This window comes from Eleutherodactylus coqui, chromosome 5 (assembly GCF_035609145.1).
Source record: "Eleutherodactylus coqui strain aEleCoq1 chromosome 5, aEleCoq1.hap1, whole genome shotgun sequence".
Classification (NCBI taxonomy): Eukaryota; Metazoa; Chordata; class Amphibia; order Anura; family Eleutherodactylidae; genus Eleutherodactylus; species Eleutherodactylus coqui.
The window spans coordinates 207,475,578-207,547,666 of NC_089841.1; positions in this window are offsets into that span (position 1 = coordinate 207,475,578).

Sequence of the window (72,089 nt, forward strand, 5' to 3'; positions counted from 1 at the left end):
CACCTGTCGCCGAGTGGGAATCCCTCAATAAAAAGGTACTACCCACTCGGTACCTGAAGTCCGGGTATGCTTATCAATATCCAAACTTTTATCCCTGGTCCTCTGTATCCAGTGGTCCAAGGCGGCAGCAGAGAGTGATCCCCAATACTCCAAGGTGAAGGGGTTAAGTCCAAAGAGCCATAGAATTAAAAAAAGGTTTAGGCGCTGAAACACGTTGCATGCTAGATATTGGCAACCTTGATTCATTTTTAAGATTGTTTCTGTATCGTTGTCCATTAACCCCTTCTGGTGGGGATATTAAACATTGAAGATACCAAACTTTTTTGGAGCGCAAGAGAGCTTTTTCTATTTCTATGGCTCTTTTCCAGACAGAATATGATCGCTGTCATAGACTCCTATGGGAGTCAATGACAGCTGCTGGAGAAGGGAGGTGGGAGGGAGTTTAGCAGCGTGACTGTTAAACTCCCTCCCCCTTCTCTTCTCTCCACCCCTTGCCGGCTGTTTGCAATGGAAGGGGATGGGGCGGAGCTAGTTGCAAAGCTCCGCCCCGTCCCACACCTCCAATTGCTGGCTGCCGACAAGGGGCAGAGAGGTGGTGGGAGCTTAGCACACTAGCTCTCACCCGTTCCGACTTCTCCCCTTGCAAAGAGCCGGTGAGGGGGCAGGGAAGGGGGAGACAGCTTAGCAGAGTTAAATTGTCTCCCCCCGCCCAACGGCATTGCGGGCTCGTCGTATATGCTGGTGGCCAGTGCCGTCTGAATGGGTGCACAGACATAAGAACAGACATAAAAATGCCTATGGCCATATGAAAGAGCCCTTAGAGTGATTTCATTCAAAGCGGGCTCGTTAATCTTCAGTAATATGTTGTTTTAACTCTTCTCTTTCCAGAGCACACAACTTAACGTCCCTTTATACGGAACAATTATCGTCTGAATAATTGTTCACACAAGTGAAAGTGAACAATAATCATTCAGTCTAAATTCAGCCAACAACCAAACAACGAACGATTATCGTTACATTTTCATTCGTCGTTCATTTTAAGCAGGCATAAAAATCATAGTTGACGCAAATACTTATCATTCTCTTTAAACAGCGCTCGTTCACTCGTTCTCATTCACTTATACAGCAAATATGAATGGCTGAACAATTTCTTGTTTGAATGAGCCAACAATGTATCTGCCTGTATAAACAGGCTACACGAGCGAATTCTGACATCGTTTGCTCATTCAAACGATATATCATTTGGTGTAAATGCACCCTTTGAGGTAACGTGGGTAGAGATTAGAGTTGAGCGAACGTACTCTGCTGAGCTTGATGCTCGTTCAAGTATTAGCGTACTCGATGGTGCTCGTTACTCGAACAAGCATCACGACGTGCCTGTTTTGGCCCCTCCCTGCTGTGACGCAGCGCGCGCATCAATGGCAAATTTTTTGGGAGAGAGAGAGAGAAAAAAAAGCTCGGGACCCGGCGTCCCACATACAAAAATGCTTGAGTCTCCCATTGTAGTCAATAGGGTTCATTAATCGAGTAGAGCTCTCGAATTTTGCGAAAAGCTCGATTCGAATAACGCGGACCCGAGCGATGCATTGGGCATGTTGGATTTCAAGCTGTGAAATTTTAACTGCCTTGTATTTTCACTTCAAAATGAGTTTTTACATGTCACTATGTGAAACTTCATAATAGTCTTCTTTAAAGTACATATTTTACTGAAAGAAAAGCTAGCACAAAATACCAGTGGGGAAGCTTTGCTTAAAATCAATGGTCAGTTTTGAGTGGCAAAGGATGCTAAATATTGATAACCTGAGGTTTCTTTTAAGGTTTGTTCCATTTTCAGTAATACAAGTATCATTATATTTCTCTTGAAGATGGGAGACGTTGGATCACTTTTCTTTATCGCGCCTTTTCTTGTTGTTCGGACAATAAAGAGCCAATGAAAAGAGCGGTTCTTGGGACTCAAAGTACTAATACACAGACAGCTATTAGGTCTTCAGATAAATTCCTATTATTGCTAGTTGCTAAAATGACAAGAGTGCCAGTATGGGACATAGATCAAACAGCCATTGTATTCATCGCTCCCTAGAGCTAAGAGAGCACTCGACGTACATTCCAAATGTAATGAAAAGCCTCAGAAGAAAAAACTTCCATTCGCAAATTCCTTAATTTTTTGCCTTGATGTTTTTGTATCCATTTTGATTTTTAAAGCATTTCAAGTGTACAAGGTACTGTCAACTCCGTCTTTAGGAATACAATGTAATACAATGTTACGAATCAATATGCTATGATTTATGATTGCCTAATTTGTTGTACACAACATGATACCTAGAAATCCCTCTTTGAACAACATGTAATAAGGGAACAAATTTTTGGAGGCAACATATTACTTTATTGGTGGTTATAAAATGATTCAAAATCAACAGCATAATTAAGGCAAGTTGTTCCAAGACAGGCCAGCACCACATATGGCCCATAGGCCACATGCAGCTCAGTAAAGGAATACTGGCGGCCCGTGAAACGGCTTTGGCCTGCGCCACACAGCCTCAGTAATTATGACCCATACAGACATTGGCATTGGTTCTGCTTCTCGTATGAAGGGGAAACTCAGCCAATAAGATGGATGGGCCTGCCTCCTGTCTACCACCGGTAGGAAGAATTCGTGGCACTAGGTCCTCCTTCAAGCATCAGTATCTTCAAGTCACACTGACGCTGAGACCGGAAGGAGAGCTTTAGGTGGGCTAGAGATTCCTGAGCAGAGCTGCGAAGACCTCGCTCTACAGCTGAAGGCCCACCACCACCAAGCAGTAGGTCAAAGAAATAAGCCCCTGGCTGCCCCTACTCCCCTCCAAAAGAAAAAAATAAGGAATTTTCTATAGAATTTGAAGACTACATTACAATTTAAAATAGCAAATGTAAATAGCAAAGCAATTTGCAAGATAGTTTAATAATGAAACTATATAAAACATAGGTTTTTAGAGGCTTACTTTGTAAATAAAGATAATGATTAAACTTTCATTACCTTTACTTACAAAGTAAACTGCTAAAAAGCAATCTGCGGCCCCAACAGGTTTGCCTATATTTAATTTTGGCCCCTGTGTACTGCCAAGGTACCAATCTTTATTTTTCATAGTGCGTGCCAAAAAATGCATCAAACTTTTGTTGCAACACTTGGCATAAACTAAGCCAACAATAAGTTGTAAAAAAGTTAGATAAAGGTGTCTAAAGATGTTCCAGATTGATTATCTAGCATGAGCCACTGTGCATTTTAGGACTCTTTAGCCCATTAGACAATTTTAGTAAATCTGTCCCATTGGGCCTAAAACTGACTAGGTCAAATTAAATTTTGAACTAATACTAGAGGCAATAAGTAAAGTTTTGACAGGTGAAAAGTTATTCGCAGTTTGCTAGCTGGACTGATAAACCTGTTACGTTAGTATATCACATTGTGCAATTTACAAGACGCTACCATACCGCTGCTAATACATTTTAGTATATTATACTAGGCCTAAGAAGTGTTGAGACTGCAGTGTACAGTAGTAACCTGTTTCTCCATTCAGTGATTTAAGGAGGTTGTCTGGTTGTAAGCTATTGATGGTCTATCCTCAGAATAAGCCATCAATAGTAGATTGCCTGGGACCCCCTGCCAATCAGCTGTTCGCCAGTCCATTGCAGTTGTGTACTGTACTGAATTCTGCAGAAAGCAAACAGCTCTGTTCTTACTGTAGTGGCCTATTTTGGTGTTGAAGGCCAAGTTCCTATTGAAATGAATGAGAACTTTGCCTGTAATACCAAGTCTGGCCACTAGAGTAAGAATGGAGCTGTCTGCCTCCTGCAGAAATCATCTCAGTACACAAACACACTGGGCTGGCCAACAGACAATTGTCAGGGAGTCCCAAACAATGGACCTCTGACAATCTACTACTGATGAGTTAGGCCATGCTAACAGAAGCGTTTTATGGTGGCTATTTTGCCAAGATAAAACATCGGCCAAAGACCAAGGCCATCTGAAGCATTAAAATTCAATAGATTCGTTCAGATGGGCGATTTTCTGATGTGTAAAATTGTCCCTCCAGAAAAGATAGCGCATAAGCTGCCGCTTCCGGACGACCACTTTTACACATGGCCGGAAAAAGATAGGTTTTGCCCCCTCCCTATGCCGGCAACTCCCATAGGCTTCTATGTGAGCTTCTATTGCCATGATCAGCCGACAAAGGGAGGGTGAGGGAGGGAGAGAGTTTAGCATCAGGTATATACACCGCACCCGGCCATGTGAGTGGGTGAAAAAACGTGCGATTTAGCCGTGACTTGGTTACAGCTTTCTCTTGTACATGCGATTTTCATCCGCCTGCATCACGGACGAAAATCGCAACACCCCTGTGAATAAAGCCTCATACCGAGGATAGGCCATCAATAGTTTACAACCGGACAACCCTTTAATGAAGTCTTTTTGCAACGATAATGAGCTTGTATTGCAGAAAATCTTTATGGCATAGTAAATTGAAAGACTGATGGCGCAGAATGAATTACGCTTTAATGAAAATATCAGGAAATTGACCAGATCTTTGCCTCATACAAGCCAAATTTCGAAAAACTCGATGAGAAGTAGAATATTTGAAATAAAATTAAAAATGAATTCTTTTTGCAGACGGAATCTACACGGGTCCGGCAAAGATGCCCTTTTCCCAACACAATCGTTATTATTTCAAACATGGTCCTATATTTGTTTTATACTACATCTGTATTCCTCCTCTGCAAAAAAAAAAGAAATGCTTCGGCAACTGGACACCAAGACAATATGAAATTAGAGAGGGTAATTAAATCAATAGCCAGTCCACAAGGAGACAGCATGTTCTCTCCTCTGAGCTGTTAGCAGGTGCTGGGTGCATACTGATAAGCTGATAAAAGGCTTATTCAATAGACTAGTAGCAAACACATGCTTTGTTAGAGATGACTTTTTAAGTCACTATACATCAAACAGAGAGTGTCAGCCTTTGAGGATAAACCTATGATGACTTGTGGTGCTCTTTGAACTCCTACTAAGGCCCTGGGACTAGGAAAAAAGTGGCTATATTTTTCTCTAGACTCTGGAAGGATTGATAGCTTCAAAGCAAAGAACTATCACAAGCAAGGGGAATGCATCGATTGAAGGAATCAGTGTGAAATAGTCTTTAATAATTACCAGAAAGCTGGAATCGACCGGTCTTTTGCTGAGCTATATTTTATCTTTATTGGATTAACTGTGACACAGTAGGTTATGTCAAAGGGAATCTACATGAATGCTGAAAGTAAATGTGGTGTGAATAATAGATAGCTGGCATTAGATGCAGCAGCATGCAAAGTTTTTTTCGTTACCTATGCAATTATAACAAGTCAAGATTTACAAAAAAAAAAAAAAAGAAATTATCTTCCTATAATCAGGGGACTTGCTAAACTAATAGGGTTGTCCAATGAGTTTTTGCCAGTTTTCAAACTATGCTAGAACAAAAAAGTAATTTGTTTTAGAGCAGATATTTTACACCAAGGGAAACCAAGCGTGTAAGAGAGGGATTGAATATAATTATTATCAATAATACTTCAAGTATCTAAAAAAAAGAAGGCCTTTAGGCATATTTCATATAAATGGTAATGAAATATCAGCGTTTAGAGCGCAATAGAGAAAATGATCTGCAGCACGCAGCAAAAAGTTGTTCTTGTCAATTTTGCAGGAGATATTATCAATAATAGATTTCCAAATGTCAAGCTGCGATGAGAGAATGGTAAAATGAGGCTGTAAGTATTGACTTTGACACAGAGCTTGCATAATTATGTATGATGGGTCAATATCAATAATCAAAGGATTTATACAGGGCTTGATACTCCATTGCCCTGATGAGGAGTCACGCTGCCCCTAAAGAGTAGGTCTGTGCAAGCATGTTCTTAATAAGTTGGAAATAACCTATGCCTAAAGTAAATATCCAGCCTTAAATATCATATAGCCCTTTGATCACAATGAGGACAAAATTCTGTGCTGATTAATTTCTTATACTGTATATCTTTATCACTGTTTTTCTGATATGGAATTTCCAAACTGCTTTATAGCCACAGAATTAAACAATAAAGTTTCAGTACCCATGAAGGGAGCCAAGGACAAGTGGGGCATGTGCCCTGGGCGCGTTAAAGAAGGGGAGCGCCAGCTAGCCCATAGTCAAAGGAGACAATTAGCTGCTGGACAGTGGAGAAGGGCTGAAGGCTCTTTGATATGATAATCATGTCATTAGCCACATGTGTAGAAGAGCTGCTAGAGGAGCTGAAGAATCTTTGATGATGTCATGAACACGTGTTCAGTCACATGAGTAACAAGTGTCAGACTCCAAGCTCTGCCATCAGGGGAGTTTCTTGAAGTCTTTTTTTACAGTACAGGAAATGAAAATCCTCATAAGCAGGTAAGAGAGATCTAACACAGTGTGGGGGCACGAAGAAGGATACTATCACTGTGGAGGGGGCACATATGAGGATACTATTGCTATGAAGGGAGCCCATAGGAAGACACTATCACTATGGAGGGGACTTACAGGAGGATGCTATAATTGTGAAGGGAGCCCATAGGAGGCTACTATCACAGTGGAGGAAGCCCATAGGAAGACACTATCACTATGGGGGGGGGGGGGGCATAGGAGGATGCTATCATTGTGAGTGGCACATAGAAGGATGCCATTAATGTGGAGTGGGCTCATATGAGAAAACTATCACTGTAAAGGAAGCCCATAGGAGGACACTATCACTGTGAGGGGGCACATAGGAGGATGCTATCACTGTAAGGGGGCATATAGGAGGATGCTATAACTGTGAGGGGCACATAGGAAGATACTATCACTGTGGGGGGTGGGGCACATATGAAAATACTATGACTGTGGAGGGGGCACATATGAGAATACTATCACTGTGAGGGGCACATAGGAGAATGCTATGACTGTGAGGGGGAATATAGGAGGATGCTATGAGTATGAGGGGCACATAGTATGATACTATGACTGTGAGGGGGCACATAGGAGGACACTATCACTGTGGAAGAGGCACAAAGGGAGATTATTACTGTGTAGGAGGAGGGAAAACATAAGTCTTGTGGTTTACCTCTTAAACCTTTTAAGACTCTAGCAACACCCCTGGCTGCTAGTGCTGTGTCGATGAATCACTTAAGACCATGTTGACATGGCATTTTCCACCACAGATTTGATGTGGAATCCGCGCCAATTCCACATCAAATCTGTAACGAAATCCACATCTGAAGTTTCTTATTAGTTTTAATGGGAATCTTTCTGCATGTGGACTTGAAATCCATGTGTGTTAAAGAAAAAGAAGCTGACTTGTTAAGACTTAGGTCACAGATTTTGCCCATGGTCTGTGCTGAACCCATGAGTGGATCTGCAGCTCTAGCAAATGAAAATCTGTATCACAAATCTGCAGCAACCACACAGATTTCTGCTGTGGATTTCCAGTGAAATTTACCTCATATAAACATAGCCTAAGGTCTCTTGTCCACGGGCGATGATTCGCTGGCGGTAAATCGCCGGTGAATCACGCTGTCTGAAGCTTTCCATAGTGTTGCTATGGAAAGCACAGGGCCGGCATCCATGAGCAGAGAATCATAGCGATTCTCCGCTCGCGGGATCTAAATCGTGGCATGCCGCGCTCTGTAAGCTCAGTGCGGAGAGCTGCCAGCTCTCACCTGCTCCCGGGCGGCGGCTCCAGCTGTGGAGATCTGCTGTGGGATATCGCCACGCCCATGGACAGGCAGCCTAAGAGACCCAGCAGTACAGCAGAAAGCTGCAGATGGAATGTAAACAACAGCCATGAAAAAAGTAGAGTAGAGGGACCCCAAAATTGAATTTTTGCACTAGGGTCCATGAGCCTTTAGCTACCCCCTTTGAGTAGGGATACAGAGGGACATGGCCAAGAACCATGCTTAGATACTGTTTGGTACAGTTTTAATTTGATTATTAAATGGCTGTATAGTTTTGTAGGTAAGCAGCCGCTTTACCTGCAAGACCGCCCAGCCCAATAGTAATCAATTATTATATGGATGGTCTCCACCGCCCAATGTCAGTTAAACGTCACCTTAACCATTGACTTTCAGTTGATTAACATCTGATCAATATGTCATGTTTATTGTGCACTAAGTTGGCCATATTCCTGGCTCCACCATAAACAGTCATGTTTGAGTTGGCTGAACAAACATTTTCTTTTAATAATGGAGAGAAGAATAGGCTACTGCCAAACTCTGCAAGAAGCAGACAGACAGTCTTGCACAAAATTCGGCCACCTTTTTAGGCCAGAACCTGGCTCACAATGTTTTGTAACTTTCCCCTAATGTGACTAGAGTGCAAACTGCAATTAAAAATAAATACATTATTAATTTTTTGCTATAGATATTAATATGAAAAAATAAGAAAAAATATCACTACATAAAAAAATTGTCTAATGTAAAAACTTGAATAAACCAAAGCCACATTTTCTGCTGGTAGATTCTCTTCAATTACTATCCCTGATTACCCAAAGTCTATTCCTTTTAGCACAGTGGTTCAGTAGTCACACTTTGATGCCCAGTAAACATTCATGTAGATCTAATGGCTTAACCAACTCAGAATATACAAGAGGCCATGACTGATGCTTCAGTGGTTAAAGAGATTATCCAAATTTGAAAAACATGGCTGCCATCTTTGAAAAACAGTGCACACCTGTCCACAGGTTGTCTGGTATTGCAACTCAGCCCTATTAATTTCAATGGAGACTAGCTGCAATACCAACCACAACCTTTGCACATGTGTGCATTATTTCTGGAAGAAAGCAGCCACATTTTTTGAATCTTCTGCAGCCACTTTAAGCAAACATGTCATCAGTGGCCATCTGCGGTAATTCAGTGGTTTTATGTTAATTTAGTGGTAAATTGCTAAAGCTTGGTATAATACGTTAAGCAGTGAGACAGTATCCCAGCATCTCAGTCCTATTCGTATCAGGTAGCTAAAAAGGTCTGGTGGCTGCTGGCATGTATCTTCCATGACAGAAAGAGAAGGAATGGAGCATATCGTGGGAGCAGAGCTTGGTAAATTCTAATGGTGCACTAGGTAGCCATCTTTGGTATGCCTATATATTGCCAGAGTGGGGTCTTCTGTGTGGTACTCCAGAAAGGAGTATATGAGGAGCCATGTATGTGTGCAGATATCTGCATTGTAGGTTATGGAAGTAGTAAATCATTTAGCTCAGTGTTTCCCAAACTCCAGTCCTCAGGGACCCCCAACAGGTCACATAAACCTCCATAGAGAGTCGCATGCATGGCCTTTTTATATCTGGAGCATGAAACGGAGAGAAGGAAATCCTATTCTCCCTGCAGGTGAGAATCCTGGAAGTGTCACTTATCAGACATTTAACCCCTTAATGCCACAGGACACAAGTTCACATCCTGGTAGGGTGATAGTTAATGTAATAGGATGTAAACATACATCCTGTTGATGGCACAGACTCAGAAATGAGCCCATTCTATCGCGCAGCAGGAGCCAGCTGTGACTGATAGCTGGCCTCCCACTGCCACAGCGGGGATTGATGAGAACACTGATCCCCACTCTTAACTCCTTTGATGCTGCAATCAATGTACATTGAAGCATGTAAAGGGTTCACAAAGGGAGAGCACTCCCTCTATGACATTATCATCCCTTCGTGATGTAATCGTGGTGGGCCAACTGGTTGCCATGGCAACCCGATACTAAACACCGGTGTCCGGGCCGTCCATGGCCTGTGATTACTGCATGAGTGATAATGCATTGCAGTACCTTCTTAAAAAACAAGCCCTCACAGAGCTCTGTCCATGAAAAAATAAAAAAGCTGTGGGATTTTGAGAGCAGTAATGTAAAGAAATTTTTTTTTTTATTGTGTAAAAGTGGAAGAACCTAAAAAAATAATTTTGATAATGTCGTACTCATACCAGCCAACATAAAATATATATCATGTTCTTTAGAGTGGCTTCATATGAGCGTGTACATACACGCGCACAAAAACACGTGTCTATTATAAGCAATACATTCCCTATGGTGTGTTCACATGCCCGTGTTTTACAGGTGCGTGCGCCTGTAAAGATAGGACATGCGTGCACCATAGGGAATGCATGCTTTGCCCTCAATGGAGATGAAGAGAAAAATGGGGTTCCTGCGCTGCTTTATATGGAGCAAAAACCAATTCTTCTTTAAAAAAGAATTCGCAGCGATCAATGATAATTCATAATAAAAATCATTTAATAGGTATAGTAAATTAAGGTACAAAGCCTTATATAAAATAAATAAAACAAGTAGAGATATACTTGCAAAGTGAAATATGCGACGCGTTTCGACGTACTAGACGTCTTTCTCAAGCATATACAAACACACATCAAGCCAGGTATATATAGCACCACAAATCATTGCATACTTTACCCTGAAAGGTCACCGGTGTTGTACCACGTTCCGGTGTCCGGCGCCATCTTGGGCCGTGGATGATGACGTAACTGGGGGCCGGCGTACAGGATTACGTCCCTTGACCCCCAGTCAGGAGCTACGTTGTACAGAAGGCACGCAGCGCTGCGTTCCATACCTCGGTGGTTTACCGAAGGCAGCGGCCGAGTGTTGTGCCCCGTCACATGACTCCCCACGTGGGGTCGCGCTGCGTGAATGACACGCAGCGCTGCGTTCCATGAAGCAAAGAACGGGCCGTGGGCGGCAACCAGGAGCCGTGTCACGTGACAGCTCGATAATGAAATCAAGCTAAGTCCCGGGACTCTTTTCCCGCAGCCAACTAAATAAGGGAAAGCGTATATATGCAGCCATCAATTCTATTAATGTATATAAAACTGATTTAGATATGAATTACCTCAATACACTTAATTGGGTCATGTGGGCATAATAACCACAAGCTATTAAGGAGGAAAAGAAAACAAGGCTAAATAAGGAAGGGAATGGGGAATGAAAATGAAAAAAATATATATATACACACTCTCATAGATATACATATATACATAAAGAGTCCTATAGGATTACCAACATAAATAAACATGACCAAATAAAGATAAACATGTATATAAGTAATAAATATGCAATTATTAAAATATTGATATAATATAGAAGTATTAAGATATTAAATTCATTACTGACCCTATATGTACAAAATATAAATTCGTGATTACCAATAAATACTTATCTGAAACTGACACTTTTCAGAGTAAATGACGCTATCCTCCCATGCACTACGCCCTCGAGGAAGCGAGGCCTCGAAGACGTAGAGGGAAAAGAGGGGGAAGACGATTTAAACAAAAAGAAAATGACCAAGAAGGGAAAAATGTTAAATGTGACCCAATAATCAATAAAGAGGAAGCAAGATCCATGGGTATTTTTAATATTTCTAGTTATGTTTTGAGAAGGAAGGAAGCGGAGGTGCTAGCAAAGGGCCTTACTTTTAGCCCTTCTGTGAACGCAAATCTATTCGATCTTTTTGTTGATTTGAACCATTTTATACGTAACCTAACAGTGACCCGCTTCTTTTCCATCCAAAAACTAAAAAACGAATATAGGGAAATCGAAGATTCGGAAACGTTCAATCTAGGAGACCCTATACCCAGTGGATTGAAAGCACCAAGCAGTTTTTTTCCGTTGGACAGTAAGGGTAATTTTGTTAATTCATTTTATCAGAGTGTAATGCATGAATTTTCAGAGTTATGCATCAAGGGAAAAGGTATAAAATATAATTTAGATAAAAAACAACAGTTAGCAATAAAAAGTTTAACAAGTAACCCAGATATTGTCATCAAGAAAGCTGACAAGGGAGGGGGGGTTGTAATTATGAACCATGAGTATTACAACCTTGAATCGTTGAGAATTTTGGAGGATAAGACATACTATCAAAAATTAGAGAAAGATCCCACATCCCTGATTTCATCTAAATTACAAGCATTGGTTGATGCAGCTGTTGAAAATAATTGTCTATCAAAAAAAGAACGGGACTTCATTTTCATCCAAAACCCCGAAATTCCTTTTTTTTATTTTCTACCCAAAATTCATAAAAACCAAAATACCCCTCCGGGTCGCCCGATAATTGCAGGGATCAACTCTATTACAAGTAACCTGTCACAATTCATAGATTATCATTTACAGAAATTTGTTATAAATTTGCCGTCATATATCAAAGATACGGGACACATTTTGTCCATAATCAAACAAACACCATGGAAAGACCACTATACTTGGTGTAGTTTGGACGTGACTTCCTTATATTCTAATATTCGCCATCACCAAGGGATCAAGGCAGTGGGGTATTTTTTGGAACAAGATCCCTTGATGCCGGTGCAACAAAGGTTGTTTTTACTTGACGCAATACATTTCATACTGACAAACAATTACTTTACATATAACGGTACCTTTTTCCAGCAGACTAACGGCACCGCAATGGGTACCAAATTTGCGCCAAGTTACGCGAATTTATTAATGGGTTTTTTCGAAGAAAAGGCTTTTCAAGATGATCGCATTATTCTATATCGTCGTTTCATTGACGACATCCTGTTGATTTGGGAGGGTGAACGAGAGGATCTGGAACAGTTCATTATAGAATTAAATTGTAATGATTTTAACCTTAAATTTACTAGTCACATCAGTGAAAAAGAAATAATCTTTTTGGATTTAGTTCTCTCATCTGAAAAGGGCCTCATTAAAACAAAGACACACTTCAAACCCACCGACTGTAACAGCTACCTAAACTTTGGGAGCTGTCATCAAAAAAGCTGGAAGGTGAATATACCTCACGGGCAGTTTAGGCGAATTAAAAGAAACTGCTCCACAGTAGGAGATTATGAACATCAATCAAAAGTTCTTATGACTAGGTTCCAGGAAAAGGGTTATCCCTCTGAATTAATTCGTTCTGCATATGTAAAAAATCTACAAGACCCACCTTTGGATAAGATCTCTAGGAAGAATAGAATACATGCAATTACCTTGGATAATAGGGTTAATAATAAAAAACCATTGTTTATCACTAAATACAACGTTCAACATAAGAAAATTGAAAATATTATAGCAAAACATTGGATGATTCTTAAACAAGATCCGTTCCTTCATGATAATATTCCTAGTCAACCGAAAATTGTGTACCGTAAAAATAGGACCCTACAGAATATATTGGCCCCTTCCAACCCGGATAAATATCATCTAAAAGAATGCAATTCTAAACATGCAAATACAGTAATTGGCATATATAAATGCCTTAAGGTTCGCTGCAAATGTTGCCCAGTAATAACACAGGGCAAGAAGGATATATTCTTGAAACGGGAAAAAAAACGGTTAGTATTGGACCAATTTTTTAACTGTGGTTCATCTTTTCTTATTTATCTCCTAGAATGTCCGTGTGGCCTACAATATATTGGACGTACCACCAAAACACTTAGAACTAGAATTAACCAACATAGGTATAATATTGTTAGGGGTTTTCAAAAACACAGTGTCTCACGACACTTTTTAGAGAAACATCAAAAGAATGCTTCATTATTAAGAGTCACTCCGGTTGAATGCTTCACTTCTAGGTCATTTTCTCGCCTTAAAACGAGAGAAATGTTTTGGATTTTCCGTATGGATACTCTCTACCCAAGAGGTTTGAATGAATCTTTGGAAAAGATATTTTAAAATTTGATAAATCAGTGTTTTCTGTGAAGGATAGCGTCATTTACTCTGAAAAGTGTCAGTTTCAGATAAGTATTTATTGGTAATCACGAATTTATATTTTGTACATATAGGGTCAGTAATGAATTTAATATCTTAATACTTCTATATTATATCAATATTTTAATAATTGCATATTTATTACTTATATACATGTTTATCTTTATTTGGTCATGTTTATTTATGTTGGTAATCCTATAGGACTCTTTATGTATATATGTATATCTATGAGAGTGTGTATATATATATTTTTTTCATTTTCATTCCCCATTCCCTTCCTTATTTAGCCTTGTTTTCTTTTCCTCCTTAATAGCTTGTGGTTATTATGCCCACATGACCCAATTAAGTGTATTGAGGTAATTCATATCTAAATCAGTTTTATATACATTAATAGAATTGATGGCTGCATATATACGCTTTCCCTTATTTAGTTGGCTGCGGGAAAAGAGTCCCGGGACTTAGCTTGATTTCATTATCGAGCTGTCACGTGACACGGCTCCTGGTTGCCGCCCACGGCCCGTTCTTTGCTTCATGGAACGCAGCGCTGCGTGTCATTCACGCAGCGCGACCCCACGTGGGGAGTCATGTGACGGGGCACAACACTCGGCCGCTGCCTTCGGTAAACCACCGAGGTATGGAACGCAGCGCTGCGTGCCTTCTGTACAACGTAGCTCCTGACTGGGGGTCAAGGGACGTAATCCTGTACGCCGGCCCCCAGTTACGTCATCATCCACGGCCCAAGATGGCGCCGGACACCGGAACGTGGTACAACACCGGTGACCTTTCAGGGTAAAGTATGCAATGATTTGTGGTGCTATATATACCTGGCTTGATGTGTGTTTGTATATGCTTGAGAAAGACGTCTAGTACGTCGAAACGCGTCGCATATTTCACTTTGCAAGTATATCTCTACTTGTTTTATTTATTTTATATAAGGCTTTGTACCTTAATTTACTATACCTATTAAATGATTTTTATTATGAATTATCATTGATCGCTGCGAATTCTTTTTTAAAGAAGAATTGGTTTTTGCTCCATATAAAGCAGCGCAGGAACCCCATTTTTCTCTTCATCTTCATTTCTGTGTGACCCGACCTCTTAGGAGGATCGGATTTCTCTGGGCAGTACCTGCAGCTCTCCATTGTATTATAATTCGGTGGATTTTTCTGTGATAGCAAAAAAGAAAAATGCTATATGCTTGCTTGGATACTAGGTGCTGACATGCCCACCCTAGGGTGTCATGTCTGGCGCCAGGTGAGTGAATAGAAGTTACCAACTCACATTTGAAAAGTGTTTGGCGCTCTTCCTGATTTCTTTTCTTTTGCCCTCAATGGAGCCACAGCTGCTGCCGGCAGCTCCATTGAAGGCAATGGTCTGCTGGCACCCCTAATTGTTTTTCAGGGAAGAGCTTTAAATATAAGCCCTTCCCTGAAAAACAACCATTTTAGTGTAACAAAATTTTTTTAAATATATACTTACCTGTCCGCCACTGCTGTGTCCCCCGTGGGGATGAAGAACACATCTGCCACATGCATAAAGAATTCCCTACCGCTGCTGTCACAGATGACAGCTGTGGTAGAGAATCCAGCTGCCGGCACCCCGTAATTGTTTTTCAGGGAAGGGCTTTAAATATAAGCCCTTCCCTGAAAAACAAGGCAAACTAGTATAAAAAATAATAAACACCACATACTCACCTTTCTTCATCTGCCGGGGCTCAGCCGCATCCTCTCTGCGCTGTCCCCAACTTTGCAATGCAGTTATTTGAGCAGGTGGGGAATTAAAATCCCTGCCTGCTGAAAGAGCTGCTTCTAATTGGCTGAGGTGCTCAGCCAATGACAGGCAGCTTTTGCCTGTTATTCATTCAGTGAGAGCAGCTGCGGCTCCATTGAAGGCAAAGCACACCTGCATACACGCATGTTTTTGCGCATACAAGGGTGCGCAGATATGTACGCACCTATGTATGCACGAAAACACACTTGTGTGAAGCCATCCTTATGTTATATGTTGTATGAATTATCGCTATAAAATAAAATCACTGATTTGATGTGTATTCTCTCCCTGCCTTCCAAAAAAAAAGGTATAACAGTTTTACTATATATTATATGCACCCAAAAATTGTACCAATAAAAAGTACAGTTTGCCATACAAAAAACAAGCCATCATACACCCATGTTGACAGAAAAATAAAAAAGTTACGGCTTTTGAAAAACGGATATGAAAATCCTCCAAAAATGGTTGCGTGCTTATGGCCAACGTAGGCCATGTCCTTAAGGGGTTAAGGTTTATACTTTTGATATGCCATAAATCTCTTAGACGGTTAGAACTCCATTATATGTTATTGTGGCCTTTGGGGTTGTTTCACTGTGACATTGTGAAGCTCCGACTAGAAGAGGTTGTGCATCCCTGGTGTAAACAAATAAAACACATAACTAACAATACGGTTCTATGCTCATTTGCATTATTCACTTTCCATCAGGGTTTCAGGTATTGGTGATGGCCAAATTAACCTAATTTATAATGCTGTTCTAGCCATAAAAATACCCAAACCTTCAATAAGAATCTGATGTACTCAATTCTAAGTAATTGGGAGCCATGCAAATAAGATTCCTTGCTGTCTTCAAGCCGTGATTCTTGTCTAAACAGTTCCTTAGTAAGTTATTGAAACAGGCAAACTAAAAAATAAGTGCGTGCAGAATGAGTATTATGTTTCCCCCCATCAAAAAAAAAAATCTAAACTTTTTACTATGCTTACATTGTATTTTTACTTTTACCATTTCCTTTTATGGTTTGATGTAAGAATAATATACGCATAAATTCTGAGCAATTTGTAATTTAAGAAATAGATAGAATGAGTTATGCTGACTAGGTAAATGTGTTTTTAGTGGATAATTGGCTCTCACCAAATGAGATTGTTATCATCTGATATGTGAGTCATGTAAAAGCTATGATTAACGTTCCAGAAACATTTCAGTTAAGCGTCATTGATGGATTTTGTTCTGCTCCAACTATTTGCGGTACACATACTCATCTAATGCTGAGGTGACACTGGTAAGGGTTCTATAAATACCATATCTTAAGCCAGGGTTTATGATCTTAAATTTGTGGAACACAGAGAACTGATTGAAGTACGGTATGACAGAAGGCATTAGCAGGGTGTAACGAACAGATGTAACTATTGAAGTAATGGGGAGGAGATTTATTTTTAGTGATCCAAACTTGCTGTTGATAGATTATCTAGCTATCAGATGTTTCACACTTGGTCTTTAAAATACATATTAACCACTTTGCCAAGAAATAATAGAAAGGACAGCAATGAAAATAATACTGTTGCTCTTTCAAACTGCAGTAACACTTCCCAGGCTGTAATAAATAATGATTATGTATGTCATGGATTGGGATTCATCCAGACTGTTCTAATCCTGTTATTGAAATCACAACCAGATCATAGAATTGGTTGTTGAATACCTTCACAATCCTCTAGTGCTGTCAGTTGTGTCGCTCATTGTGATTAACCCCAGCTATTCTCTGTGGATCACGGAACCAGCCAGAGGACACTCTTAGGCCTGACCCCAAGGAATTTGGGTCATCACCCTTAGGCTCTTTGAGGTATATGAATGCTTTTATGCTGCAGGGCTTGCAAAAGGACTGTCTCATAGCCCACAACAGATCATTACTGGGTGGCCACTGTCCTTGATCCCCGCTACAAGGCCAAAATGACAAATCTCATTCCGGCAGTGGAGAAGGACCTCACAATTTAGCTGTATCAAAACAGACTTTTAAGCAGGTTGACCAGAAAATTTCCCCATGGAAGTGGGGATGCATCTGCAATGGATTGCAACTCTGTAACTCATGGTGGATGAGCAGCAGCACAACCACTGATGGCAGGGAAAGTGTGGCAGAGATGTGGCATAGTTTTCAGCCCGTCACAGCCTGCAGCAATAGCACTGGGTAGGACTCATAGTCACAGGCAGCACTTGTCCATGATAGTCCAAGACTATGTCTGCCCCCACGTTGATATACTCAGACATGGTGTTGTCGCCTTAGGCTTCTGGGTGTCTAAGCTGGACGAGTGGCTAGAGCTTGGCCAACATGTTTTAGAGGTGCTTGCCTGCCCTGCTGCCATATGCCATATGCTTTGTTTCTCTATATGTTTTTAAAGATATGCAGATGTTAACCAAATTGCCATTGTGTACATATAAAATAAATGCAAATTAATTCAAAATTTAGAGTTCAAAAAGGCATGCTAACAGTGTCTGTCCAACAACTATCGCTACTATGATCGTTTAGCTGAAAGCTGTTTCCCCTGACTCCCCCATACACAGGAACATTTGGTTGTGTTTAGGGAGGTAAGTCACAGTCAGCTCTGTCACTGGCTTACCTCTCTTGGAGCAAAAGGTTCAGTCTTTGAAAATTTAATGCCCCTGATCCTTCTTTTCTTTAAATATTTCCCATCCGTTTGGGGAAAATTGAGCCTTCTGCCATACATATTAGAGAGTTGTTCAGCCCCACCGTTATTGGCACGTTTGGATGACTAAACATTTATTTGTAAGGTGGTCTTTCATGTCAAACCATAGAGCTTCTCTAAAATGGAAGCATGCTTACACAATTGTAAACAGGTTCCACAGATGATAACTATAAGGCATGTGGCGCAATTTTTGCAGGTGCTCCAGTTTTTCGGGGTGGGTTCTGCACTGAAAATCAACAGCAAGTTACAAACACAATGCAAGTAAAAAGGGTTTTTTAAAACTTCTCTGACATGCTGTGAAAAAAGGTGCAATTTTTTGGCCAAACACATAGCAATATAACTTTCAATATACTTAGGACTTAGTCACACGGGCGCATCGGCGCCCGTGTGACTGAGCCCTTACCTCAGGAAGAAGACGGCCGCACTTCAGGACGGACGACTCCCCGCAGCGCTGAAGAAAGAACACATGACCGGCAATGAAGCCAGTCACATGTTCTTTCTTCCGGCGATGCAGAAAGACGTCCGTCCTGAAGTACGGCCGTCTTCTTCCTGCAGTAACACGGGCGCCGATGCGCCCCTGTGACTAAGCCCTAATAAGCATGTAACTTCCTCATTTGGGTATTAGCATCATACCAGATGTGGACCACACAATCCCGTAAAATAATCCTTGAGAATGGTTGACTATAACTTTCTGCACTTAAAGAGAGCATCACAGCAGAACATATAAACTGGTATCATTGTAAATTTTAATACAATCATGTAAAATAATCATAAAAAAAAACTTCTGGATGAATTATCCCTATGTAACTTTGTTTAGTTTTTAAGAAAAGAGAAAACTATTTCCGCCTTATGTGTGTGGAGTTCTAAGAACATTTAGCCTTGGTTAACATACACTATACATCATCATTCCATTAGCATCATCTTTTTGTCACATATTTAAAGATATAAGCTGTTAAAAGTGAAGCATATGACAGTCTGTAACAATCATCTGCTCTTATGGATGATATTTAGTGCTTGAGGTAATAAGAAGCAATGAATCATAATTCAAAATGTTTAACTGTCAATGGAGGTAAGTAATCTCAGAACCGAATGTATGAAGCAATTGGTTTTCTATAGCTGTCTTCACTTTTATTAAAAGGGTTGTCTGGTGTGAAAAGCCTATTTTCAAATACTGTATAATGCAGTTAATAGAGAGGGTCATACAATCAGGATCATCATCTAATAATTAGCATAGAGAGAGGCTACAAAGATTCTCTTGTTCTGAAAGACGTGGCTCATCCATGCACAGCACGGACGGCCTATTTATTTAATTGGGAAACTGAACATTTGCTTCCAGGTTTTCTCAGCTGATTATGGGCATAGCTAAAGGTTTATGTTTAGAGTTGAGCGAACATACTCTGACGAGCTTGATGCTTGTTCAAGTATTAGTGTACTCGATGGTGCTCGTTACTCGAACGAGCATCAAATTGTGTTCGACTCCGCCACAGTTTTTGGCTCCTCCCCGCTGTGACGTGCCTGTTTTGGCCCCTCCCCGCCGCGACGCAGCGCGCGTCATTGGCAAATTTTTTGTTTGGCAGGAAGGAGAGAGAGAGAGAACCCCAAGAAAAAAAAAAAGCCTGGGACCCGGCGTCCCACATACAAAAGTGCTCGAGTCTCCCATTGTAGTCAATGGGGTTCGTTACTCAAGTAGAGCTCTCGAATTTTACGAAAAGCTCGACTTGAATAACGCGGACCCGTGCATTTGGGTGCTTGTTCATCTCTATTCATGTTCCCTCTTGTAAAAACTAAGCTTGGAACCTCCTCTCCACTCAACTATTCTTCATGACTGCTGGTCATGGCCCATACAGAACTTGCTGTCTCTTAAGTGGCTAGTTGATGCAGAAATAGCAGCCAGGGGTATTGTTAGGGTCTTAAAAGATTAGGGATGCAAGCTCTCAGACATATGTTTGCACCCCTCACCCCACCCAAAAAAATATATATATATATTGGAGACAGCATATCTCCATATCTACTAAAGGACAACTTTTATGCACTCTCCAAATAATGTAGTCAGAAATCTGGTCTACACAGTGAGAAGTGAATACAGGGCTATAACTTCCAGTGGCTCAAGTGATATCTTCTTTGATTGTAGTCATTCTCTTTCCCTATTCTTCTCTACCTCGGCCCAGATTGCTATAAAGATGTCATTCAGAAACAATGTTTCTCTGTACACAATCTATATTAACTCTGCCCCTTTCAGTGCCTCCTAGTAGAGATAGTGTTCTCTTTCAGTCCTACAATATAATAGTTTCCCCAGGTCTCATCATTAATACTACATAGTGCCCACCTTCCACCACTTTGTACCCCACATTAATAGTACCCTCCTTTATTACCCCGCACAGTAATGATTTCCTTTTGTGCCCCCCCTAGGAGGTAATAATGCCCAATTTGTACCCTGAAAAGCAATAATACCTCAGTGCACCCAAAGAAATAGTGCCCTCATTGCCTCCACAAAGTAATTATATCCCATATGTGTATGTCGCACGTCCGGCCAGGTCACAACATTGTCAATAACAATTGCTCCACCTTTGACTTCACATATATGTGACCCCAACGGTTTTCTTATTAGAAATAAAATTCCATTTAAATATTAATCCATTCCGGCAGGATTCTTCTTGATACACTAATCTTTCAGGCTGTGAGTTTATTAGGTGTGTCTAATAAAAATAATTTGGTAACCTATCAGACATAAATAATGGATTGCAGTCATTGAAGCGATTCAGGCACTCACAGATGTAAATATGTAAAGTTATTTCCCAGCAGAAGTAGTTCTCTCCTTGCGTCTCCAGCTTCATTGCATGGTTAACAAATCAGTGAATCACATTACACATTCAATCATCTGTGGTGTATAATTAATCAATCCTAGAAAATTACATTGTGTAATAAATGAAGACAGACACGAGTCATTAAAACTTCTAATTAATTTTATTTAATACCATTCCATAGTTCATTGATAAGTGATGAGGGAGGTATTACTTTATTAAGTATTCAGAATAACTTATATGGTAGGCTGAAGACAGACTTTTTTGGGGTTTCTCATTTCTGATCTCACATACTACAAGCAGAAGAAGTGAACGCGGCATTATATTTTAACAGTCTAATTAGACAATTATATTGTTATGATGTAGATATAGGAAATATTTATCTAAGGACTTATTAACACGAGTGAAATATTGGCGGCCAATTTAGCCACGCAAAATATTGCTACAATCTGAAGCATTGGTTTCCAATGTATTCCTTCAGACTAACAATTTTTGGGGCTTGCAAAAATATTGGAGCGATAGATATAGCACATAAATGTGTTATTTCAGCAACTGAAGATTCATTCTGTGGAAAAATATAGGTTTTGCCCTATCTTTGGACTGTACAACGCTGGAGGCTTCATAGAGTCCTATGGGAGTCTATGGGAGCCATCAGAAAAGGGAGAGTGAGGGAGATTAGCAGCAGCTAGCACTGCTAAACACTGATAGGTGCTTCTAGTGAGGCATTTAAAAGTGATTACTAGTAGTTCTGCCAACCGAGGGTTTTCTGGGCTGCGGCGTAAAAATCTTGAATACTAGCCACGACTTGCTCACGGCTATTCTTCATTTATATGATATTATGGTCTGAGCTGAGGAGTGTAAAATTGCAATGCTAACGTGAAGGAGGCCTAAAAGTGGCTTCCTCATTATTACTTTGGTGTAATTGATGGGGGTCTGAACATTATTAGTACTATCTCTTAATTTGGGATATCCATATTCAGCGTCGAGATGGCTTCATGTGCATAGACACTCTCTGTTAGACCATTAATTTACATAGGGTAGGTAGAAAGGGTTAACTGAATATTCCATGAAGGATGTATTGCAATACAACAGTGATACATTGTTCTATACAACTGGTAAACCTGCCATATGCAGTTTAAAGAGGTTGTCTGGGACTTTTGTGACTTTTTCTTTAGATGACCTATCTTGAGGATAGGTCATCAATAGATCATGGGATGGGGTCTGCAGCTCAGGATATCTGCCAATCAGCTCATCACCAGCATCACTGTTAGTATGAAAAGCACTGGAAGCCAATAGCGCTGTCCTTATTGCAGCAGCCTGGCTTGGTACTGCAGGCACAGTTCTCTTTGAATTAAAAAACAACTCTGGCCGATGTGCTACAGACAGTACTATCTACTTCCCCTATAGTCCAGTTCTGACAGTACACCCAATAATGAACCACATCAATCATCTATTTATGACCCATCCTGAGGAGAGGTCATCAATAGTAGCAATGAGCGATTAATCAAATAAATAGTTTGTGAATCTGGATGGTCGATTAGTGAAAATCATTGCGAATCAGACAGTCAATTCCTACTTCCATTAAAGTAAATTGGAGTAAAAAGCAGGTTTACTCACGTGTCCTCAAGAATATCCCATATGCAGCCAAAGACCCCCAAAGTGCATTGGAATACAGCCACATATCTGGAGAACACTGTGCTCCTCCTAAACATTTTACTTTTACTTATAGGGATCAATCATTGCACAGGGGTATCATTGAAAACAAAAGAAGTCCCGCATAAGGTTCAAAATATGCACCAAGGAAGACAGTAGGTGTCCTGCTTGCTTTAAAAGCAATTTAATACATTTTACAAGGAGAAATTCTGCCAGGTAAAGACAACACTCAAGCATAGGCCTATTCCAAGTAACAGCTGTTGAGCTGCTAAAAATGTAATTACACAAGACACCAGGTGTGCTGCGTGCTTTAAATCCAATTTCATAAATTTTACAAGGTGAAATTCTGTCGTATGAAGACCACACTCAAACACGGGCCTACACCAATGAACAGAGGTAGAGTTACCAAAAATTTTGCTATGCAAGACATCAGGTGATGTTTGTCTTAAAAGCAATGTCCTAAATTTTACAAGGTGAAATTCTGTCATGTGAAGACAACACTCAAGCATGGACCTGCTCCAAGGAACAGCTGTATATTGTTGTGTTTTAGAAGAAGGAGTATAATGAGAGCAGCAACAGTTCTACCACCACCACTGACGCAGTCCATATCTCTTGCTTTCTTCATGTTATATTTTTATTTTTTTTATTTAGCTTTTTTTTGTTCACTTTTAAGTGTAGTTTTATGTAACTTAACAGTTTGTAGTTTGTAGAAAAACACATTTGTAGTGACCTAACTGGTGACTTTGAACGATGTCTGAGGCCACTGACGCACACTGTACTTGCTGTTTCCCCGTTTTTTTTGTTTCATATTAACAAAAAAAAGCACAGATAACTAAATAAGCTGTAATCCTTGGAAGGCACAGTATGTGAGAACATTAGGCCACAGAGTATAGTTTGTATCTTTGTGAGCCTTTTCTGTTTGGCACAACATTATTGAATGCTTCAAAAAAACACTGCTAGCTCAATTAGCTTTGCAAATAACATGTAATGGCAGGACTGGTCACTTTAATGATGCCAAAGACTGGTAGAGTTGGAAGGAACCTCCAGGGTCATCAGGTCCAACCCCCTGCTCAGTGCATGATTCACTAAATTATCCCAGACAGATATTTGTCCAGGCTTTGTTTGAACACTTCAATTGAAGGAGAACTCACCACCTCCCATGGTAACCTGTTCCACTCATTGATCACCCTCACTGTCAGAAAGTTTTTTCTAATATCTAATTTGTGTCTCCTCCCTTTCAGTTTCATCCCAGTCTTTCCTTGTACAAATGAGAATAGGGCTGATCCCTCTGCACTGTGACAGCCCTATAGATATTTGTAGACAGCTATTAAGTCTCCTCTCAGCCTTCTTTTTTGCAAGCTAAACATTCCCAGATCCTTTAACTGTTCCTCATAGGACATGATTTGCAGACCGTCTTTTTTAAAGTGAGGTGCCAAGAACTGGATAGAGTATTCCAGGTGAGGTCTGCCTAAATAAGAGTAGAGGGGTATAATTACCTCCCATGAACTAGACTCTATGCTTGTCTTAATACATCCCAGAATTGTGTTTGCCTTTTTGGCTGCTGCATCACATTCTTGACTAAGAGACCTGATATTTTTAACTAAGAAGCATCAGAAATTGTTTACCATGATGTATACTACTACCTCTAGCTATGCGGGATATATAAGGATATCACAGTCCAGCTCCTTGCAAAAGTGAAAATTGCAAATGTCTGCTCAATACATTGGTTTTCAGTCAGAGCCTTTTTCCTATTAAAAATGATATGATGAAAATATACTGTGAGAACTAATAAAATGAAATCATTTCTGGCACAAAGTCTCTGTTTTCGTACAAGCCATTGACCTTAACATATTCAGTACAATTTTCTGCCCAGTTTCATCTCTTCAAAATAATTCTGCTAGATATAAGAGCTGACATCTTCCGTTGCTAATATACTCATTGACCTGATAAATTTGTACGTTTTAATGCAAAAATAACTCTAGAATACATGATCTGTCACCTAAAGAGCCAGGTATATAATAAAGAAGTCAATATTGGTGATTTTCACTTTTACAATACCATGTTGACTTCGATAAATTGTAGAAATGAGTCATAGACAAGCAGGTAGATAGAGTCAGGCAGGTGGATGTGGATTCGCATTGCCACACACTGGTTAGACTTTGGGATATCTGAGGTGGCAGCGCCTGGGGAACCCTGTTTTTATGCTTGAGCCCTCCAGGTAGGATACCTGTTTTGCTGCAGGGTCTCCAAGCCATTACACACACAGATAGTCCTAATAATGTGACTGTTGACGCTATACTTGGCTAAGACATGGTACCTGTGAGTCTGAGCAGGAGGTAGTGAAGAAATAGGCTGAAGTCAGGGCTGGTTGCATAGGTTCATTAACGAGGTCGAAGTTCAAGGTCTGGGGAGGCAGAAAACAATAGCAAAGTTCAGAATACATAGCCGAGGTCAGGGAACAATGAAGTCAAAATGGTCAATAAGCAGTCAAGGGCAGAGCATAACTAAAGGCTCAGGGGCCCGGGTGCAAAAGTTCAGCTGGGGCCACCCCTCTGTATCTGTACCCATACCAGAGGCATAACTTGAAGATTCAGGGCCCCAATGCAAAATCTGTAACAGGGCCCCCCAACTATAATAATAATCTTTATTTGTATAGCACCAACTTATTCCGCAGCGCTTTCAGGCATAAATGCAAAACAATACAACAATTACAATGTGAGGTACATTCGGTTTGACACCAATGGGTTGGGGATGGTACAGGAGGTGCAAGGGGTGGGGAGGAGGAGCAAGGCATGGGGAACACAGGCAATAGGGGATTTCATGTGGAAAGCAGTTATTACAAGGCAAACGGGGTGGGGCACCATAGGGATGGGGCGGGGGACTAGGTCAGAAGATTTAGAATGCTTCCCTGAAGAGGTGCGTTTTTAAGGCACGTCTGAAATTTCGTGCATGGGGAATTGTCCGGATGCCTTGGGGTAGAGCGTTCCAGAGGATGGGTGCTGCTCTGGTGAAGTCCTGTAGGCGAGCATGGAGGCTCGTATCACAGGGGTGTTTAGTCTGAGTGTGTTAGCTGATCGGAGTGAGTGGGCTGGGTGCTGTACTGACGGGAGGGAGGCGATGTATGGTGGCGCAGCGCCATGCAGAGCTTTGTGAGTGAGGTAGAGGAGTTTAAATTTAGTTCTGCAGTGGATGGGCAGCCAATGCAGCGACTGGCATAATGTAGAGGCGTCTGAGTAACGACTGGATAGAAAAATAAGCCTAGCTGCCGCATTTAGTATGGATTGGAGTGGAGCGAGTCTGGTGCGAGGGAGGCCGATGAGTAGCGAGTTGCAGTAGTCAAGCCGGGAGTGGATGAGGGCAACCACGAGTGTCTTCAGAGTGTCTGTGGTTAGGAACGGACGTATTTTAGCAATATTTCTGAGGTGCATGTGGCAAGTTTGGGCCAGAGATTAAATATGTGGGGTAAAGCAGAGGTCAGAGTCCAGTGTGACCCCAAGGCAGCGGGCATGCTGTCTGGGGGTTATGATGGTACCAGACACTGGAATGGAGATGTTCAGGGGAGGTCGGTTGGAAGGTGGAAAGACTATATAATGCTTTATTCATACTACCAGGCTCCCTATATGTGGAAAATAGGCCTTATTGACCCCCTAGGGGGTCCTGGGGCCGAGTGCAAGTGCATCCCCTATAGTTACACCCTTGGTCTAGGGTCAGAACCAGGAATACACACAAACTGGGTTGTCAAGATGGTTAAGGAGACCAATTGTTTAGGTATCCACCCTTGCGTGTGGATGCCTAGAGCAGGGACAGGATTGGAAGGGGACAGGTTTAGGGAGCCTGTATTGGCCCTTTAAGGGGCAGGAACAAGCATGAGCCTTGTGGGCATAGACCTGTGAGTGAGCAATGGAATGAGATGGCGTGCAGATATTGGATGACAGCAGCGCCTAACTGCAGTCCCAGCAGTGGGTGAGTGGGGTGGCACACTGTCTGTGAGACATAGATAGAGAGATAGATATGAGATAGATAGATAGATAGATAGATAAATAGATAATTAGAATTCTGATTGGATGCTACAGGATGCCTTCAATCTTTGTCTGTTTGTTTTTCCAAATGATTCGCATTGACTGTTGATCCTGGGGGTAATTTCTTCGAATTGTACAAAAGCAGGACCTGCAATGGAATTTATATATTAGAAGAAAAAATCTGTCACCCTATAAGCTATGATAGCGTCTTGTAATATTTAAGCTGCTAAAATATTTAAGATCTTGGCAGGACTGTTCTTCTATTTAAATTCTAACAACACAATCCAAATTTTTCATTTTCATTCTAGCACTGTTCTCTTCTTCCTAAGCTGAATGCAATATATAGACACCCACTGAATGAAAAACACGGGTGATGTGAATGAGTAATTGCTTGCCAGCTAGTCGACAGAGAGAAAACTGACACTGTGCTGCACATATTTCATGAATAATGAGAGGAGTTTCAGCTCTGTGAAATCACTGTCTATTGGGTCAGAAATTTCACATTAGTGGATTCATCAGAGCAGATCGGTGTCAGAAAGACATTCTTTCCTCAGGTAAACATACCTTTTGCTTCAATAAACTGTCATATCTTAGTTGTAAGTAGAGAGCAGGGCATCACACTTTTGTTAGCACATGTCTCAAACAAAAGCAGCACTTGTCTTTACGATTTACCTCTGTACAGCACAGCATACTGGAAGCACCAAATTGTATCCCTTCTGGACTTAAAGATATTGTGCAAGTGTTATTATATAGTATATTAATTAAAGGGCAGCTTATAGTAGCTTCTATGAATACTCAATATATGTTGCAGACCAATGCCATGATGTCCAATGACAGTTTGATGACCTTGTGACATTGTATCTTCTACATGATGTCATGTTCTTGATGTGATGTCATGATGTCACATTGTTATGTGGTGGCAATGTGATATAATGGGACAGTAAGATGACATCTATAACACAAAAGACCCAAGACATGCATGCAGGAGACACAGTAGTAAGAATACTTTGAAGCTGTGTTGCCAAATGCACAATAAACTATACCTATTTACCATGACTATTGATGCGTTATGGTGGGCACGGCAGAACATGCATTCAACTCCAAAATAAGAGGAAAAATAAGGATGAGGATATTCATGTCTGCTACAAATATTAAAATAACACTTGGCGCATATTTTTCATAACCTATTTTAATTCATTCCAATGTTTCTGAGTAGCCACAGAGATTTTTTTTAATGATGTCAGAATCAAATACCCCTTAATTGTCTCAGCTGCCCCAATTAGTTGCAGTCGCACATCAGTACCAGAGACATAGTGTCACTAATATATCCTGAAGTGCCCGTCACAGAATCTTTAAGTGTAGGTTCCCTCTTTCACATGAAGATGTCCTCTAGAAGACCCAAGCCTGTCTTACCATTGTTCTGGGCTTACTTCTGTATCTGATGTTTGGCCCTCAGATTGGCCTACTGGAGGCAGTAACTGCCAGGGGTGCCAGTGTTGATTACATTGAAGGTACCAGGGAGCAGGGTGGGAACAGTAATCCTAGTTCTGTACAAAGCAGAACCAGAATGTTTTGGAGAAATGTTTATACTAAATGTTTGCACAGGAAAATTGGCTGGAAATCGTAGCACTTAGATGGCATGATAATGTCACCTCAGAATAGATACCAACACACAAAATTATAGTTTTCTTGTGACCATACTATGGGAATTGCAAGTGATCTTGGTGCCTTGGAGCAAAATCTGCAAAGGAAAAACCGTGAACCCCTATCGGCTGTGGCAGCAGATAAGCATACATTCATATGCACCCAAAACATAGGCATAATTACCATACAGATACACAAACACATACTGTAGATATGTATAAAAAAAGTCAATATTGGTGTTTTTACTGTTACAGTACCATGTTGAAGTCGATATATTGCAAAAATGAGTCGTAGACAGATAGATACTTACGGAGAATAGACAGATAGATTAGTTAGATAGATTAGTTAGATAGATTAGATAGATAGATAGATATGAGATAGATAGTGTCAGGCAGACGGATGCGGCTCCATCTTGCCCCACACCGTTTGGCTTTGGGCTATCCGAGTCAACCCTAGTTTTTACACTTGACCCCTCCACGTTAGATATATATATATCTACAGTATGTGTTTGTGTATCTGTATGCCAATACTATATACCAACATGTAGAAATAAATAGATATAGATTCATTGAGACAGTCCTGGAACAGTTTCCCTTCTACTATTCTGTCAAATTTTAATGGTCATGAAATCCAGGAGCGCCATCATTGAATATCATAATTATCATGCTATACTACTAATCATAAACTCAATACTCCAAATACATTCCTAGAGTCTATAGGCAAGAGCCTATGCATCTTCTGCTCCTGCAATTGAAAAAGCAACGCAAAAATCACGCTATAAAAATGGACATACACAATAATTGAACAAATAAAAACAACGCGCATGGCCAAATGCAGGATAACAAAGCATTCCTCTATCACTGCTTATAGCATAGAGCTACATTACATGTACATAAATATTATATAGAGACTGCTATGTCAAAACCTATGCTACAGTATAGACTACAAGGAACAAGTCATTTTTGCATTAGTCAAGTAAATGGTCAAGCAGACAAGCAAGTCAGGGAAAGTGTGTCCCCTTAACCAGTGTAAACACATTGATCGAGTAAATGAATGAGCAGTGGGTAAGTTGAGCGGTAGAGTGGACAGCATAGCAGCTCGACCACTTGCCTTCCTTTCCACCATTCCACTATGAACTCCCCTCCCCACTAATCATGAAAACAGGGGCCCAGTTGGACCCTGAGTGCAGGAGGCACAGGTCAGGCAGGCACACTGTGGTCCATTTATTTCACCCAAGATTCCCAAGTGCCTGACTTGTTGGAACCAGAATACCCCTTTAACCACAGTAACAGAGTTGCTGGCCCTGAAACTCTGGCTAGCAGTGCACCAAACAAAAGCACAAACTTCATTACTCAGCTCCTGCCTAAACTCAACATGGCAGCAATAGTGTCCTGACTATTTTTTCTGTCTCCTGTTTTCTAGCACTGCTCCTTTCTTGCCTCTTGCTTTCAGTGTGAGCGCTCTTCGGAGTTGTAGAATGGTATATCCCAAGAGAACAAAGAATTGGGTATGCTGAAACTCAACATGCCTGATCCTTGTTTTTCCCTAGACCTCCACTCTAGGAAATTAGAACCCTGTCAAACACATTAGATAGCTGGCCTGTCGCCTACAAAATTAGCATGTTTGTCCGCTGTTACTCTGTATGTAGCTACCTTTATAGCCATAGTAAACTGTCATTATCTTTAGAGATGAGCGAGCATACTCGCTAAGGCAAACTACTCGAGCGAGTAGTGCCTTCTTCGAGTACCTGCCGACGGGTGAGAGGTGAGTTGCGGCGCTGAGCAGTGGGGAGCGGGGGAGAGAGAGGGAGAGAGATCTCCCCTCCGTTCCTCCCCGCTTTCCCCCGCGGCGCGGCGCCCCCCCCTTCCCGCTAGCACATGAATCTTTAGAGACGAGCGGGCAGGTACTCGAATAAGGTTAATGTAAACATCTAAGAAGATACTCAAAGAGAGCACCATAGACCAATTAAAGACAAATTTTATTTTGACATGTTAACAAAAAATCTTGGCTATCACACATACTGTGGAAGAAATAAGGTCTATTAAATATCATTTGAAAGGACTTCACTTTTCAGACTCATTTTTTCTTTCTTTATATTAAGTGTGGTGATAACATTAACAGAGTTAAGATTATTAATAACTAGTTTCAATAGATACGTAAGTGAGATATGAAATTGCTTTTGAGAAACTATAAAAGTAGTTGATGGTAAGAGCTGGAAAGAAGCCCAGAATATAAGTTGTCTGCTCCACTAAGGTTGTGACAGGTCATCTTGTGGTAATTGGTACTCAAGCATTGGCTGAACTTATGTGCTTTTAGTACTTGCATAGATGTTTGGATATTCTCTCTAGTCTTACTTGAAAATTTAGTAATGAAAACTAAATGGCAGTGTACCTGAGAAATGAAAGAGTCTCTTTAAAGAATTATGCAGCTCTCCCACTAAATACAGAAACATTTCTAGGCTTTCCGTCACCCATGGCGAAAAAAATCAGTTTGGTGCTCCCACCCCAAAATTTCAGTTTTTACTTCTAAGCGCAGGGAACCCCCCATGGTCTGCACTAGACATGACAGCTGTAAATTCAATATTCCTGACCCCACTTCAGCCAGCTGTCTTTTTAGAGCCAAGAATCCTGGTTTTAAAATGATATCAAAAGTATGTTGGAAGCACTGATAGAATCAGAGCTACAGTCCTTTGAATTAGAAGTTCAGTTTGTCCAAAACTGTAATGTCCTTTTCATGCATAACCAGCTCTGTTCCAGATAAACTGTAGGGAGTTAAATTGCTAAGTTGGCAAATCCCCCCCCCCCCCCTCCCCGCATCAGTCTTGACTGCACACGGGGCACATGCCCCACCTACTCCCCCAGCTGAATAATAATATTTTGTTTTGAATCGATTTAGATTACTCCTAGCAAAATTAAGTCCAACATAATACTAACCATATTCAGGCAAGTAAGACCATCTAACTGTCTTTTGGAACTATTCCACAGCAATAAAAAAAGAATGGTAAGGAATATGTGGTTGGTAATTTAAAGGGGTTGTCCCGAGGCAGCAAGTGGGTCTATACACTTCTGTATGGCCATAATAATGCACTTTGTAATATACATTGTGCATTAATTATGAGCCATACAGAAGTTATAAAAAGTTTTTTACTTACCTGCTCCGTTGCTAGCGTCCTCGTCTCCATGGTGCCGACTAATTTTTGGCCTCCGATGGCCAAATTAGCCGCGCTTGCGCAGTCCGGGTCTTCAGCAGTCTTCTATGGAGCCGCTCGTGCCAGAGAGCGGCTCCGTGTAGCTCCGCCCCGTCACGTGCCGATTCCAGCCAATCAGGAGGCTGGAATCGGCAGTGGACCGCACAGAAGAGCTGCGGTCCACGAAGACAGAGGATCCCGGCGGCCATCTTCAGCGGTAAGTATTGAAGTCACCGGAGCGCGGGGATTAAGGTAAGCGCTCCGGTAAACTTTCTTTACTTCCCTGCATCGGGGTTGTCTCGCGCCGAACGGGGGGGGGGGGGTTGAAAAAAAAAAAACCCGTTTCGGCGCGGGACAACCCCTTTAAGGCAAGGGTATCAATAATAAATACTTACCCACAGTACATTGGATCAAAAAATAGTATTAATAAAACTATATTTACAACTAATGGATGCAAATCTGTATTATTTTCTTCAAATACATATAATAAGTTTGCAAATTTTCAATATGATCTGAGTGGTTTCTGAGGAGGATTGCCATTCTCTACCTCAAACTAAATGGACACATGCCAGACTTAGTTTTTTAATGTTAGTGCTAATAAAAGTTGCAATGTAGCCAGAGATAAAAAATAGCAAATAAAGGGTGGTTTACACGGGCAGATGATCGCTCAAAGATCGCTCAAACAACAGTTTGAGTGACAGCTTTGAGCGATCATTTTGCATAAATCATTGGTATGCGATCATTGGTACTGAAGTAGCTACTCAGCTACTTAAATACCAACTAGGTGTGCAAATGAAGCCTTCCCTGAATGCAGTTAATAGCCCGAGGCTTTTATCTGTGCTCAGATCCTTTTCTCCACTAAGAAACAATGCTATCAGCACTCCCCCGTCTAGAACTACTGATAAAAGTGAAGGCCGATTTTTAGGTTGGACTGAATTTAACAATCAGCTAACAGTGCCCGAAAAGCACACGATGGATGCACATTTACACGCACCGATTATCGCTAAAACGATCGCTGATCGGCTGCTGTAAATGGGCCTTAACTAAAGGTGCAAAACCAGGGTGATACATCCCTGGCTATGCCATGAACATGTAGGAGCATATTATTTACCCTGTGGCCCTTCTGTAGTTGTCATGTTTCTGGAGTTGAACATATCTTAAACTCTACAGTCGACCACTATGTGAGCTGTTTTACATAGCAACAAAACCCTAAAACTGTAGATTCCCCAAATGAGTGCAGCTAACCATGGACTATCAATGAGACGGTTATTCGCTCACTGAACTAGTGCTGTGTAACTGGCAGTGCAACATAGTGCTAATGGCTCCTTTTTATATCAAAATAGGGAGGAACACTTTTCCTTGCTATGAGCAAGCATTTCTGATATATGAAGCAGAAATATCTCAAACAATTGTAAAAACAGAAAAGATTAATTGCTTGCTTTTTAAAGAAAACTGTCAAAAGTGTACTATCAAATAACTGTATATTGGGAATATGAAAAAATATGTTTTAATACCATCTATATACATATTATCAATGCTGGAAGTGCAGTTCCAAAGCCTGTAGCAAAGTTCATTAATCTTCCTGGTTGATACTCTAGCATGTTTAGTGTTATCACTGAAACATGCTGTGAATTCAAATTACCACCCAGATTTACCCCCGGGGACATGGCCAGTTTTTTTTCTTTTTGTTTTCATTATTTTATCCCCATCTTCCAAAAATCATATATTTTTTTTTATTTTCCTGTCATGTAGTCACAAAGTAACATAATATGTTAGGCCGAAAAAAGACATGTTCATCCAGTTAAGCCTATTTTTTCCCTAATGTTCATCCAGAGGAAGGTAAAAAGCCTCAATGAGGTAAAAGTCAATTTTCCTCATTTAAGGGAAAAAAAATTCCTTCCCGACTCCAATCTGGCAATCAGAATAATCCTTAAATCAACAACCCTTCTGAAGTAAATAGTGACTACAATATATGATATTGTTACACACAAGAAAGGTGTCCAAGCCCCTCTTAAACGCTTTTATTGAGTCCGCCACGTCCTCAGGCAGAGAGCTCTATAGTCTCACAGCTTTTACAGTAAAGCAAACCCCTTCTATGTTGGTGTAGAAACCTTCTTTCCTCTAGATGTAGAGGATGCCCCCTTGTTACAGTCACAATCCTGCGAATTACCAAATGATGGGAGAGATCGCTGTATTGTCCCCTGACATATTTATACAAAGTTATTAGGTCGCCCTTCAGACATTTTCTAAAATAAATAACCCCAATGTGGGCTTGTTATTTTGTGGAGCAAGTTATATTTTTTATTGGTACCATTAGGCGGTATGTACAACTTTTTAAAGCACTGTAATTAGAGATGAGCGAACACGCTCGGATAAAGCAGTTACTCAAGCGAGCATCGTTCCTCTCTAATAACTGCTTACTGGTCTGAGCAGGCTCGGGGGGCGGGGGTGAGCAGGGGGCGGTAGATCTCTCTCTACCCCCGGGTAACACCTGCCGCCCCCCGCTCACCCCAGCCGCCCCCCGAGCCTGCTCGGACCAGTAAGCAGTTACTCGAGAAGGACGATGCTCGCTCGAGTAACTGCTTTATCCGAGCGTGTTCGCTCATCTCTAACTGTAATGTAATCTATGGCAAAACTTTGGCAAAAAGTGGGTAAAGTGGAAAAAAGTAATGGTAAAATTTTTTTTGAGGGGGGTTCATTTTATGACATTTACGGTGCGGTAAGAATTACACAAATCAACTTTATTTTGTTGGTTAGTATGACTATGACAATACCAAATTTATATAGTTTTTATTGTGTTTTATTAAAAAAAATTCTAATTGCTTTTTGTCATCATATTCTGATCCTCAGAATACCAAATTTCTATAATTTTTATTTTGTTTAAGAGAAAAAAAATTCTAATTGCTTTTTGTCATCATATACTGATCCTCATAACTTTTTTATTCTTTCTTCAAAAGGGCTGTGTGAGCTTTTTTGGGGGGGGGGGGGGGGAGGGGGCGAGAGCAGAAGAACCAGGAAGGTGTCAGTGATGTGTTGTCTGCTGTAGCGTATTATGTATGCTTTTAAACCTGTGCTCCTTGTGAGTAGAATCACTGTGTTCATATCAAACTATTTTCAAAAGGTCCCGCAATAGGTGCCCATTTTTGTCCATTTTGTGTGAATGCCATTCCATGTTGTGGAATAAAAACAGCTACACCACTGATTGGGAACTCGTGTGGAACCATTAATGCAGCATTTTGGCTGCGTTTCCTGCTGGTGCCTATAGAAGAAGATTCCTTTGAATATATTGCGTTCCCTAAAAACCTTACGTGGAGCGGTAAGATACATAAATTTGTTAGTACTGCAAGTGTAAATGGATGAATCCTACACTAGTAGATTAGAAAATTTAATTGTATAACAATTAATGACACAATGAATAGTCTTTATTGTATTGAATCCATAAATCTTTCATAACCCCATGTAGAGTTGGAAGGGACCTCCAGGGTCATCGGGTCTAACCCCCTGCTCAATGCAGGATTCACTAAATCATCCCAGACAGATGTCTGTCCAGCCTCCAGTTGGAAGACTTCCATTAAAGTAGAACTCACCACCTCCTATGGCAACCTGTTCCACTCATTCATCACCCTCACGGTCATAAAGGTGACAGTCAATGTTTTATCAATGGTTTCTTAGTACAGTGGACTTTATGTTATTTATCCATACTCTAACCAGTGTAATCAGGTCATATCATTATTTCTTGTTTCGTTCCTATATGCGGAAATAGCTGTAAAACTGCAGATTACATTGGATGTTGAATACATTGCGAGAATTAGTAAAAACCTTTTCTTAGAAGCTTTTTCCATCTTTCATGTAAATGTCTGAAGCTGATTATTTTAGCCTAGGCATCATCTTCCAAGTCCAAATGTATAATTCTTCGAATAATGCAATTTCCTTGATTTATAGCATGATGTAGTCTTACTGGTAAAAGAAGGCATAACGGAGGTGGATGAGGCAGCCAAAGAACCATCGTCACTAATTGATCGTAGCACTAGTGTTTTCAGGGAACCAAGCTGATAGAATCTAGTGTTATCGGTACTCTCTCGTAAAGGGCACATTGAGGTGTTAGTGACTCGGCTGTCAGTTCAGAGTTATTTTTACAACATTAATTTTCTGTGGGACGATGTCTGACACAACTGACTACATTTTATTTCTGTAATAAATTGCTGGATGTGATTTTCAGCTTTGTTACATTTTAGATTCCTTAAACTTACTTTCAACTAACATGAATCATAGCATATACTTCAAAATATTGCTGCATAGTTATGAAAGAATAGCACCATATGCTATTTGTGTTATACACATATGCCTTTTTGCAGCTCAAGACTTTAAAGGGGATGTATTGTCTATATTCTTTTACTAATTAACCCAGATACTGATACATCTTTTTTTTTTAATAATCTGTTTTTACTTTCTTATTGTGAATCTCTGTTATTCTATCTTCTGTACATGACTATAGGGGCGGCCATCTTGCTTGAGCTGTGGTTAACAGTATTTAGAGATATGCTTTACAGCGGCCTCACGGGCCACATACACAATGGACATTGACTTTTATGGAAGAGTTATGCTTTTTGGCCTGTGCAAGGAGGAAGAAGAGGTGAGCTGTGACCATCATCTCTTGTGAATGGTGGATCCTATGTTATCTACTGTATACATAGGTGTTACCTGTCCTTATTTCCTTATTAATATAGGCAGTATTATAAGTATGAAAAGCCTTTTTAAAAAGCAGTAAGTGTCAGACTATTATGCTGCTTGATGGTCAATGTGGAAAATGCAGAATTACAGGATTGTTTTAAACATTTCCTATAGATAGGGTCACAAAAAATGACAAGGAATATCACCAAAAACTTGATTTAAACAATAAGTCATCATCAGGTAAAATAGTTCCTTTAAAATAAACTCCCAGTCAAACATGTCATAGGTTCATTTTAATGGAATAAAAAGATGCCCGACACTCGTCCCTGCACATTCTAGTTTCTGTGCACCTGCACGGGAGCTTGTATCGTTAGCTCTCAGTGGGGAGGCTGCAGGAGATTTCTCTCCTCTCCCTGCCCTGCCCCTCTGCATTAACATAACACAGTGGCGGTTCAGTACTGAACAGCCACTATTTAAACTGAACAAGGGGCAATCAGCTGAGCGTCCTTCATTTATGCAGCATAAATGGATGATCAGTAGATTGCTCCTTGTTCAGTGTTAATAGCGCGCAGATCGCTCTTCGTTCAGTGTTAATAGCGGCCATTCAGTACTGAACATCCGCTGTGTTATGTCAAAGGAGAGGAGCCGTTGAGCGGGAGGAGAGAAATCTCTTGCAGCCTCCCCGCTGAGAGCCAACGATACTAGCTCCCGTGCAGGTGTACAGAAGCTAGCATGTGCGGGGACGAGTGTTGGGCATCATTTGCCCGACACTCATCCTGTCTAAACCAGCCTTAACGCTACCATAGTTTATCTATAAAGTTACAGGGCTGTGTGCTTCATTGTATTTACATATTTGCACTAAGTGTGGCTGAAACACTTGCACTCAATATTTAGGAAGGATGTCTGCATACTTTTAGCCATATAGTAAGGCCAACATTGGGGGGAGTGGGGAGGTAATGGGTAATGAGGTAATATTATGTTACTATGCATGTTACAAGGAAATTCAGGTTCACGTCCTCTGTAAGTGTATTTCTTAAAGTTTGTATGTCCACAAGGGCATTATTCTTGTTGCTGTAGAAGACATGGATAAGGTGATTCCGCAGTCTCTCAGAAGTACTGTAGCTAAGACGTTGTGCATAACGAGTATTGTAAGTGTGCAGAGTTGGGTATCCACTGGCTTACACGGTACCAGATCTTTGTTTTCATTAAGGAAATTCAAGCACATTTACTACTCTAAAGCTATCTTTGCCATATGGATATATAGAATTTGAAGCTCAGTTGCTGGGAAGGATGTCAACAGACTCCCCTATAATTAATAGTAAATAGAGCTTAGAGCACATATCTGTGGTTTTCCACAGGACTGCTTATAAACCAAAGGAAGCAGTTTAATGATACATTTAGCTCTGCTACCTTCTGTAAATAAAGAGATGAAATAGGTCACCCACAATACTTATTTAAGCCCTACTGTTCAAATGTTTATTTACAGGCATCATAGGGCCCAGGATGTCCCAAGAAAACTTTCCCCACTCCATTACTACCCCTCCACCAGACTGACACCTGAAGAGAAGGGTTAACTTAAATGATTCATGCTGTTTGTTCCAAACACTGAACCTCCCATCAGCCTTGAGCAACAGAAATCTGGATTGATCTGACCAGGTAATAGTTTTTCACTGCTCATGATCCAATTTTTGTGCTCTTTTGCCCACTGGAGTTTTACTTATCTGTTTCATATAGAAAGCAATGGCAGTAGAACTGGTCACCTGTTGTTATAGTTCATCCCTGGTAGGGAACTATGAGCTGTGTGTTCAAACACATTAGATAAAACCATCAGTGTTGGTATTTGCTGTAATTTGCTTCAATGTGTACCACCTGATTGTCAGGACTATTCTTGGCATTGTCTTCTAACTCATTTTGTCGACAAGTTGTTTATATCCACAGGATCTCCTTTCGTTGGATGTTTTTCCTCAATCACACCATTCTCGGGATACTCTTGACTCCATCCCACAAGAGAACCCAACAAGACTGGTACTTTTTGAAATACTGGCTTTGACTAGTCTAGCACCGGTGACCATGCCTTGTTTGAGGTCTCTGAGATCACCTGATTTTCCCATTCAAACTGCTGTATAGAAAGGGCAGCTAATGACATGGTAATTCGGTGAATACAGATCTAGCCAGCTTGCATAGTATCGAACTCCTGGTGGTGATAGCCGTCCACCAACATTTTTATATTTGGGGAACAAAGTAACAGAGGCTTATGCTAAAGAAACAGATAACCATTGCCTTCCAATTATACTCATAATGTATATTACTGGTATCTCAAAGAAAGATTGTACTGGAAGGTACTACCCTTTAAAACTTTGCTCGAACTGTTAATAAATTATCATGTCAGACAATTGCTGTGCACAGAAATTCTTCTGAGCTTCCACCACATTAAATGTCACCTCATGTCTAAGCCAATCGATTTGATAATTACATACATTTTGTCTCTTGACATTGTAAGACGGCTCTTGGTTATTTAAGTCAACATGGAATGAAATGAATATGTTAATGTGTGCTGCAGGACATGATCTGTACTATCATCAGATATACTAGATGACACCATTGAAAGCACAAGGAATATTTTCTTTGTTTTACTAGTCTTACAATACATATATATGTATATATATATAGACGCTAATAGGTTTATGCACACAAGCGTGGTCAATTCATTCCATAGCATTTTAGAGTCTCATAAAAAAATACAGTGACCTCTGGGCTTTCTGGTTTAATCAAAGCAGTCAGTTCTCTTGTGCCCTTTTCCTATCTATTGGAGCATAGTGAAAAGCACCGACTGACTGAGTCTCCTGCTGCTGAGAGAGACTTCTGAATTATTCATAAGTGTTCTAATGGTAGGTGATGAGATCTCTTCATGCTCAGGCCTTGTCACTAGGTGTTTATTACTTTGTTTCACTACCCGCCTGCTTTTACTGTGGGTCACAAGAACCCTATATACACTCTTGACATGCATTGCTAAAGATAGCACTTTAAAAAATCTCTTTTGCCTGGGAGGTCATGTGAAAGTTATTAGGAACAAATTATTTCTTCATTTCCGCTGACTGGCTATATAGCCTTAATGATCTGTCACCTAGCAATAGGCTGCCTGCTCAAACATAAAAAATTCCATACTGATGCCTTTATAACTCGAATCAGTTTGTTGTAGCGGCTTTCTTGTCAAGCATGTGTCCAACGCACATTATAAATTTACATATTCATGACCCATCAGAGATGTTCAGGAAAGAACCTTGGTGATAGTACGATACAAGCTTTTACTATGTCCTGCAGCTGTTAAAGTCTATTAAGTGTGTAATATCTTTTTAGTCCTGTGCATCTTAAAACTGGGATAATACGCTCCGACTAAAAATAATGGACATTTGTGCTTTAAGCTTTAATGTGACTTTTACTTTTAGATTATATTCTGTAAAGTCTAGAGGTATTTTTGTCAATATTTAAGACTATGGTCATTTAAGGTTAAGGGGGTTTTCCAGGATTAAGTTATTGATGACCTATCCTCGGGATAGGTCATGAATAGTTGATAGATAGGGTCTGCTGCCCAGGTTCAGCTGATCACCGGGCTGCTGAGTTACTGTATGAAGCCAATGTGTTGCAGGAAATGCACAGCTCCGTACACACTGCAGTGGCCCAGAATGGTACTGAAGACACAGTTCAGTACGCACTGCAGTGGCCCAGGATGGTACTGAAGACACAGTTCAGTACATACTGCAGTGGCCCAGGATGGTACTGAAGACACAGTTCTTTGTGCTTGCAATACCATCCCAGACCTCTGCAGTGTGTTTCCAGCAACATATCAGCTGCATTCAGCCTGGCAATCTGCCGATCAGTTGATTAGCAGGAAGTTTCAGGTGACAGATCCCCACCAATCAACTATTTGATGACCTATTCTAAGGATGGGCCATCAGCATTTCAGTCCTGCAAAACACCTTTATGTGGCTGAGCATTGCAGCTCATGAACTAGGCATTAAAGGACAATGATGTCAGAGTAATCCAAAATTAAAAGCCTTGTCATATAAATAATGCCACATAGAGTTTAAATACCCATAATTAGCCACACAACAGCATGATACATAGCATCACGGTAGCATTTTGTATTGAGACACAATACAGAATCCATAGAAGTGCATGGCGCCTTTATTCTTCCTCTGGATGTCTTTAATTTTATATGAAGGCCTGAGGTGGATTTTTCCTTTGTAGAAATCCAGCAAAAAAAATTTTTGAGCATATTCCATCCAATGCTGTATGAATGAATCTTATTTCAACTACAAACAGCAATATAAAGGGAAAATAACTCTGCACAGTCTTATTGATATAAGAAGTCTAAACAGTTTTTAATCTAAATAGTTTTCTTGTGTCTATGTAAACATGACTAGTGGTCTAGGGCAGCAAAGGGGCAAGGTCTATCTCCTTGGTAGTCTTGATCTAAATCAGATAAGCATCCCTGGTGGTCTAAGAGACTGGAGGGGTTAATGTCAGCATCTTTCGTGGTCTAGTGTAGTGAAGGGGATAGTGTTTGTATTCTTGTTGATCTAGGGAAGTGAAGGGCTTGAAGGGGTTTTGTCATAAAAAAAAAACTAAAAACCATACTCTCCTATCCCCCCCCCCCCCCCCCCCAATCTCCTTTCCATATCTTTTCCTGGCTTCTGCAGTCACCCGGGGTCACCTCACCTCACCGCATGCTGGCTGTCTTGTTATTAAGGCTGCATTCCTTACATTCCTTCCGGCCAGGTCATTTAAGGTCAGGTCCCTGTGCTGTAGCGTTCACTGCCTAGGAAGGAATTGTTATCTATTTCAGAGTCAGCTCACATGAGCAATCTCTGAAGCAGATAGGCAGTCCCCCTGCTGGCCTGTGAGCTGTGATGTAACCTACATTGGCTGGCAGGAAGAAGACTGCCAGTGAATGTACGTAACCTCACAGGAAGGAGAAGAATCAGGCAGGTGAAGGTGAAGTGACCCCCCTGGACTGCAGGAGACAGGAGAAGATGGGAGAGGTGAAGATCTGGTAAGTAGACTGACGGGGAAGGAATAGGTAAGTAGAGAAGTTTTCCTTTTTTAATGACAAAACCCCTTTAATGCATGTAGTATTACTGGTGTAGAAGAGCACAGGAGACCTGAGATTATATCTTTAAATGGATTCCCAGGATTTACAAATCTTTGAATGAGTGCTGATGTGGAGTCTTAAAGCAACTCTTGGAATGAGGGGGTGAGGGGTAAATATACCCAATCACATCAAACCCTAAACCAAAATTACAGAACAAGAAAATCATTAAAAAAATTATCTTCAAGTTATCTTTGTTTGATGGTGCACTTTGCATGATATACAGTAATTGTTTTTTTTCCTGGTGCCGTTTCTGTGAGCTTAAAGATAAGTATTCTCTTTAAGATAGACTCGAGAATATTTTTTTCCATCCAAAACTCATTTTGGAAAAAAAAAAAGAAAACACAGCAAAAAAGTATCGCGTACCTGATGTCTTTGTCAGGGAACACAATTTCCACAATTTTACTGTAATAACTGTAAATTAATGTGACAATACTGACAGATAGATAAGGTAACAAGTGCTTGGAACAGCTTTGAAATCTATTCCTAAAGCACAGAGGCGTTTGAACCTTTTGTGTGTAAGTCTGAACCCTGTCTCTGCAAGGTTACTTTTTAACAATATAAGGAGCATAAGTGCCTTTTCATCAAATGAAAAAAAGCATGCCCAGTGGCAAATGAATCATATTATAAAAATTGATCGTATCCCAAAAGGGAAAAATGTTATTGAAGATCCAGTGGCCTGGGATGATACTTCATTGATCATTGTAAGAAATACTTCCAGAAACTGTTTTTTAATCTTTCCGCGAGAGCATTAGCAATTATTCTTTAGCCCGTGGTGAGTAATGACTTCAGTTTCCCAGTTCCTCAATCGATAAAACATTTACCCTACTGCTACAAATGTGCTCTCCGCTTAGACAAGCAGAATTTTTCTTCCAATTATTCTTTTTTTTTTTTTTGTGCGTGACCTCATAAAATATTTTAAACATATTTCAATGTAGTTGAACAACACCTTCCATCTATACAAATGTGATAGATCTCTGTTCAGCATGTGCATATATTTTCTCTAAGATATTGTGGCAATGTCTGCGTGGGGTGGGGGTGGGGGAGGGTTCGGCGAGGACACAGTCGCTCACACAGTCCATATAAAGTCCATCCAGAATTATTTTATTCCAGTAACAGAAGAACAGTGGAGAAAAAGCCACTGCCTGCACATAAATGGGAGTCAGAGTATATGGCCACATGAATACATGCTGAGCCCCAATCCTCGCTCACTGCATATTTTTGGCGTGCACGAACAGGATCAAATCCTCTCTGTCTCAGAAAAAGACTTTGCTTTTATCACAGCCCATCAAGAGTTAAACAATAAATATGAGTGAGCACGCTCGAATAAGTCAGTTACTCGAGCGAGCCTCACTCTTCTCGAGTAAGTGCTTTCTGGTCCGAGTGTGCTCGGGGGAGCGGCTTGGGGTGGCGGGGGATAGCGGGGGGTAGCGGGGGGAGAGAGTGAGAGAGATCTCTTTCTCTTCCCCCCACTCACCCCCGCCGCGCCCCTGAGCATGCTCGGACCAGTAAGCAGTTACTCGAGAAGAGCGAGGCTCGCTCAAGTAACTGACTTATCCGAGCGTGCTCGCTCATCTCTATTAAACAACCATCTTTTTTTTATAAAAGACTTTATTACTTTGAGAGGTTTGTGTGATGAATCTGTGCAGCACTATGGGTATTGAAAAGTCCCTTGATGTGATGGTGATAGGAGACTGTAGTTATTGCTTTTGCTGAGCCATAGCCCCCAAGATGGCGCTGACATGAGGACGTCAGTTGAAAAAGGGGATGAGTCAACCCCATGCAAAACAAGCTCCGTGCAGGAAGAGAAGAACCATCCAGCAGAGCATACTTTGCAGTTTGGTGCCAAAGCACCAGAGGAAAGGGGTAGTCTGAGAGAGGAGTTTACTGTTAGCACACATGACCTACTGTTCTGCGCTAAAGAGAATATAAAGGTGTTTAAAGAATGACCCATAGGCTATCCACCTTAGGATCACCAGTGGTTTCTGGGGATGAGCTTGAACTCCAGGACTACCTCCTGGAACAGTATGGACTCCCTGCGGTGCCTGCTACTGCTACAGCCCAAAACTGGGAGAAGCCCTACCACCGAGGTCTATTTTCTCACCTTGGATCATAATACCGGAGCATTGGCTCCCTGCAGTCTGCGGCCTACCTGACTACTTGAGGCCTTGTTGGGTAGTCCGCTTGGCTGGACGCCCACTACTAGCTGCCACCACTACCTCCATTTCCCAGCTCGATATATCTGCCAGCCATGGAAGATGCTTACACTGTTCCAACTGAAGCAGCCTCATTGTTAGCCATGTCTACAGCTTCACCTTCCATTTGCCCACCACTTGCTTCTGAACCTCCAGCATGCGATAAAGAACCAGAGCTTGTGCCCCAGCAAATGCCTAGGCCCATGCCAGAAGTGACGCCAATGCTGAGGCAGGACCCAACGTTTGTAAGTAGCTCAGATTACTTGTCAAAAGCAAATGGTGCTGAGGATGTTTTTCCCTACGAAGCTGCTTTCCCTATGTCTCCAGAGTGGGAAAGTTCTTTTGCTTCCGAGTCGAATCCCCTACCCTTACAGGGTTTACTATCTCTGATGTGGAAACAGAAGATGAGTCTTTAAGATCTCCATTTAGTGCTCCCCCCAGGCCTGTGCCTATTAGAGATGCACAAAAGGACACCCAGGCCCAAGCTCATGCTCTGACTAGAGGAAGAGTGAGTATTCGTGCTGCCGTGCCAAGAATGTAATGTTAATGTAAAAATGAAGAAGTAAGCACAAACAAAATGTTGGCCCAGTGAGAAAAGGACGCACATTTCTTTAACCCCTATGGGCTAAATTATACTGAAATCCTGAACTTTATTATTTTATTTTTTTGCACCTGTTGCGCCGCTCCTTGCTAGCTAAGAACAATTTTGTAATGTAATTGCTGAACTGAGTTTACACTTCTCTATATACCAGATTAATATATATATGAGAATGACAAGGACTCCATCAATTAAAAAAATGTTATTTTGGATATCCTACATTTGTGCTTTCCTTACAGCCTGGTGCAGAAGCTGCTATTATGGTTTGTGCACCCTGAACTGCACCCAGGGACGAAGTAAAGAAGTACTTGAAAATAATTGGCTGTATACCTCAAGAGGAGTGTTTTGCTCTTCCTTGTTCAAAATTTTTCTAAAACTTTACTTTTGTTGAAGCAAAAATAATGTATTTGGGGCCTTAGTGCCATTGGAATTTGAAATATTGGTTGTTGTCTGGAAATGTTCTATAATAATGTTTTGATAAGTAAGCATAACATTTATCATAGTATTTCGTAAGTCATCATGACCTCAACAACAAACTTTATGGTACCCCCTTAATTGAACCGTCTATACGTAGGTTAAATGTGAGAGAATAAAAGGTACGGTGTAATTTGCTGGATCATTTAAGGGGGATCCTGATTATTCACCAAAAAAGATTAGTTAAAACTACTAATTTTATTGAAGATCTTTAAAAACCTTGTTACTGGAGAACGGGTTTTTTGGAATGGGGGGATATTTGGCTTCCACCTGTTAACCAATTCCCCTCCTCATTTTAAATATATGTTTCACTCTATCCAGTAACAAGGTTTTTAAAGATCCTCAATAAAGTTAGTAGTTTTAACTAAATTTCTTTTTCGGTGAATTGTTATAATACATTTAAAAAATATATACTGTCTCGGTGATTCTCAAGATGGATCCTAATAATTAGTCTGTGGAGAGAATAATTTTGAATGGGCCCCATAACTTGCATAAGACCCAGGGTTCCACCCTGACTCACTGCTTTTGCGCAACTTTCACATTACACCTCACAGCTGGGAACTGTAAACAAAAAGGTATTACATCCTGCAGATGGGAATTGTAATACGTTTAGGATGCTTATAGGCATATTGGTGTTTTGAATGTATGTACCTTGGTAAATTTAAGTATCATGACCTGACATAAAAGTAAACAAAGGCCAAGGACGTCTCAGGAACAAAAGGGAAGAATTGTAGTAATCCAGACTTCTCACTACAAAAATATACATATAGTTGTGTTTCCCTATAAGAAAACTAAAAATGTAATTGGACCTTGAAAATGCTAAAATGTAGTTGGACCTTGAGGACCAACAAGCCCAGAACCAGAGGGTAAACAAGACCTCTGTTCAGCCCCTGAGCCTTATGCTCTTGGGAGGACTCAGAGTCTATAAATAGACATACCCAATTCTGGAGAGTTCAGTCAATTGGTAGGAGTGAGAAGTGAGTTGTGAGTTGGATAGAGTTGTTGTCCAGCAAGTAACCAAGTAATAGTGTAGTGGCTGAGGAGAGGTGTAGCATAAGAAAAGAAAGGAAAGATTGAAGACAGGAAAAAAATTATTTCATCTGATTCTTTGAATTCTGGATCTGAAGAAGAAATTGGACTGTGTTTTGGACATTGCCTTGCCAGTTATCGTTGTAAATTCAACTGTTTCACCCTTACCCTTGTTTCCTAGAGCCTCCCTCCCACTAGGAACACCTGCACTTAGATACACTACACCATCCTCCAGGGACAGGGACCGCAACCACCATATTCCATAAACCTTGCTTGTAGCATGACAGGGTGGGAGTGCAACCACCAAGTTTCACCCAAGACATAAGAAGTCTTAGTCCTTTAACATGAACAGGTTGACATTCTGTTGCCACTAGCAAATAGGTTTGCCCGCATCCACCACCATATGGGGCAATGTCTGTGTTGGGAGTAGAGTTTGACAAGGACACAGTCACGCACGCAGTCCATATAAAGCATTATTTTTTTCCAACAGCAGAAGATCAGTGGAGAAACAGCCACTTCCAGCACATAAACCTACTGCAAATAAAGAAAAATAAAACACCTGCTCAGCTGGGGGGACTAATTAGATAGTACTTTACTCACCTAGTAATAACATGCAGTGTATGTCAGCAAATAATTATAAGTTCACAGTGGACTTCTGTTCACTCTAATGCTCTGACCTGGACTTGCAGTCTTTTATGTTCCAGTAATGAGCTCAGTGTAAACAGCTGAGCTAACTGGGACCAAAGAAGAAGTCCTGTATTCTGGATTTTCATCTCAGCCAGGCTAAGCATCTGTCACATGCTTACAGTATCAAGCTTTAGTAACTTTCATTTTTTTTTTCTAAAGTTTTTCTTCATAGACAAAAGTGACTTTTAGCTCTGAAGAAGAAGAGAATTTAAAGTCAACTCTTTAGTAAATGGTCACTGAGCATTAAATTGAGTTTATAAGTAGGATATGTTCCCTCCTCCACTCAAGTATATTTCTGGAAAGGAAACTATTCTCAATAGTTTGTGTAAAATGCTGCATCTTAGGCTCAATGGGAAAATACTCTAAAGCAGGGGTCCCCAACTCCAGTCCTCAGGGACCACCAACAGGTCATGTTTTCAGGATATCTTATGGTAAGAACACCTGTGGCAATGTCTGAGGCACCGACCATAATTAATTACATCACCTGTGCAATGCTGAGGAAATCCTGAAAACATGACCTGTTGGTGGTCCCTGAGAACTGGAGTTGGGGAACACTGCTCTAAAGTATACAATGTGATTCCTTTGCTTATCAAAATGCAAGACAGTCAATGTACATTTTCATGTATTTAACGTAAAGGGGAATCTGGGGACCAAAATTAGTTTCAAAGCCCCCCCCCCCCCTCTCCCAAAAGAAACCTATATTCACCTCACTTATGCTCCACCACTGCTATAAATTTTCAATTGCAGCTGTAATGACGTCAAAGCAACAGGCCATGGGATGGTTGCAGATAATCACTTGCTCGGCTCCCAAGTCCACTATGTACAATGACACCTGGCAATAGAAGAGATTAAAGCCTCTTTAAAGACCTAATTTTATATACATTGGTGCCCTGAACGAGTTGTGTGTAACCTACATAAGAGGGCACAGAATAGGGGCAATGTATTGGCTGAACTGGAAGAGCTGCAATGTGTCTTTACCATGCACCACTGCACACCTGATCACCAGATTTAGTTAGTTAGTTATCTATCTCACTTGGACGACGAGGGTCTGTAGCACCGATCTAGAATGACCACGACTAAGAGCATTGTTCCATTCAGTGTAGATGTCGGAGGAGTTACTGTTGCCTATCTGTTGCGCCCACGAGCACTGCGAATGACCAGGAGGCCTACACCATCCAGCAGGGGGTCATTTCTCGATTTTCCTAGCATTTACTGCAGTTAGAGCACCGTGGGTTGGGATAGCTTCTGACAAGAGTGCAACATAACCAAACAGTCCGAGTCATCTACTTGTTATTGTTTCCGTGATTGACTCAAGCCCCGTGTAAGCCTGTATCTCGCTGTTTCTGGTGAAGTCAAACCAACGGACACAGAGAATCTGGTGTTGGCATCGTATGTGAAAGCACTCCAGATGCTCAGTGGTTTGCAACAGCAAGGTCCAAGTCTTTGAGCCGTACAATAATATTGGCATTACGCAGGTCTGGTAGAATCGAATATTGGTCCTGAGTGTTATGTTCTGCCTCCAGCAGAGTTTATCCAAGGACCTTATCGCTGAGGCTGCCAGCTCTATTCTCCGCAGGATGTCCGAATGCGCTCTCCCATCTGTGTGCTGAAAGCTTCCAAGGTACACGCACTCACTGAAAGTGTTGACTCTCTGGCCATTTATGTCTAGTTCCAGATGGATTGTGATGAATCCTAAATTCCGCAGCTTGTTTTTTTGCCAGGAGATGTGGAGCCCTGTTCCAATGAGTGTCTCAGGTTATTAGATGCAACGTGCAGAAGTGGAACATCGTTGGCATAGTCCAGGTCAGTGAAGTGGTACTCTGGAAGAGTGACCCCATTACATCGACAATATGCTGAAGGATCCAGTCCTTTGCCCTGCAGAAAGAGTGCAGGGGCCAAGATGCAACCTTGTCGAACACCAGACGAGGTCTTAAAACTAGCAGAGGTTGAACCGTTGATACTGACTTTGGCGGATGTGCCCTGATGCATGTCTTTTAGTAGGTTTTGAAGAAATGTGGGGACGCCGATGCCTTGCAAGGGGGTTCTCTGTCGACCAAGTTGAACGCCACCTTGAGATCGACATACGCGACAAGGAGCAGTCTGTTAATCTGTTCTCTGTGTATCTCTGAGAGGAGCCTAAGAGCGAGTATAGCATCCATGGTGGAGCAGTCTGCCATGAGCCTGACTGCTGGAGTCTCCACTTGTTGGTCAGGAGTGGTTGCACCCTTGAGAGTAAAACGTTTGCAAAGACCTTGCCAGAAACTGAAAGGAGTGTTATCGACCTGTACCTAGAGCATGCAGTTTTTGGGCCCTTCCCCTTGTACAGGGCAAGGATGCTACCCATTCGACAGGGACTTTCCCACAGGACCAGATGCGCAGAAATAGTTGATGTAGAGCAGTGCTTATTGGCTTAATTGCGCATTTCAGCAGTTCGGGTGGAATGCCATCTGAGCCGGTGGTGCGTTCGTTAGCCATGGCTGCCTACGGGAACGCCTGTATCTGAGAACGGTCTTTGCAGCTTCACGTATAGCGTCTCTTGTGACATTCCAAGCTGCCTGTGGTTCATCTGGGAAATTTCCCAGAATGAGAAACCGTTTTTTGATTGCGCTGTTATACTGATGTTCGAGTGGTGGATCTTCCCTCAGGGCGTCAAAGTTCAGTGAAGGTTATGAACTGGTCTTATGGCGTGGACGGAGTGGAACTGCTATTTTGTCAGTAAGCAAATGGTGGTCTGTGTTTGCTGGAACTTCTTCCCCGCAGTGTACTTCAACACAATTTGACAGAATTGCGATGACGAATAAGTCTGTGGTCCAGTTCCTTTTTTATACGTACATCATTGGATATCCAGGTAAACGTATGGATGCTACATTTATGGAACCAGGACCCTGCCACTGCGAGGCACATTGAGGCACAGAATGACAGCATCCAATGTGAATTATCGTTGGTTGTTCCTTCGCCAAAGGGTCCAACGATGTCTTCCTAGCCAGGAGTCTGGGGACCTGGGTTGGTGTTTAGGTCACCGAGCACTATGAGTACATCATGTGGAGGGACGGACTGCACTGTGGCGGCAAGCTGGTCGTAACAGGCATCTATGTTTGCAACTGTGTTCTTAAGTTGGTGCATATGCCACAATCATGGACATATGACCGTGACGATGAACGAACCTGGTGTACAGCAGACACGGAGAGATCGGAAGCCACATTACCATGGACTAATTTATGGGAGGGTGAAGGATTAGTGCAACTCTCTTAGTGTGGTCCGAGTCACCAGAGTGTAATATGGTGGCGCCATTAACCTCGCGCTGGTCATGATGCAGTAGATGAGCTTAGGTGATGTCGGCTACTGTGATGTTATATCTAGCCAGTTCATTGAGGAATGACACCTGGAATCCAGTCCCGTTCAGGGTAAGGACATTCTATGTGGCAAAACGGGTGATTGAACGCAGGTCAATTCTCGGGACCCGGTGATCGACCTTCATCAAAAAGGCCATCCCGAATTGGGCTTTTGACTCTTTCCTTCATGCGTGCACTGTGAGATGCTGGTTGGCAACAGGAACTTGGGTTGTCAGAGGCTCTAACCCTGGTGCTTGAAGTGCTAGCCATTGTTGTTTGATCGAGACTCCCTGAATACTTTGTCGCCTTGGGACGGGAGGCGATGGGAAGTGCAGTAATGAAGGCCCGTTTCACAAGTGTATTGGTACTAGGCCCTTCACTGTTGCATGCTGTTGCCATATGCCTTGACTAGGAGGTGTATCCGCCTTCAGCAAGGAAGGAACCACTGTTGCCCGGCCTTTACCAGAGCCTCGTTAGCCAGCTGTATTGGAGGTTCCTGACAGGCCTTCACGGCTATGGTAGTGGTCAACAAGCTTCACCCTGTCAGGCAGTCCCCTATTTGACTGTTGCCCATTTCCAATGACGAGGACATGAGGTTGGACTTTTGGGAGACAAAAATCACCCAAGTACCAGAGTAGTGCAGGTGAAATTTATAATGTGAAGTGTCTTAGAAAGAATTGCATAAACAGTACAAAGGTAAAATATAGCTCACCACATGAAGAAAATTTTTGATGCACAACGTTATGCCAAACAGACAACCTCCAATAGGGGGAATATATAAAGGACAATGCCAAGCCGGTTACTCAAGGATACAATGTGGAAAAAAACTTTATTAGAATGTATCTATAAAAATGTTAAAAATGCGAATGAGAAGAGGGAACAAAGCGTTTTGGCAAAAAAGCAAAGCCTTAATCATAGCATATAGCTTGTACAAGAAAAATGTAATTTAAATGTAACAGGATATGACTAGAGATGAGCGAGCACCAAAATGCTCGGGTGCTCGTTACTCGGGACGAATTTATCGCGATGCTCGAGGGTTCGTTTCGAGTAACGAACCCCATTGAAGTCAATGGGCGACCGGAGCATTTTTGTATTTCGCCGATGCTCGCTAAGGTTTTCATGTGTGAAAATCTGGGCAATTCAAGAAAGTGATGGAAACGACACAGCAACGGATAGGGCAGGCGAGGGGCTACATGTTGGGCTGCATCTCAAGTTCACAGGTCCCACTATTAAGCCACAATAGCGGCAAGAGTGGCCCCGCCCCCCCTCCCAACAACTTTTACTTCTGAAAAGCCATCATTAGCAATGGATACCTTAGCTAAGCACCACACTACCTCCAACAAAGCACAATCACTGCCTGCATGACACTCCGCTGCCACTTCTCCTGGGTTACATGCTGCCCAACCCCCCCTGCACGACCCAGTCTCCACAGCGCACACAAAAGTGTCCCTGCGCAGCCTTCAGCTGCGCTCATGCCACACCACCCTCATGTCTATTTATAAGTGCGTCTGCCATGATGAGGAACCGCAGGCACACACTGCAGAGGGTTGGCACGGCTAGGCAGCGACCCTCTTTAAAAGGGGTGGGACGATAGCCCACAATGCTGTACAGAAGCAATGATAAATATAATCCTGTGACACCACCATCAGGAGCTGCTGCGCTCATGCCACACCACCCTCATGTCTATTTATAAGTGCGTCTGCCATGAGGAGGAACCGCAGGCACACACTGCAGAGGGTTGGCACGGCTAGGCAGCGACCCTCTTTAAAAGGGGCGGGGCGATAGCCCACAATGCTGTACAGAAGCAATGATAAATATAATCCTGTGACACCACCATCAGGAGCTGCACACGTGGGCATAGCAATGGGGAACCTATGTGCCACACACTATTCATTCTGTCAAGGTGTCTGCATGCCCCAGTCAGACCGCGGTTTTTAATTCATAGACACAGGCAGGTACAACTCCCTATTGTGAAGTCCCCGTGGACCGACAGCATGGGTGGCTCCCTGGAACCCACCGGCGGTACATAAAAATATCCCATTGCATTGCCCAACACAGCTGAGGTAGTAATGTCGTGCTTAATGCAGGTGGGCTTCGGCCCACACTGCATGCCCCAGTCAGACTGGGGTTCTTTAGAAGTGGAAACAGATGCATTTATAATTCTCTGTGGACCCACAGCATGGGTGGGTGCCAGGAAGCCACCGGCGGTACATAAATATATCCCATTGCATTGCCCAACACAGCTGAGGTAGTAATGTCGTGCTTAATGCAGGTGGGCTTCGGCCCACACTGCATGCCCCAGTCAGACTGGGGTTCTTTAGAAGTGGAAACAGATGCATTTATAATTCCCTGTGGACCCACAGCATGGGTGGCTCCCTGGAACCCACCGGCGGTACATAAAAATATCCCATTGCATTGCCCAACACAGCTGAGGTAGTAATGTCGTGCTTAATGCAGGTGGGCTTCGGCCCACACTGCATGCCCCAGTCTGACTGGGGTTCTTTAGATGTGGAAACAGATGCATTTATAATTCTCTGTGGACCCACAGCATGGGTGGGTGCCAGGAAACCACCGGCGGTACATTAGTATATCCCATTGCATTGCCCAACACAGCGGATGTAACGTCAGCTGTAATGCAGGTGGGCTAAAAATTCATTTGATTACACCGTAGGCGAGGGCCCACAAAAATTGCTGTATCAACAGTACTAATGTACATCCAAAAAATTGGCCATGGCCAACCAAGAGGGCAGGTGAAACCCATTAATCGCTTTGGTTAATGTGGCTTAAGTGGTAACTAGGCCTGGAGGCAGCCCAGTTTAACGAAAAATTGGTTCAAGTTAAAGTTTCAACGCTTTTAAGAGCATTGAAACGTATAAAAATTGTTTAGAAAAATTATATGAGTGAGCCTTGTGGCCCTAAGAAAAATTGCCCGTTTGGCGTGATTACGTGAGGTTTCAGGAGGAGGAGCAGGAGGAGGAGGAATATTATACACAGATTGATGAAGCAGAAATGTCCCCGTTTTGGATGGTGAGAGAGAACGATGCTTCCATCCGTGGGTGCAGCCTACGTATTGCTTAGGTATCGCTGCTGTCCGCTGGTGGAGAAGAGAAGTCTGGGGAAATCCAGGCTTTGTTCATCTTGATGAGTGTAAGCCTGTCGGCACTGTCGGTTGACAGGTGGGTACGCTTATCCGTGATGATTCCCCAAGCCACACTAAACACACTCTCTGACAAGACGCTAGCCGCAGGACAAGCAAGCACCTCCAGGGCATACAGCGCGAGTTCAGGCCACGTGTCCAGCTTCGACACCCAGTAGTTGTAGGTGGCAGAGGCGTCACGGAGGACGGTCGTGCGATCGGCTACGTACACCCTCACCATCCTTTTACAGTGCTCCCGCCGACTCAGCCTTGACTGGGGAGCGGGGACACAGTCTTGCTGGGGAGCCATAAAGCTGGCAAAGGCCTTGGAGAATGTTCCCCTGCCTGCGCTGTACATGCTGCCTGATCTCTGCGCCTCCCCTGCTACCTGGCCCTCGGAACTGCGCCTTCTGCCACTAGCGCTGTCGGATGGGAAGTTTACCATCAGTTTGTCCACCAGCGCCCTGTGGTATAGCATCATTTTCGAACCCCTTTCCTCTTCGGGAATGAGAGTGCAAAGGCTCTTCTTATACCGTGGATCGAGCAGTGTGTACACCCAGTAATCCGTAGTGGCCAGAATGCGTGTAATGCGAGGGTCACAAGAAAGGCATCCTAACATGAAGTCAGCCATGTGTGCCAGGGTACCTGTACGCAACACATGGCTGTCTTCACTAGGAAGATCACTTTCAGGATCCTCCTCCTCCTCCTCTTCCTCCTCCTCAGGCCATACACGCTGAAAGGATGACAGGCAAGCAGCATGGGTACCGTCAGCAGTGGGCCAAGCTGTCTCTTCCCCCTCCTCCTCATCCTCCTCATGCTCCTCCTCCTCCTCCTGAACGCGCTGAGATATAGACAGGAGGGTGCTCTGACTATCCAGCGACATACTGTCTTCCCCCGGCTCTGTTTCCGAGCGCAAAGCGTCTGCCTTTATGCTTTGCAGGGAACTTCTCAAGATGCATAGCAGAGGAATGGTGACGCTAATGATTGCAGCATCGCCGCTCACCACCTGGGTAGACTCCTCAAATTTTCCAAGGACCTGGCAGATGGCTGCCAACCAGGCCCACTCTACTGTAAATAATTGAGGAGGCTGATTCCCACTGCGCCGAGCAAGTTGGAGTTGGTATTTCACTATAGCTCTACGCTGCTCATAGAGCCTGGCCAACATGTGGAGCGTAGAGTTCCACTGTGTGGGCATGTCGCACAGCAGTCGGTGCACTGGCAGATTAAACCGATGTTGCAGGGTCCGCAGGGTGGCAGCGTGCGTGTGTGATTTGCGGAAATGTGCGCAGATCCGGCGCACCTTTCCGAGCAGGTATGACAAGTGGGGGTAGCTTTTCAGAAAGCGCTGAACCACCAAATTAAAGACATGGGCCAGGCATGGCACGTGCGTGAGGCTGCCGAGCTGCAGAGCCGCCACCAGCTTACGGCCGTTGTCACACACGACCATGCCCGGTTGGAGGCTCAGCGGCGCAAGCCAGCGGTCGGTCTGCTCTGTCAGACCCTGCAGCAGTTCGTGGGCCATGTGCCTCTTCTCTCCTAAGCTGAGTAGTTTCAGCACGGCCTGCTGACGCTTGCCCACCGCTGTGCTGCCACGCCGCGTGACACCGACTGCTGGCGACGTGCTGCTGCTGACACATCTTGATTGCGAGACAGAGGTCGCGTCCACGTCCTATAGGCCTACCCCTACCCCTCAGCATGGTGTATTACCAGTGATTTGATTTCCCAGGCAGGAAATAAATTGGCGCAAGCCTGCTGTTAAACGTAGCTGGCTGCGTATGATTTGTTTACTATCTCCACCCACCACACACGTACACAGAACGCTGAGGACAGACAGAGCCAGGGCACATAGAATTTTTCCCTTTTTTTAAAAAGAAAAGGCCCACTGACTATATTCAATCAGATAAGAAATCTGTTCCACAGAAATGCAGTTATATGAAGTGCAGCAGAGCGGAGACTTTTCACAGGCAGCAAATAAATTGGCGCAAGCCTGCAGGACAAATTGAATGTTTCCCTTTTTGGGAAACGGAGGGCCCACTGACTATATTCAATCAGATAAGATATGTGTTGCACAGAAATGCAGTTATATGAAGTGCAGCAGAGCGGTTACTTTTCACAGGCAGCAAATAAATTGGCGCAAGCCTGCAGGACAAATAGAATGTTTCCCTTTTTGGGAAACGGAGGGCCCACTGACTATATTCAATCAGATAAGATATGTGTTGCACAGAAATGCAGTTATATGAAGTGCAGCACAGCGGTTACTTTTCCCAGGCAGGAAATAAATTGGCGCAAGACTGCAGGACAAATACAATTTTTCCCTTTTTTGGAAACGGAGGGCCCACTGACTATATTCAATCAATAATATATGTTTTCTGGCCCTGCCTACACAATTCTCTCCCTGTAGTATTACTGCAAGGTGCAATGCTCTGCAGACAGCCGATTTTGAAAAGAAAAAAATATGCAACACTGCTAACAGCAGCCTGCACAGTACTGCACACGGATAGATGTGGCCCTAAGAAGGATCGTTGGGGTTCTTGAAGCCTACACTCACTCCTAACACTCTCCCTACCTAAGCACCACTTCTGTCCCTGTAGTATTACTGCAAGGCGCAATGCTCTGCAGACTGCCGATTTTGAAAAAAAAAAAATTTGTGCAACACTGCTAACAGCACCCTCCACAGTACTGCACACGGATAGATGTGGCCCTGAGAAGGACCGTTGGGGTTCTTGAAGCCTACACTCACTCCTAACACTCTCCCTACAGCAGCACCAGCAGCAACACTTTCCCTCAGCTAACTCACAAGGCATCTGAGGCGAGCCGCGGGAGGGGCCGACTTTTATACTCGGGTGACATCTGATCGCCCCAGCCACTCACAGCAGGGGGGTGGTATAGGGCTTGAACGTCACAGGGGGAAGTTGTAATGCCTTCCCTGTCTTTCAATTGGCCAGAAAAGCGCGCTAACATCTCAGAGAGGAAACTGAAAGTAACCGGAACACCGCGTGGTGCTCGTTACGAGTAACGAGCATCCCGAACACCCTAATATTCGCACGAATATCAAGCTCGGACGAGTACGTTCGCTCATCTCTAGATATGACATAACAAAAGCGTGACCACTCCTACTAATGAATAAATAATGAGGAAAGGAAACACATAAGAAACAATGGAAAACCAACAAAAAAAACAACCACAAACCTGAAGAATTTTTTTTAGTCAAACATAAAATTGGGAGAAACTAAAAAAAGTAACATGTACTCTTTTAGATCATTTGAATAGTTGCTATAAGCATCCGGATGCCGTCTGAGGGCATTAATATCTCCACTGTGTGATATAACTGTATAAAGATAGGAAACATATAGTGTAATCCAAGAATAGTGAGCAGACCATTCCAATTTATCTAAAACCTGTAACAAGGCTCGGTATTTGTAATGTAGTCAGGAATAACGGCTACCAATGATTGTAGCAGATTATCAAGCTATATACTAAAGGGTTCAAACAATGAGCCATTACTAGTTATAATGGGGCATAAGGCCTCATGTCCATGGGCGGATAGGATTCCGTATGTGGGAGCCTGCAGCGGAATCCGACCCTGCCCGCGGTCGAAGACACTGTGGGTCTTCTTCTTACCCATCCGGCTCTTCATTTTCTTCACTGCGGATGTGTGCAGTAGCGCAAGCCGCTGCTGCTGCACATGCGCAGTGGAGTTCTTCTTTTTCAATCTCCTGCTTTCCCTCGGAATCTGTGGCCCGTCCGTGCGTGATCTGCTCTGAAATGGAGCATGCTGCGATTTTTTTTCTGTACAAATCTGCATGCTCTATTTCAGTTGTGGACGCCCACGTTGGGCAGCTTGATTTGCGGTTCTTACATGCATTACCCAAAACTGCGAGTTTTGGTAATACAAGGAATATAGGGAAGATTGGAAAGTCTACCAACAAATATTCATTTAGTTTTTGGTCTTTTTTCCCGGAGGACAAACCTGCCTGTAGAAATCTGGATAAAGCAAAAAAAATACCTGGATCCAAAGTAATAGAAATACTTATCTGAAATAGAATTTTAGACAGTAGGAATATTGTAAAAATGTTTCTTAACATAGTCATTAATTTATTTACATCTTTGATCATCAGAATCAGGTTCATATTACAGGTGGTTGCAAAACTGAGACCATTGGAAAGAATAATGCAAAATTCATAATTATTGCTGAGATATTGACGACTGGTGCAACATTGTTCACATGGGATGTTTATGGTTGCATTTCCGCATGCAGTAATTGTTTATTTCTGGTGTTTTCTACCGGTTCTCTGTCTTCAGTTTTTAGTGGATTTTAGCAGTACGCTAGGTGTTTGAAGAAACAAAATGAGGAGTCTGGATGGCAACGAGCATTATGTTTGTCTGGATCTGAAGAAGACAAATACACACTTTTTTAAAATTGAATTTGCTTCTTGTTAGGTGTTTTGCGCTGTAAGTGCAAGTATACACAGCAGTGGGCTGCATTTCCACAAACGTATATCGGCTCGGTTTTCACGCCGAGCCGATATACGTCGTCCTCATCTGCAGGGGGAGGAGGATGGAAGAGCCAGGAGCAGGAACTGAGCTCCCGCCCCCTCTCTGCCTCCTCTCCGCCCCTCTGCACTATTTGCAATGAAAGGAGGTGGGACGGGGCTGGGCTAAGTTCTGAGAATTAGCCCCGCCCCATTCTGTCTCTCCCCATTGCCCCATTGTTCTGTCTCTCCCCAATAGTGCAGAGGGGCGGAGAGGGAGGTGGAGAGGAGGCAGAAAGGGGGCGGGAGCTCAGTTCCTGCTCCTGGCTCTTCCATCCTCCCCCCCTGCACATGAGGACGACGTATATCGGCTCGGCGGGAAAACCAAGCCAATATACGTTCGTGGGAATGCACCCTTAGTCTGATAGCCACATATATCTCATTCAGTTTGATATAATTGTAAAGAAGACTGAGTTTCCTGAATGACTGAATGAAGGTGTTTAAGAGTCCATTTAGACGGGACGAATGTCGGGCAAGCGATGCCCGACAATCATCCCTGTGTGTACTCGCACCTGTGCTTCAGCATAGGAGGTGATAGTGCTGGCTCGCTCACAGAGCATCCAGCAGGGATGTCGGGCGGCTGCAGGAGATTTTTCTCCTCTCGCTCCCCGCTCCTCTCCATTGACTTAACATAGCGGCTGTTAAGTACTGAACTGCTACTATTTACACTGAACGATCATCATTGAGCTCATTGTCCATTATTTATGCTACATATACGATGGACGATGAGCTCATCGTTCAGTGTAAATAGTGGTTGTTCAGTAAGTCAATGGAGAGGGGCAGGGGAGCAAGAGGAGAGAATTCTCCTGCAGCCACCCCACCGAGAGCTAACGATACTAGCTTCCGTGCAGGTGCATGGGAGCTAGTATGTGCAGGACGAGTGTCAGGCATCGTTTGCCTGACATTCGTCCAGTCTAAAAGGGCCTTAAGTTTCTCATGTTCAAATGAGATGATCCGCTGCATCAAATAAAGTGAGCATGTAGAAAATATATTATTCCGCTGAACTAAAAAAATTTAGGTCATTCAAATAGGAGGGTCTTTTTCATTCATGAGCCATGTGGTATAATTTTTTAGTGACCTAATGCTCTAAAGTAGTAACATCGGAATCACAGAAGGCAAAAAAAATCCTAACTACCTCAAAAACTTCTTCACAGAATAGGATTAAAAAATAACCTTTATTGACTTAGATTAAAACTAGAGCAATTTGGTGATTAGTGCCAGATAAAGATTGACGAGAGGAGAGGCCACGTATGGACTCATCCCTACGATATCTCCCTATAACAGGAATTCTTAACATCAAAAATGATGCTTCACTTAGGAGAGGCCCCTTCAGTGAAAGACAGTCACCAGAAATGATCACCTTGGGGGTAGTTTCCCAAATGAAAATCAATTAAGGTGAAAAGGTAGAAGAAAATCAACTTTGACCATAGAGAGATCACATATTGCATCTCTCAAAGGCCACTTTATCAGATTTCTCTTGATTCTTGGTGGATACGTATGGTGGGTAATCCAGCTGCCAGCCACACTGAGTAATGACATAGCATGATCCACCTCGCAAAGTACCACCATATATCTATGGATCCTCTCTTATCCTCCATGGAGACCCAGCCCAATTGGTACTAACTAGGCATAACACTCTCAAATGGGTTACAACATTATGTCAAAGACTCTACCTGTTACTAGCCAGCTTTAGTATAGACTTAGCAAAGCCCACCTATAGAATACCTTGTGTCTATAGATTTACTCTGAATCATCAGTGGAAAACCAAACTGAGTGCCTGCCAAAGATGGATACTGACTGTGCATAACACTCGCAAATGGGTTCCAACGTGTTATAAAAGATTCACAATACCACCATGTATCTACCATTTAAATCCTCAATGGAAAAATCAGTTGATGTTGCATCTACTTTCTTAGAGTTTGTCATGTTATTCACTGTTTCATATTAATTTTTAACTAAGCCAACTAGGAAAATTATTTTAGATTTCTTAGGCCACGGTCAGACAAGCGTGTTTTTTTGCATGCCTATGTGTGCGAAAAAAATGCGCTCCACGCATGAGCGGAAAACGCATGAACAGGCAAAGTTTCATATGTGCGGCGCTTTGCCTGTTCACTGGAGCAGCTGCTCCATGAAGGTCCCCTCATCATTGAACACCGTGACAGCACTGTCACAGCTGTGGCAGTGGACCCCAATGGTATCCCTTTCAATATGCCCGGCGCTTTTGCCCCATTGAAAGCAATGGGATGAAGGCAACCCCTGCAGGGATTTTCAGGGAAGGGCTTGAAATTTAAGCCCTTCCCTGAAAATAAGCCCTATCTGCTGGAAAAAAAAATTATACATCACCTAGCAGTGCCGTTGGGGCTGCGGCACATCTTTTCCCCGGCTCCCTGGCCCTCTTCTGTATCATTTCTTCCGGCCAGGGATTTAAAAATCCCCGCCTCTTGGAAGCGCTGCCTCTGATTGGCTGAGTGCAGGGACCAATCACAGCCATTCAATGTGGCAGGGGATTCTTTTGTCCCCGCTGCAGTTCCCCAATCACTGAACACTGTGACAGTGCTGTCACAGTGTTCAGTGATGAGGGGACTCCCAGCGATAATTAACGGAACCCTCGGGGAGTCCCCTCACACCTGCGGGGACTAAGGGGTTAACAGCGGGACATTTAAAAGGTGCTTCTGGCCAGAAACACCTTTTAAATGCCCTGCTGTAAGCAGCGGGGAAGCTATTGACAGTGCAGGAGTTTCCATTAACTCCTGCTCCCATAGGAATCAATGGAAACTCTTGCAAAATACCCACCTATGTCCAATCTTATTTAGCTGCGCACTGTTTTGCGCTTCAAATTCCATGAATATGAACGCTTCTATAGGAACCCATTGGTTCTTTTAGAAGCGTTCATTATGCGCACACAAAACGCACGCTCGTCTGACCGAGCCCTTAGGGAGTGTAAGGCCATATAACTTATGTACCAGCTAACTAACCTGTCATATTAATTATATTGTGTGGATAACTTGCACAGAACTGAATAGAATTTTTTTAAAAATCGCAATACATTGAGCTATGTTTATTTCATAACTTGGAAGCTGTGGAAAAGCATCGCTCCCTGTACTACTCTATTTTTGTAACTAACATTCACTTCTATGGGAGTAACCGAAACCGAATTGTGCAATTGGCTCAGTCTTTTCTGTAAACCTGACCAACGCAGCCACTGCATACAGCTGGGCGAGGGAGGACATAGCTCAAAATAGTTGTGGGTCCCAATGGTGGGACCACTATCAATCCTGTGGATATACCATAAAAGTACCACTACTCGCTCGAGTAATGTGCCTTAGCCGAGTATCTCCCTGCTCGTCCCGAAAGATTCGGGGGCCGCCGCAGCTGACAGGTGAGTTGCGGCGGGGAGCGGGCGGGAGAGAGGGAGAGAGAGATCTCCCCTCCGTTCCTCCCCGCTCTCCCCCGCAGCTCCCCGCCCCGCGGCGGCACCCGAATCTTTAGGGACGAGCAGGGAGATACTCGGCTAAGGCATATTACTCGAGCGAGTAGTGCCTTAGCGAGTATGCTCGCTCATCCCTAGTAACAACATATGCTGAAAACATGAAAATGTGTTTTGTGCCCAAGAACAACTGGTAGCATGTAGACATCTTATCAGGAGTTACTGGAAGACTAAAACACCTCTTCCTGATTCAGAATTATTCTAACTGCTGACTTTACCTTCAGTATGACTAATGGAACCACCAGAATTGCCCATGAGTATGGAGTTCACCGATATAACACAGAAGCAGCGTCCGTTTCAAAGCAATAGCTTGGCCAGACGTCAAATGAAGGACTACTTAATAATTACTACCATGTTCTGCTGCAGCTCCTTTTTATATGGTAGTATGGGATAGCGCTATAGAGGTAGCGGACTACTTGACTTATTGGTAAAAAAAAGTGAAAGTACAAATAATAAAAGCAGATTTTGATAGCTGAAATTTTAGGTAAAATATTATTTTAGTAATATAAGTTAGTTTTAAAATAATAAATAGAGAATTTGATATATAAAAAATGTCTCAGTGAATTCAATAATCCACATAATGCACCTGAGCTGGATGTGTGGGAAATCATTTCCAGACTGTGTTCAATATACGATAACGACTTTAAAAGTAAATGGAAACAACAGCAATTTTAAAGAGTCTCGCATTGCACTGTTGGAATTAACTACTTACTGTTGGCAGGTGGTAAACATTCTGTCAACTAGACTCCTGACTTCTGGCAGCAACAATATGCAGTCAGTGGGCAGAACAGAATCAACTGAGAGCACAAATAAATGTATTTGTAGTTATATCTGAAAAATGTGTCTAACTCCAAAACTGCCATTTCAAACTTTCTATTGTAAAACTATCTTTTTAATGTTTCTATTTGTAGAAGGATGTCCTCTAGTACTAATATAAAGGTTCTTTATAGATCATCATTGTCTAATAAGCAAAAGCATCTTTTCTCATGATGATATTTCTATGTGTGTGTGTGACAGTGAATTGGAAGCAGCATCTGCAGCTTTCTCAGTGTGCAGAGTATAGAAGACAGCATAACAGCTAGACTCCTCTCTCCAGCTCAGAGGGAACTAAAAATCTGAGATACAGCCTGCAGATGGGATAACTGGTGACAGATTTAGGTTACAAGTCATATCACGGGCAGATATAGTGATATAGCGATTCCCACGTCATCAAAGGATTCCCAAGACACATGAACATTACATCAAACTTCAGCGTCCCTTCCTCCCCCTCTCCCCCCCCCCCCCCCGCTCCTCCCCTCCACGCAAACGGGAGATTTGACTTGTCACAGGACACACCATTTATCAGGTATTTACCTATATACTGTATATGAACGTTTTTTCTGTAATCTGTACACTTGAAAAAGGCCTTTTGGCCGAAACGCGTTGTGTATTACATATTGCACATATTAAAAGTTGTGAAAGTATCTCCGGTGCCGCTGGTATTCATCACTACGTGATAAGCTGGATTGGGAGGCGCCTTGGCCATAGGCGCCTCCACTAAGTAAGTCCTATAAATCTCTCCATTTACTCATCTTTATACATAGTATGGTGTGAGCGCTGAGGAATTTTTCTTTTTTTCTTGCACGGGCAGATATAGTGTTATTCCTCATCTATACTCATGGCAGTTTATTCTGAAAAGCCATCTGAAAAGTTAGGTATATGTTAATATAATTATTGGCTACTCGAATGAAAGCCATATAATAGAATAAAATTGTAAATTGCAAATTACACAAGTTCAAGTAATGCTACAGCAGAAAGTTCAATCAAATTAATGCTTCTTGCGTACATTCTGGAGATCCACTCACAATGAAGATCCAGTCATGGTAACAAGGGAGAGGTGAAAGCTTTAAGAATATTTTCTTGGGGAATGTTTCCCTTCTTCCAAGATTTAATCATCTTTTTGATCAAGAAATATTTATGGATGGGTGTATCTCCAAACATGACGTCAGAAGTCAGAAAGAAGTTAAAAGTCCTTATAACTACCTAGGATTAGTATGTTAATTCATCTGCTCAGATATATAAATGTATTGAGTTTTGGGTCAAAGATGTTGAAGCTTCCTACAATGAATTCCCAAGGCCCCCATTTCATTTCAGCTGCATGGCCATGATAAAAAGAAGTTTGTATAAAGCAGTGGGCAAGGAGTTTGCCATTTCTCTCTGCCCCCATGACCACTCAGTGGGCACTGTGCAGCACTCAGACTCTGAAAAACATGATCCTCAAACTAAAAGAAAAAAGTTGGGGTCACTATGTTCAAGTTTGTTCCACGGTTGCAATTTATCACACCATGGGAGTGGGAGGGAGCCGGGGAAGATCTCTCTCTCTCCCCCCGCATGCTGCTCGGGCGAGTACACAGTTACATCATAAGACTGCTACTTGATCGAGTAGCAGCCTTAAACGAGCGTGCTCGCTCATCTCTACTAGGTATCCATTGTAGGCAAATCTATGTGGTCTTAATAACAACTTTGCAAATCTCTTTTCCTTGTTAAAGAAAAGTTTAGCATGCATGAGACTTTAGGATATGTTCCCACGTTGCAGAAATGCTATGGATTTACCAAAGCAGAATTGCCTGTAGAAAATCCTCAACTTTTTAGGCTAGGTTCACACGGGGCGGATTTGCCACAGAATTTCCATGTGGAAATTTGTTGCGGCAAATCCGCCTGCCACTGTTAATCCCAGTATTTGCCAGCCATGTGGATGAGAATTTGCAAAATTTTCGTCCACACGGGGTGGCCAATCCATTGCGGCAAATCAGGGCGGAACCGGCATTGCGATGCAGATTAAAAAGATGCAGCATGTCAATTTTTTTTTTCCCGCTGCGGCCTCTCTCCTCTCTATGGGGAGAGAAAGTCACAGCAAAATGTCGGCATCCCAACTGCTTCAAAACATTTCCCGCATTTTTTTGGAGTTGCCAAACTGCGGTAATTCCGCTGGAAATCCGCCCCGTGTGAACCCAGCCTTGCAGGACAAACAATGTGGATGAGATTTTAAGAAATCTCATCCTCACGATGTGGAGGAAATCCACAGTGTAAATTGACCTGTGGTGCGGATTTTAAATCTACAATATATCAATTAATGCTGCTGATTTTCAGCGCACGTTTTATCTTTCCAAATAAGTATATGAAATACTTACCGAAATCCGCATTGAAATCTGCATTTAATGCAGATTTTGATGGGGATCTGAACGAAAATCTGCAGGTTTCCAGCAACAAGTGGACATACACTTACAAGATAGAATTCTAATACCCACACTTTAACTCTAATCAGTGCTGTACCTGTGTGTCTGTCACATGACCAGGACAGATTTTTAATCCTTTGAAGTAAACAATAAAGGTTCCTATTAAATGACAGCAAGCAGTGGACTTGAAAGCTACAGCAAATGGATCTACAAACAATATTGAAAGAGATTATATGTAACTTTTTATTATATGATACAAATGGATATCATGGTGGCTCAGTGGTTAGCACTGTTACCTTGCAGCACTGAGGTTCTGAGATAAAATCCAACCAAGGACAACATCTGCTTGGAGTTTGTAGGTTCTCCCTGAATTTGCATGGGTTTCCTCCCACACTCCAATAATAGATGAATTCAGATTGTGAGCCCCTATGGAACAGCACCCAATAATATCAAGTATTGTACAGTGCTGCGGAATATGTATGTGCGATACAGATAAGTAAATACAATGAAAGTTCTATCTCCATTATGTATCATTTTAGGTCATTCTACTCTCTATAATTAAAGGGGCTGTCTGGTTGCAATATGAGTTTTTAAAATTCGATCCAAATCAGTTAGAATAATAATATAATTGGTACTTACCTGTTCTCAGACCCCGGTGATCCAGCACTGCAGCCCTCCCGGTCTTTGTGGTGGAACGGACACCATGTAACTGCTGCAGCCAATCAGAGGCCGCAAAGGTTGGGTGATGTTCTTGCATATTCTCTCACAGCATCTTAGTGGATATACCACAAAAACAGCACCCAGTCCTCGCTGGGGCTGAGAACAGGTAAGTACTGCGGGTGTTATTGTTCTAACTGATTTGGATCAACATAGACATCCCCTTTAAGTGTAGAATTTCAATTTTAGAATATCTTCCAGTAAAGACTTTTATTTATTATCCTAATAACATGGCTAAAGTCTCCTTCACACACATTCCCCCAACGCATACACAATCTTTTTTGCATTTTTAAACAGTTAAAAAACACCATGAAAAATGCTTGAAATTCATGTATTTTTTAATTTTGCTACATTTTGAACATGCGTTTTTATTAGTGATTGTCAAGCCCTATATAAGAACCTTTGGGAAAAACTTCAAAAAATGCACCATAGCTAGAACATACGGCATCTTTGAGAAAATGTCAAAAATGCTACAAAATGCCTCAAACAAAAATGTTTTGCACGTGGAGTTTTCAGTATTTACTATAGACTTTTGGCTGCAGTGTTTAACCTCAAAACATGTCATTTCAGACTAAAGTTACTGTTTGCAATGCTGATTAGTTATCTGCGAATTACTAAAGTGGATCCAAGTCATTTAATTAAAAGACCAAACTTAATGCCATCTCATTCAGGTCGGAGTCTTTTGGTGAAACATACTTAGAAAATAGTGTATAAAAGTCAAACACTTATGGAAACTCAGTTCAGTTTGTGTCTTTTCTTCCTCAGCAATAAGTCTCCGTTTAATGGGACATTTCCAGTGTCACAACACCTGTACTCTAGATGGCAGCATCTACTTGTTGAATTTAACTTCATGTAACACATGCCGGTTACCAAAAAGCCAGACAATAAATAGGATTGAACAAATGAGGTCATTGCTTTCTGTAACGCATGCATCCAGTGTTAATAGCGTGGTTAATATTGGGTTACACAAACAGTACAAAGGATATCTAATATCAAAAAGGGTTCAAAAGCCACCAAAGATGCACAGTAAAAGTACACCATGCAAAATATACAAAGTGGGAGTGAATAAAAACATTCACTAGAGAAGCAGTTAGGGCTCATTCACATCAGTGTCGAAAGTTTGGAATCTCTGTTGCTGATTACTGCTAGAAAACAGGGTAAATTAGTGCCACATGCTGCGCTGCTTTGTCCTGTAAATTTCGTGAAATGCTGGACTACTAGCCCGAAATTGAACGCACCCCATTATTGTCAAATGATGGAACTATATAGCCAGGGGGTTCTGCTTATCTGCTTTCCAAACAGAGCAGAAAGAGGGAACTCCTAAACCCTGATGTGAACAGACTTCCCCAAAACACGCTTTTTTGTAGCATTTTTGTAATGCATTTATTTCAAGTGTTTTATTTTTCTGTAGAGATGAAACTGCTGGAAAAGAACCCCTCCATTCCTAGAGAATGCCACATTTTGAATAAAAATAAGGAAGATGGAACAATACCTCTGCAGCGCCACCTATTGGATGGCAGCATTCCTTCAAATCAATGTATGATTTTGCAACAAGTCTGTAAAACAATGATTGGGAATAGGAAACCAAACCAGAAAGCCACACACAGACAGCTGTTTCTGGCTTGGTTTCCTATTCCCATTCATTGTTTTACAGACTTGTTTAAAAGTCGTACATTGATTTGAAGGAATGCTGCCATCCAATAGGTGGCACTGCAGAGGTATTGTTCCATCTTCCTTATTTGCATAAATTACCCAGAGGAGCATGCATAGCCGTATAAGTCTCCTCACTTACCTCTCATGTGTCTTCTCGCACCCCTTCTGGGTGCTCTCATTGGGGAGAGACTATGCCATTCCCCGACCCACCCACCCCCTACATGACGCTACACCCTTTTTGGGTGCTCTCCATAAGGAGAGACGACACCTCTCTTGACCCACATTTTAAATGAAACACCACTGATCTAAATGTACCAAGATTGAGGAAGGGAAGTTCCTTTCAGTTTACATTCCATAAAGCCTCCATCGCACATTGTTGTCAGCATTTTTTGTTTGTAAAGGAAATCCATGAATTTCAAGCATTTTTCTTCTATGAAAGGAATGCTAGAAAAATTGCAATACCAAGAACATGCTTCATTTTGAAAAATTGCCAGGGACTGAAAAAACACACCAAAAGTCAGAAAGCACAACAAACAAAAAAATGTTGTATGTAGGGGCTTTTATGTTTGATTATAGACTTTTAGCTAACATCTGTCTCCAATATAAATACCACACAAAATGCTATATTTTTCCCAAAAACTCTATTTGTGAAACCATAAAGCATAATACGGTTACATTCTTCAGTTTATATTACAGCAAAATGTCCTGGCCCTACAAGAAGTCTAATGACTCGAACTGACAGCTGTTTTGTAAAGGCTACATGCACTGCATTTTGGTTTTTGGTCCTTTTGTGGGATTTATTTGGGTAATGTAACTAAAAAGTTTTTGATTTACCAAAATACAGCCTGCTTGAGATATTGCAATTTTTAGGTGTTTTTTTTTTTACTGTAGACTTCTCTATAGAAGTTCAAAAACACCAGAAAAAGTATATCTACGGGATTACAGTATATAAAAAATGCCTATTAAAAAGCACATAAAAAAGTTGATTAAGAAATACTTGAATTGCACAGCTATATTTTACATGGGCTTTAAAACACAGAAAATACTTTGTGTAAATGAAGTCTAATGGACACTAAATACGGCTCCGTTCACACGAGAGCTTGGGTTTCCATTCTTCTGTTTTGCTATAGGAACATAAAACAGAAACCCTGCAGTAAATGGATCCGTCCTATGATGGAAGTGAACAGTGCCGGATGAATCACATTGACTATAATGGGGTCTTTCTAGCTTCTGTTATAATTAGAGATGAGCGAGCATACTCGGTTCGGGTGTTTTTGCACTCGAGCACCACTTTTTCCGAGTAACTGACTACTTGGACGAAAAGATTCGGGGGGGGGGGGGGGGCGGGGGTGAGCAGGGGATTGCAGAGGGGAGTGGTGGGGGGGGGGGGGAGAGAGAGAGTAAAAAATCCCAGAGCTAAGTCATATATTTGACACATAGTATTATTCCTCACGTACATACATGGTAGCTGAGGTTCTCGTTGTGCCTTTAGTATACACCTGACACATGTAACTGTAAAACTCTCTGTTGTACATAGAAGAAAGAAGCAATCAAACTCTACAATAAAAAAGCTAATGTACTGTAAAAATAAAAATAAATGTATGTCCAGGAAAGGCTCAGACTTGGCAACGAAGGCGGTATAGGAAGTGTAATAATAAGTGTCATTTTTGCTGTACATCATAAAACTAAATATAAAAGTAAATTACTAAAATGTTTATTTTGTGTGCGCATTTAATTTTTTTAAGGTTACTTAGCAGAGCTACATACTTCACTATTGCTTTAGGTACTTCAGGGAATACAAGTATATGAAATTGCACAATAAATCCAGTTTTGCATGACGTTACACCCAGATCCTCCATGGGTCAACAGAATAGAACCAACGAACCCTATAGTGATCTCATTTCTGGGGTAGGTTACAGATATTGCAGGGGTATGACAAGCACAAAAATAGGCGGTATTATAGCTGGGTGAAACTGGTCTAAACCATTTGTTAAATACTCATGTGACATTAGATAACCACGTTAAAAATGAGCTTTTAACTCCCCAAAGAGGCGGGCCACATTATAGTAAAATGTTCCTAACATTCTATAAATCATTGTTGTGTCACATTGAGGTATTATGCCTTATTCCTTGCCCCAGCTCTTTGTTGGAAGGTCACATGGTGCTCATGAATGGATAATGTAAACTGTGGACTGTAGCAGCCTTCATGTCCACGGGATCTAAGATGGCATTGGCCACAGGATTTAACCGCTTGACAGTTTCCTCTGCTTTCTCATGCTGCATCCACCTCTGTTGAGGTGCCGAACACTAGCTAACCATGTTCAGCACATGCACATATATAAGTAGCATGATCTTTATTTCTGCATGAACTGGATGCATTCAGGTACTGTCCAGTGACTAAAGAGAAGTGGAGCAAGAGAAAGATGAAGAAACAGGTAAATCATGTGACCACTGCCATCTTCCATTCTATGCACATAGAGTCCACCACTATGCTTTGGACATTTCCCATCCATGAGTAGCAGGAGGCCTTCAAATAATGAGCTGGTATAAGAAAGGTGTGCATTAACACTTTAAAGTAAGACAACATGAGGATGTATTCACACAGGTGATTTCCCCATGTTAGTTCTGTCTGATTCCAAGATGAACTGAACTTGCATGCAAAAAGAACCAATTAATTTGAATGGGATCATTCACATGAGCAATTTTTGTCTCAGACGGATAGCCCAATTTGAAAAATCGCTGCTTCTCCTATTCTTGCATGAGAATAGCACACATTGATGCGAGTTTGTGCCCAAGAATCTCAGGGGCAACTCTCTATTGGCCATGTTAATACGGTCAAGCAGTTTACGACATGTTAAGAGATTTGGCTAACCCCTTTCATTTCCTGCGTATATGGATTAAAATGTACGTAAGTTATTATAACTTGATGTCAATCAGAAATTTCAAAAAGGGTGGTTTACGAGGATCCTTTCGCTTGATCCAATGCCAGTCCCAAGAATGGGCAACTGGCATACAGTCATTGGAAGAAATGGGTGTTCCAGTAACTTCTAAGTGGAGACATAACCACTTATCAGTGTTTGAACTGGTCTATTTTAGGATTCAGTAGAAGTTACAATGATCAAACCTCCCTCGAAAATATAAAAAGATTTATTTGGCCCAAGCCCTTTCGATTCATTGGGTTAACCTTCTATGCAGCTTTTGTTCTATACGCCATAAACCAATTTATAAAGTGTAAAATTATGACGTATAATTAGCTCAATTTTTTTTTAAACAAGCCCAAGAGTTTTTTCCAAATAAATAGGCATCGTAAAATAGATTTACGATAGAACATTTTTCCCCCTCTTACTATTTCTCGAGTCATATTGGGAAAATATCATACATGAAAAACTTGCATGGTAACCATTTAGGATTTCATTTAGTGCCATAAATTACCGTACCACCTAACATGTCCAAATTAACATTTTTCTCTGACTAAAATTGGTATGTCTGACAGCACTTCTGTTTGTTTTCAGTAAATGTTAAACAGATGTACTCTAATATCCTCTCGGGCTTAGTGAAAGATGACGCAATAACGTGAATTAGATTGTAACCCTGCCAAGTTTGGAAATCTTTTTCCTCTTTCCAATGCAACTTTTCTGTAATTGAATTTACAATTATGCACAGAAGAAAAGCGTTTGCAAAATATATGATCAAAACTGGAAATGGGGGAGGAATGGGGGAGGGGTTCTTCAAATGGAGCTGCTTAATTGCTTGCAAAACTGACAAAAGTAAGGAACGCATGTACTTTCGACTCTGAAGATCTCGTAAGTGCTGGGTGAAGGCTTTCGCGGAGGATACTTAAATCAATATAGAGTAGGGATTTTGGTTACATAAAACAAGGAGATGAACAAACAAACAGAAAAGGCAGCTGGTTGTGTGCTTTTAAACAGTGTGAACTCCATTTGAACCTAATTATTCTAAGCTTTGTCTGGTTTGTTATCCTTACATTCACTGTTTGTTCATTGGCACAGCACACTGTGTGAAGCGCAATATTATGAATACAAACTGTAAAGCAGGATGCGGTAGGTTTATATCTGCATAATCTTTCCGATCCTCAATGCTATAATAATGAATATTCTATTTTGACTATCTCATGGGTTTCAAGCTATTGTTAGTGTCATATTTGTAAACGAGTGTCATGACCAAATTCAATTATACTGGATGTTTGTCCTAAAATGTTCTGTTCTCATCTAATAAACTGCAATGAAATTTTGGGGAAAATAAAACACAATTCGTGACGATGATCAATTCTAAATGGAACAGTAAATTTTACGATGAATAGTAGATTAGTTAATTAGAGAAATCGTTTGCTATTTTTAAAAAACTGCCCCATCTATTATTAGGGGGCAATTGGTTATCTTGGTTAACCTTTAACCCTCTCCAATCCACTGTCTGACGTCTAAAGACATTATGATTTAAGGCTGTACAGCTCCGATGTTGGAAGACGTCCGTCGAGGTTCTCTTACTGTATATTGCCAGCCTCTCTGCTGTCAGAGCCTATCCAACGTGTCACCTCATGCAGTACTGGCTTTAGCCAGCATATAGCGTTGTTGTGTAATGGCAGAAAAAGAGTAAGCCCCCTAGGAAAACTAGAATACAGATTGGATTGGAAAGGGTTAATGATTCGCATGCAAGCAGAAGAACAATGGAAGAATTGAATTCTTGTGATTAAAAAAGAATATTCAGCTTTGCTAAATGTGTATCTGTCGGCTACCAATGGTGGAATTTGCTGATTTGGCAAAATTTACTCTGTTGGATCCCAAAGTCATTTAGTTTTAGTGAACATAAGATTTTCTAAATATTCTAAATTTATTGCATTAAAATGGCAAATTATACATTAAGAATTAAATCAGAAACTTGATAGTTTAAATTATTATTAGTAGTGTTAAGCAAAGTGAACCAGTAGAACCCTGTTTGGGGTCAAACTCTGCTGAAAGTTCAGTTTGGCAGAAACCTGAATTGTGCTTTTAGCAAAGGTCTACCCAAAACAAGGCTCTACTGGTCCAGTTCGCTGAACACTATTCCCGAACACTGGTGTATAACACCATCTAATGGCCAAAAAGCCCTGTATAACATTCTGTGAGTGTTATACAGGGCTTTAATGGCTCTTAGACGGTGTTATACACCCGTTTTAGGGGTTTGGGTTAACTTATGGTTCATTACAAACTACTTCAGACCAAACCAACTTTTTGCAAAAGTTTGGCGAAAAGGCTGAACCAAACTTTTCAAAAGTTCACTCATTACTAATCATTAAGTCCAAAAAGCTACTTGGAAGCTACAAAATTGTTGTCCTCTTTGTTTGATTTCCTCATCTCTTACATAACTGACATACTGTAATGTACGGAAATACTCTACAGTATTCGCTTACTATATTATGCCTAACTAACCGCAGTATACCTTACACGTCATAAATCCTGGATTTAAGGTCCATGAATGATGTCATATATTGAAAATGTTACTGTTTTACCATTACAGGAAAAAGGGATTATGCTCAGTAGACATTACCTGCCCAGTTGTAAATTTGGAAGCTATACATATATTTCCATTAAATCTACTATTAGTGAACGCTCAGGAATTATTAAAGTGTGTTCTAAATGGAAATAATGAATCCAACGTGAAGAGCTCATGCTTTAATATATCAAAATAAGAATCACCTGAATAATTTCATCTGTGACAGTAGTCAGGGCAATTTTGAAAATTAGTAAGGCT